Genomic DNA, 70,086 nt, shown 5'->3' on the forward strand with positions numbered 1-70,086 from the left:
GCAGTTTTTCTGTTCTCGCATGAGCTCTGAATTTCTGAGCCTCAGCTTTCTACAGTGCTTTTTAAAAGCACAGCAACGGTAGCAATCCTGATGCTTTCTACAGATATCCTTCGAATGCAGTTTTACCAAGTTCCTTCTCTTTTCCCTCTTTCTTACACGTTGCACATGTATTTTGAGCTGTGGCTGGTAATTAAATGGAAAACCGATAAATTAGTCTGAAATCGAAAATGCTTAGAGGGGTGGATCGAATGTCACATGAATTTGAATCTCCGTGCATTATTGAAAGCTTCGGTATCATGACCTGTAGTGCCATGTCCTTTCCAAAGCACTCCCCACCTTGGAACAGTGCAATGAGCAGTCAGAAGCAGCAGTTTCCAAATGGATGAGGTGGGGCTCTCCCAGAGTGGGCAGAAGGGCACTGCTGGAGATGGGGGATGCATTGCAGCAGTGACAGTTGTACTGCTTCCTGCAGCTCTTTATCTTGAGGACAAGTTTCTGATTGCCACGATCTGGAGGGGATCAGAAGCAACCTTCAAGGCTCGAATAGTCCTTGGCTCCCAGCAGGAATATTTAGAGGGTTTAGTTCCTCATAGCAACAAAGCACTTCATGACATTTAACTGATTACACCCTTGCAGGTCGACAAGAAGCATTGTCTCCATTTTGCAAATTGGAGAACAAAAAAGCTTGAGAGATGGGCCCTGTGGGCTCAGGTTTCTGCTGATAGTTGAACTTTCTTCCTGGCTCTGAGGCTTAGTGTGCTTCAACAAGGGAATTGTCAGGGAGATAGGTAGCAGGAGTGCTCAGGGCTCCAGAAGGGGCCCTTAGAGGTGTATTCCTCTCTTGGATTTTCTCAGGCAAATCAGTTGCAAGAGCACCTGTGTCCCCGGGCTGGATGTCAGTGTGGTGTGTGCTGCTTGGGCTCTGAGGAGCAGTTCCTGACAAGCAGGGGCTGCAGAGCAGCACAGCACTGCGCCCAAGGACACCCAGGCATTCGTGGTGTGTCAGCCCACTCCTGTGCCCTTGGCTGCAACTGCCTGTGGGGCTGGGCAGCGAGAGGCAGGTGGAAATGGGGTGATTTGCATCTCTTGGTTACGTGCCAGGATCCGGAATATTTTTCCAGCAGTTTTTGAGAGGTGCAGGTCTCCGAGTGGTGACACTGACAAAAGCTTGGGTGTGCTGCTATAAGGTGCCCGTTTGTAAATGAGCTGACCTGGATATTCTGTTTCCTAATCCTGAGTGATACTGTCAGCTCAGAGAGCTGAGCCTGGCTAATGACTGAAATCCACTGTGCTTTTCTTAGCGAGGATGTGTGGTGATCTGAGATAGTTGTTAAGTGCTACATCCTGAGAATCAGAACTGCACGTGCCCCATGGGTCCTGCATGTTTTAGACAGATAAACAGGGTTTGAGTTGACCGGGGAGTTACTATGAAAAGAACAATGTCAGGTATATAGTAACCCGCAGTTAACTAGGAGGGAAATTACATTAATGGTGTTTTCCTTCTGATAAAGATAATGAAGAGCTTGCAAGGACTTGGTTTGCAGCTCCTACACATGGTATGTGTAGGCACTGTCTCCCTGGCACAGGGAATGCCAAACAGCTGTGTGACAAGAGCAGTGCAGCCAGCAGGGCACCTCACTGCGTGACATTTGTACTGTCTGAGACCTCGTTGATACTCCGAGATGAAAGAAAATAGGGAGCAAGGGGAATAGGAAATTAAATGGGAACAGGGACTGCAGAAAGGGATTCAAGGTGTCCTGGGATCTACCACCATACAGAGCCCATTTCAAGGGAGGAGGGCATGTCACTGGGGGAGAGAGTCCAGGGGGAAATAAACACTATGATCTCTCTTGTGGATTTAGGGTTTACTGTCAATCCTGCGCAAACTAAAAAGCACTCCGGACCAGGAGGTGAGAATCCTCCTCTTGGGACTGGATAATGCAGGCAAGACTACACTCCTGAAACAGCTGGCATCAGAGGACATCAGCCACATCACACCTACACAGGTGAGGAAGGCCTTTACTTGTCAGGGCAGTTCTTGCGATCCCACCTGCCACCTTATACAAAGCACTAATGATTCAACAGAGTCTTTCAGTAAAAGGGGGAGCAGCTGGAGCCTAGTGCACCATTAAGTTTGTGTCTTTTCTGCCTAAGAGGAGGCTTCCTGAAGGAACCAGAGAGCGTCAGGCCAGATCTGTCAGGTAGTGCAAAAGTGGATGAGTGCTGTGGAGTTCTGCAAAAGGTTTTTGGGTCATGCTAGGGTTGCATGGATGAGACTTTGTTCCTGTTGTCCTTGCCAAACAGGGGACATGTACAGTGGATGCTGCAGAACTGGGCAAGCCCTTGTCTCTTTGCATCTTTCACCCAGCCAGCTCCAAGGGTCCTGCATATACCAGTGCTCCCTCTCTAATGCCACTCATCCCCTTTTGTTGATCCTGAGGGTTGGGGAGAGGGATGTCTCCCATCAGAAGCACTGCAGCATCGCTCCAGAGGAGGTTGCTAGAGAGCTATGGGAGATGCTTCCCCCCCACCCTGTAGCTGCCTCCCAAAGCTCCTAGCCCTGACACCCCAATTCCAAGCTCCAGTCCCCTGGGTGGTGTGGCAGCACGTTGCCAGCCCACGCCACATCCTGTTTTTCTACTTGAATGCACTTTCAGTTGGTGCTCTAATTGATGAAATGGACCCTTCAGACGTGCAGCTGTTGCTCTTTTAAGCCTGGCATTAGCTGTGTCGTGTCGAATTGAGCTGAGACCTCTGGCTTCATGTTAGCTGTGACTGTCTACTCAGCTTTCACAAGCTCAACCCTGCTTCTCACAGTGCCCTTGTTTTCTCCTTATCTGCAGCTCTCCCACCTCTTCCTGCACCTACACTGCTACGCCCTCCCAGGGCACTAACTGCATCATATGTCTCCATAGCCATGACAGTGTTAACCCTTGACCCAGGAACACTGGCAAACTGATGGTTTGGCGGCTGTGTTTGCTTTTGCCAGTGTCTCTCCAACAGCCGATCCATCTCTGTGGCTGCCCAGCCCATCCTGCTGCACGTTGCAGGCATGGGATATATAAGGTGTTAGTGTCTGCCTGTGAACATGCTCCAGCCGTTCAGGCTTATGCTCTATGTGGCTTTGTTTCTGCTCTTTCCAGGGCTTCAACATCAAAAGTGTACAGTCTCAAGGCTTCAAGCTGAACGTATGGGACATAGGCGGACAGAGGAAGATCAGGCCATACTGGAGGAATTATTTTGAAAACACTGATATCCTTGTGAGTATTGGCTGCAGTTGAATGCTGTGTTCATGCAATGGCTTTCCAAGGTCTCAGCCAGAAATTCAGAAACAAGTAATGTAATGTCCCAGTCCTCAGCAACACCATTGCCATTGTAACAGGAGTTATTCTGAGCGAAATGGCAAGATTGGTTGGGTGCAGTAAGAAAAATACAGTAATGTTTGGAGAAATCCTTCAGTTGTATGTTTTTACTTTCACAGGATGGTGCTGTTTATAGCCAGTTCCTTTCCTCTCATCTCAGTCTCCTCCAAATGAAAGAACATTAATAACTTGTACTTTACCCATCTATAGCTCCTTTCACTGGAGACTCTGAAGGCCTGTCATGGGCATTAGTGACTTAAGCCTCGTGTGTAGAGGTAGGTCAGTATGGTGTCCTTGTTTTATAGGTAGGGAAACTGAGGCACAACAATTAAATTCTGTGTCTGCGTCAGATAGGAAAGCTGACTGAGGGACACAGAGAGACCCTTTGTCTTTTCTTTTGCTCCTTTAATCATAAGACTGTCTTTTAATGATTTTGACAACTTAGCTGTAATTACCTTACAACTAGCTACAGATGACTACTATTATATTTACAGTGCAGAACCTTTGTGTTTCCATGCCAGACCACATTGCCCTGGGACCCTCCAAGTGCTGTCTTGACCAGTTTCAAGGATTGCCTCTAGCCTACAGCCGTATATGCCAGGATGAAGGCAGGTTCAGGGCTCCAGGCCTCTCCCCACCCCAAGCAATGTTGCCTGTGGGAACAAAGAAGAGGCAAGGACTGCAGGGCTCCCATGGGAAAGCAGAAAACTTTCTTGGAAAGATGCCCTTTCTCCCTCCTGTTGCGCACACACATACTTACTATGTGTCAGGAGCTTCAGTGCACTTCCATGGAAGTGTCAGTGCAACTAGGAATAGGACTTTCTACACCAAGGCTCACGTCCAGGTGCTGAAAGTCCTGGCTGTGCCTGGAGGTTTAGAAAACATTGTCCAAATGAAGCTGTTATTTAACTGTGACTAATAAACCCTTGGTAATCTCCTTTGCTGATCACCCTTTTTGAGCCTTAATTTGGAATCTGATGTTCAAGGGCAGCCACCACTGCATAAACCCAGTTGGTTGTTTTTGCAGAGCGTAACGGAGAAATCTTTCTAGGGAAGAGGTCTGTGTTTGAGAAATGAGCATTGTGCTCCTCTGTGGCCATTGAGGAGAGAGACATGGCGTGGCTGTGTGGTGATTGTGCCCACTGAGCTCAAGCTCTGCTGCTGTGTGTGGCAGGGAGGCAGTAGGTGTGCAGATCAAAGTCAGCCCTGCAAAGCAGCAGCTCTGGGATCTCTGCCTGCTGTGGCAGGTGCTCAGGCTGCAGAGACTGCGCAACCGAAAAATAGTATCTGGAAAACTCTGCTGGCAAAGGCAGTGAGCTACACTGGCCTGTGGGCTTCCACCCTTCCCAGTGTGTGCTGCATGGGAGGTGCAAAAAATAAAGGTGAATTTGAAGATATCTTCAATCACATTTGAAGATGAAAGTGGCTGTTTTCCCTGCCCCCCTCCCACCCCAGTTAAAGCAATGTACGGAAAAAACCCTTCTTTTCCTATGAGTAAGAAGATAGGTAGATAAAAGCAGAATCAGTTTGGGGGAAACAGTGGTGTGAATTCAGAGAAATAGCTGGTGCACAAATGGACCTGAGCACCCCTGCCTGCACTCCATGCCGACACCCAGTCCCAAACTGGGAGATGTCAGCATGTTGGGGCAGTGCTTTGCTATGTCCATACACACCAAAACTGGGATCAAGTATATGCTGATGGCTCTCTCTGTCTTCTGCCAGTCCTCACCCCTGTTTTAGCCAGTAATTTTACCCTCTGACAAACCTGGTGCAGGCTGTTCATCTTTAAATTGAGCCAACGTATCCCTCATGTTATTTCTTCATCCAGTCCTATCACGTGCAATTTCTGCCCAACCCACTTACTCCAGGTTGTGTTTTGGCATGTTTCTCAAAGGAGGTATCCAGCTTTACAGGGATTTCTTTCTCAAAGCTCCATTCTCCAACATGGTATTCAAACTGGCAAACTATGCTACCAAGCACCACAGCCAAAAATAGGCTCTTGAGTGGCCCTGGCCATAGAAGGAAGTTGGAGATGAGGTACACTACAGTTCCCAGGACCCCCTGCTTCTCTCTTCTCCTAAACTGTATTGCACAAAACAGAAAGAACCCTCTAAAGAGTATTAAAAAGCAGGAAGTGATTACAAATTCAAATCCATGCAGGTGCCTTTGAATGAGAGCTTGGTCTTGCATCACACACCTGTGATATTTGGAAGCTTAACCCAGGCAAATAAGGTGTGGATATCTGGCTGATTGCATATTCAGACAGGCACCTGCAGCTATTTGGCACAGTGCTCGCTGGTTTGGAAGTAGGCACTCGGCACATACTTTACTTTCTCTGTGCTTTTGTTGCTTTTGCCCTGAGCGCAGTTGTATCCAGTTCTCATCTTGCAAAATAGCTCCATAGCAAGGAACAGAGCGGTGCAGGAGAAACCCTGGCTGGTTGGGACTTGGAGCTCTTCCTTCCCAGTTAGAGAAGCACCGTAATCTGGGAGGTGCTGCCTTTCAGTTGAGAAGTAGCACTTGACCATTGCATTCACGTGTCACTGAACTTCCCCAGAGATGTCCTGAGGGAGGGCAAATGACACTCCAGTCTCACCCTAGAACACAACTGCAGCCCTGTAGCTTTTGTAGGTTTGTGTTTCCTATCCCAAATGGGATGCACAGGGGTATAATGCCTGGCAGGGACGGAGAGGACGGGTGTAGCTGATACAGTATTGGTGCACGTGCTTGGGATCACATTGCAGGGAGGGGCTGTGTGTCACGGTGTGCCCACGGGCCCGTTCCCCATCACATGGCACTGCATGTGTGCGCTGCTGACGCATCCCCACGCAGCTGCGTCCAGCCCGCCGCGTGTCCCCCAGCCTCTGTCACTGCACATCAGCCCCAGGTGATCTGCAGAGGGGTCTGTGAGGTTTGCTGGGTTACCTCCTCAGGCCTGGCATACAGATTCTCCTGCTGCGTGTTTGGTCCTATTTCAAACAACTCGAGCACTGCTCATTAAGGGAGTGCCTGTAGTTTAATAGATATTGCTGCTAGAGATCTTCCCTCCCCCTACTATTTGGTCGAAATTATCCTGGAAGCGTGGAGTCTTATGCTGAGACTGCCTGCAAGGATGCCATTTATCTTGATGGCGGGGTGCTGTGCTCATCTATTCCCTGAAAACGAGGCTGACACTTGCTCCCTGTAAGCCACCAAAGAGCATGCAGATGACATGCTAGCAGCTTCAATCACTGCTGATGGAGAATGGCAGGGACTGGAAGCAAAATGCTCAGTGTTTGTCACCAGTCCTGTCCCTGTCTGCCGTCCCAGCATCCTTCTCCTTCGAAAACTTCCTGCACCAAGCAATTAAAAAGGGATACGAGGCTATTCTTGCCTGAGTGTTATACTGAGGTTTCCCATTTTTTTTTGGATGGTAGCTGAAAATGGAGTCTTACAGGATGGATCCAGCCCTCCTCCCCATCAACCAGCTCCAGGAGGCTGCAGTAGGATTGCCCGATGGAGAGGAACTCCATGTCCCCAATACATTCATGTGTCCCCTGAGTGCTATTGTGTGCATTGGTGGCTTATTGAGGAGGTGATGCTGGAGGGCAGCATGGCACAGTTACACCAGTGTGGTGCTTGTACACTTTGCTGGGGTGAAAGAACATGTCTAGCTCCCCAGATTTTGCCCTCCTGCATTCAGCTTCAGCTTGTAAGCCTGTCATTTGAAACAATACCAGAAGTCTCCTATTCTCTTTAGATAACAGAGGCTATGAAGATGGTGAGTGCATCCCCAGTACTGCCCCCATCTCCTTTCTGATCCTACCCACGTGGCTGTCCGCTCCCCCAACTTTCAAAGAGGTGGTTCCTCTCCTTTCAGAACATCATGAAGTTTTGTCAACATTTGCTATAAATAAGAGCAAGGATCTTTGTGCCCAAAAGCATAATTATTAGGTTCAGCTCACTTAAGCACATGCTACTGTGGAAGAGTGTCTTCTGGGAAGAGTAAGTTTTCCTGTCATTTCTTTTACAGATCTATGTCATTGACAGTGCAGATAGGAAGAGGTTTGAAGAAACGGGTCAGGTAAGTTACTTATGCCCAGCTTCCTTTGAAGTAACTCAGTGCTCCTGAGTGGCCCTTGCTCACAAAAGTTGGAAAGAGGATTTTGTTGTTTATGAAGGAAATTTGCATTTCAAGGGACTTGCCTTTCAACATCAATGCAGATTATTTTGGTAGATGTGAAACAAGGAAAATAGGTAGCCTAATTCCGTTTAAATAGAACGGTTTTCATTAAAGTTATACAATAATAGCAAATGGAGCCTAATACTGAAAGCAAGAACTTCTCTAAGTCCTTTAAACATTGCCAAACCAAGACCCTGAGGAATCCTATTTTCTTATTTACAAAATTGAAATGGAAATCATATTGACTTGATTGTCTTTTGGATGTAATTGAAAAAAAATTAAGAACTTTCTAACTAGGACTGGCCAGAAAATAAGATTTCCGTTTTGCAAAGTTTTGATGTTTTGTAACGTTTTATGTTTTAGGATGGAACAACATTAGGACTTTTGAACTTTCTTTTGTAAAATTCAGAAAGTGACAGTGTCCCAAAATAGCTAGCAACAAATTTACCCCCCAGAAAGGGGAGATTTAGATTAAAGCCCTCTGTTCTGTCTGATTTGAAGAAGGTACTTGATCTTTTGCCTCTTGTGTATCATGGACACACCCCAACAACAGAACTGTTGGTTGTTCTAGGAGTGGGGGCAATCTTCCCCTGCTAGAGCTATTGCATTTTATATAAGTAATTAAATATTTATTGGGCAAAAGAGAGGGAGAGGAAGCAGAAGCTTTTAGAGCGCTTGCCCGAGTCAGGCGGAGTCAGCCAGGACCCCTCCTCGTATTTCCACAAACACTTTTGGTTTCAATAAATCAGCTGTGTCAGATGAAAGACCTATTTTGTTGAAAAATTCCCAGCCAGCTCTGTTTATAACTCCATTCTCTCATCCTGGTTTCCAAACCAAACATTGCTTTTGGGGGGATGGAATCGTATTTCCACTGCAGTTTAGCATCTCCCTGACTGCACTCATTTAATCCAAAAGTTTCTACCCAGTGGATAAGGGATGTTAGGACAGTATCTGTGAGCATGAGACCTTTCCAGCTAAATAAGGAGCCCATAAAAATCTCATGCACTCATCTGTCTGCAACGCCAGCAGTCCCCACAGGTTCAAGTTCTGCTGAGTTTGTCATACGTTCCCATAGGGAAGTGACTTGAGGCTGGGTGCTTGTTTTCACGTGAGACCATTGCACAACCCTAGGCATGAAGTGTTTTAGCCATCATTGATCCACTGCAGATTCAGATTTGGGCTATTCAGAAAATCACTTTGACTCACCCAGTTTTGAATGAGCAAACCCATTCTTCAAGATGCCACCCAAAATGTGTGCCATGCATATGGAGCCAAAATCCAGCTAGTAAAGCTGATTTAGTTTGTTTTCACCTAGCCAATGCCTTCAAAAGCATAAGCACTTTCTTATGGGAGGGAGATTTCCATTTTGGGGCGGGGGAGGAAAGTCCTCTCTTGTTCAAACTGCCGTGTATAAAACTTGGAACAAACCCCTGAAACTCCTTATTAGCAAAGATATCAGGACTGGTGTCAACGGTTCCTCAGGTACAAATGCCAATCAAGCAATAACTTAAGACAGATTCCTCATACTGCCAATTTACATGGGTTTTGCTGTTTCATCAGTTTTGGTCTCCTGGGATCAGGAACTGGTAAAACACAGAGTTGTAGCCTTTAAGGCAACTGCTAATTTCAGACCAAAATGAAGATTTTTCTAACCTGTAATTGGAAGAAATAGCTTTTGAACCTTGGGCAGAGATGATTGTATACATTTTTGGTCTCTTATAATAAGACCTAGGTTTCACTGGAACACACTCTTCTAGCATTTGCCCTAAATATATTTCTAATTAGAGACAACCACTGGTGGTTGAAAGTTTTCTGCCCTTCCCTCTCTCCATCTTCCCCCCACCTCACTCCCTTGTAAATGACACAGGAGCTGGCTGAGCTTTTGGATGAAGAAAAGCTTAGTGGAGTCCCCGTGCTCATATTCGCTAACAAGCAGGATTTGCTGACGGCTGCCCCTGCTTCGGAGATTGCCGAGGGACTGAATCTACACACAATCCGGGACAGAGTCTGGCAGATCCAGTCTTGTTCAGCTCTTTCAGGAGAAGGAGTACAGGTGAGGCTCTGGAGAAGGCTTGCTGTGCCAGCAGGCCATCTGTAAAAGATTGTTGATCTGCAGGGTGGGGCTGGACCAGCTGCCTCACCAAGGAGGGTCAGCACAGCCAAACCCTTGCAGCGCAGAACGTGGGGCGCGTGTGTCTCATTGCCTGTGCAAAGGGAAGGGAGAGCTATGGGCCCTTGGGATGTCTCCATCCCTGGGAAAGGGGAGAGTGATTGCCCACCCAGGAGCCCTTGGCTGGGCCAGATGAAGACATTGATTTATTTTAAAGAGACTGCTGTCAGGTTAATCATTCTCACAAAACAAATCGTCTTTTACTATTAACCCCTTTGACTGTTACAAGTGTGCACTCTAGAAATCTGATTTACCTTCACTACTGATGTCATTTGGCATTTTGCTCAACCCAGGCGCCAGAGAGAAAAACTGATCAATTTTTCTGATCCAGAGAAATGCAAAAGTTGCACATGGGGCAAGGACACTTCTAATGACAACATGTGGGGCAGCAAAAACCCACCAAAGGGCCTGAGCTGTGTCTCTGTGCTGAACTGTAATAGCTGTGTCTTGAGCTCCTGTGCTGTAGCCAGTTCCTGTGGTATAGTAGCTCTTTGTAATGTAAATGGGACCTAGGTTTGTTTATTTCACTCCTAGGCTTTCCTGAATTAATGAAGTATTTGCGGTGCTCTAAATCTGAGTACTCCCTTCACTGATATTTAAAGAAACAGAATGGTGAAGATGTTTATCTTCATTGCAGTTTCTGTAAAACCTTATTTGCAGATGCTACAGAGATGTTCAGGATAGTCAGATCTCAAGCTGGGTATATCTCAAGAGTGGCAGAAGCAGCCATACTGAGTGGGCAGTAAAATGGCAGATGAAATTCAGTGTTGACAAGTGCAAAATAATACACATGTGGAACAACAATCCCAACTATACAATATGACAGTGGGCTCAAAATTAGCTGCCATTACTCAGAAGCAGATCGTTTTGAACAGCAGCTAGTCAGAGGCCAGAGAGAAAAATCCAAACACTAGACAATTACAAGAAAGCAAACAAGAAACATCTTTTCTAGCAGGTTAAAGTCATGGTGGACCCATACCTTGAACATGACATTAATTTCTGCCTCTGCCTCATTTAAAAAGATTTTAGTAGTAGTAGAATCATAGAGTCCAACAAAAAATTAGGGTCTTCAGGAGATCGTTATACCAACTTCATGTTTAAAGCAGGGATAACAGTGAGTCTAGAGGAGATTGCTGAGAGCCTTGTCCAGTCAACTTTTAAATATCTCCAAGCATGGAGATTCCACATCCTCTCTAGGTAACCTCTTCTAGCACTTAACTACCCTAATCTGAAAAAATATTGTCCGTATATCTTCTCAGAATTAGGAGAGATTTGAGAATCCTCTATCGAGAATGATCAGTAGCACAGAATGCCATCTGTATACAAGGATAATAAATAAATTAGGACTTGCAGCTTGGAAGAGAGAGGACAGACAATGGGAACATCTTCAGGATTTATATAATAAGGTATAAAAATGTCAGACCGTATGCTATTTTTCACATTGCTAGAGGGAGGGTGTTCCTAATGAAATAATCACACAGCAGCTTAAAAGAAGTAAAAATAAGTGCTTCTTTGCAAGTTGCATAATTAAATTGTAGATCTCACTGGCAAAGGATGTTGTGGAGACCAAATGTACCAGTCTTAAGAAAAATACTAAGTGAATTTCTGAAGAAGGAATCTGCGAGCAATCACTTACCACTAAGATCTGGAGGCAGCTTTTGACTGAGGAACAGCTTGGGCCATGGACTGGGAGGGACGAACAGAGCAAGAGAGATCCTATTCCTACATGATCTTTCTCCCTGGCATCCAGAAGGAAAGCTGGATGAACCACTGGTCTGACCCAGTACAGCAGTTCTTCTAATTTCAAATTCTCAAGCTGATGTTTAGACCGAAATGTTGTAGATGGTATCCTCCAAAGGGCCTTTATTTACTTAGCTAAGATACAAATTCAGCTATGTTCCAGCCAGTCTAGTGAAGGGCTTCAACTGTAATCTTTATTCTGAAGTGGTGGTGGTAGAGGGAAACGCATTCCACACTGGCAGTGTATATTCCAGTCCAAAGAAATGTGATCAGGAAAGTTGACAGGGTTTCAGGCAAGCATAGGTCACCTTCTTCCCTCCTCCAGGCCCTCCTCTGGTTTATGGACGTCCGGCTGTAAAGCAGCAGTAAAGTGGCAGGTGAAATTCAGAGATGTGGGTTGGATGTGGAAGAACTAAACAATAGGAAGTGGCACTTTCTGTTTGTGGGCTTTGAAATATGCCTCCTACTTGAGCTGATCTGTGTGCTCTGGAGTGGACTGCACACTTCTTCATTGACAGCACCTTCTTCCTGTGCCTCCTCCCTGAAGTACAGCGCATCCCTATACATTCAACAGTGTAGAATACACAGCCCAATACCCTCTGCCAGGGAAATGAAATGTGCTTCTGCGCTCACTTCCAAAAAACAGAAGACCAGAGCTAAATAAAAGTATTTGCAGGCCAATATATTGTGTTCATCATACTTATCTAGACAGTTTAGGTGCAGGCCAGATAATGTCCCTCTTGGTTGTAGGCAATCTCGTTTCCCTAAATACTGCAGCTTATTCCATAAATGATTATTGCAGAAAGGTCAGGGACATCACAAACTCTCTGTAGCGCGTAGAAAAACAGCCCCTACATTTCTCTTCAGGCATAACTGCAGGCTTGTCAAATCCAAGCACTCCCTTTCCTTGCAAATTGAACAAAATGGTTTGGGAGACGGCTTTTAAACTAAACCTGGATCAGCCTAGAAAGAAATGGTATCTTCAGTCCTGGCCCCTTAAGGAGGGGCCAACATGCTGAAAATTTAGGAGAATCAAAGAACTTGTTTAAAGAGTGACATCAAGAATGATGTTGTTGAGGATCCTACTGTGCAGTATCTCTACCAGTGGCTCAGAACATGAACTCTCTATGTGTAATTAAACCTCAGGTCATTGCTTTAAGAACTTCTTTGAGAAATGACAATGAGTGACAGCAAAATAAGTGAAGATGTGGAAGCATCAGGTATTCAGAATGAAAGCCAAGGAGCGGGTACGCTAACCATCGCTGCTGATGGAATATATTAGCTAGAGTAGAGTTGGAGGCATCACTGAAGAGTGGTGGCATATCTTGTGCTGAGCACATGCAGGAACAGAGTTCATAGGGGAAGATGTTTGTGATAGCTTGAAGGAAGAGCAGTGAGCAAAGATAAATAATGCCAATACATGAAGGAGAAATAGTTTGAAGGTCATTTAATTAGTTTAGCTGCTTGCACCATGGTGTATAGAACTGGGTAGTTAAGACTGGGGATTTCAAGGTTAATGAGATTAGATTATGGTTAATAGAATGATATAAATTTAGAGAATTTAACTAGTATTTGAAATGGGTTATTTAATAAAACTGTTAATTAAGGGGGGGATCCATATAGTCATCTTCTCTTTTAAAATTAACCACTGGGGACTCTGGAAAAGGGGCCCAGCAGTGTCCTGAGCAGGCTCAGAAGAGAGGTGACTGGGTTAACTGGAAACCCCATGAGGTGTCTCAGGATGCCAGCTGGCAGCCCCTGTTATGCCAGCTGAAGACTTCATTACCTTCTGACTGTAACCGTGGGCAGCGCTTGTGTTAATCAGACTTCATGGTACCATTGAGGGAGGAGTGGCATCACTCACACTCAGAGGCTTTTTCAAGCAAACTGTCTGCTTGGGTCTGATCTTATCCTTCAGCTCTAGTTCAGAAAGCAGGAAAGCTTTTTCTTCCTGCCTCAGCCGTCTGGGCTGTGCCTCTGGAGCAGAGTCCTGAACAGCCTACACTGAGCCCCCTGCACAGGATTCAGCAAGTGAAGGAGGTGATTGCTGATGTCAGCAGAGGAACACAAGGGAACCGTTGCCTCATAAGGGCTCTCTGGTGCCACGTAGACTCTCTTGGGGTTGTATTGTGACCAGATCTCCAGTTGTAGCCCTTGGTGTGCAAAAGCTATATGCATCTCACCCTGGCTGGCTGTGGTGGGGTGAAAGCAGGCAGGACTCCTCTGCTTTGCAGCCTGCCCTCTTGCTGGAGGTGTTATTTAGGGGCCAGGGTGTGATATGCCTCAAGGCTTTGGACCAATCTGTGCTCTGCAGCCTGTTTCTTGTCTGAAGCAAGAGCCTCCGATCAAGGCAGCAGGAGTTCAGCCTGCCCTGAGGAACTGTCCTCCAGAACGATGCTGCAGTGCATTGTGTCCAGAGTCTCCCAAACATAATGGCTCTCTGGAGACCATTAAAAGCCACTGAAACTGAGAGTAGCCACTAAACTTCTCTAATTTATGCCAGAGCCCGTCTGGCCCAAAGGACTGTGGGAAGGGCTGAGCCTCCGTCTCCTCCCTGGCTGTTTCAACCCAGTTGAGAGTGAAGCCCAAGACCCAAGTTATGTCTCTGCTGCGATTCAGCACTTTCATAAGGACTGAACCAGAAAAGGACCCTCTTGGCAATACGGTGTCTTCAAAGCTTAAGTTTTGTCTTAAAGATGTCTTAGCCAGGGCAGGCTGAATGGAATCTTCCACATCTTAACAAGGTTCTAGAGCTACTTGTAAATGTGATTTAAAACCAGTTTTGATGACTGCAGGTCTCCTGAGGCAGGCAGAGCATGTTAAGGAAAAGCAACCCTGTTTCCAGATTACGGGGCAGTGTCTTCTGATTTTTAAGCAGGGTAAGGAAGGAGTCTACAGTGCTGCATCAGGGATATGAGGTCTCAGAGGACAGAAAAAATAAGCTTTCACCCAGGCAAAAAACAATGGATAATGTACTGGCGGGATCCTGTAAAAGCCAGCCTGTATGATGACTCGAGGTGCAAGGAAATGACAGATAATGAAGGCACAGTCCTGCCTGTGCAGAGGGAGAAGAAAGTGACGGTTAAAATAACGCATACCAAAAATGCTAGAGATGGAGAATTTTGCACTTGCCTGACCCAATTTGTTATGGCAGACAGAGGATTACATGAAAGGATTAAGCTTTGCTGTCCTTAAGGTCACATTAGGGGTCACAAGTTTGTGGCCTTGCCTGATCCCTGGCTTGCAGGGGAGCAGAAATCGGGAGGCTTTTTATGAGGTGGAAAGGACTTGTTCGCTATGTTTGAAGTCAGATTACTTCACTCCCATAGCCACAAAGCTGATAATGCAGAGAATAAGCAAGCAGTGGGCTAATCTTAAGCAGGACTTTTTATTTCTCACAGGGAAGGCTCTACCAGTACTTTCCCAAAGGGCGTTGGAGTACAACTCCCTTGGCACAATAGCAGATGGGACTGCAGCAAGGCGGGGTTGTGCTGAGCAGCATTTCTCTGCAAGGAGCATTATGCTCTTCCCTGGGGTTCTCTCTCTTTGCTTTGGTAAAGTTTACTAGCTGCTTGTTAAGGAGCTAAGAGAGGCAAAGCTGAAAGATCTGAAATCTTTTCCTGGCTAAGTTTTCCCAGGGTTGACTTGAGGCTGGAATACTAATATTGTATCCGCCTCGATCCTCAGAGTACCTGCCAATGACTCTGTGTCTCAACAAAGCAGTGCAAGGACATCTATCAAGATCTAAATGTTACTGTAGGGATTGTACTTTCTTCACAGAGCCATCTTTTAAGCATGCAGATATAGGGACAGAGTGTGTAGGGACAAAGGATGACAACAGTTGACTCCTTGTGGACTAGACTCTTTCAAGCACTGTTTCCTCCTTCCCGTGTGCCTTTCCCATAGCAGCTCTTTGTGTTTGTGGCAGTTCCCTGGATTTCTCTATCTTACCCACATTTCATCCTGCTTCAGACCTTCGGTAGAAAAACTGCAAACATACCTTTTAGTTTCCTTTGCTTTTCATTGCATTTGCTATTCTCCAAAGCATTTGGGGACACTGCAGAACACCCCCCACCCCAAAAAAAAAGTTGCACCAGAAGCTGTGGATGTAGCTGAGGAAGGCGTCTCACACATACCTCTTTGATACAGCTGAGCATGTTAATTTTCCCTTTATCACAGGCAAGCAGAGAGATATTTATGATTAAATGTGATCTTTTCTGTCAATTAACTCACGCCAGAACAGAGTTTTTAAAATCTATTCCTGCTTTAAAAGTTTGGTGACCTACTTACGTATTTCAAGCCTGTTTGGAGTTCACCTTTCCTCTTGCATTTTGCTATGTCATTCTTTTGCCCTCGTTAAATGCTTCATGCAGCCAGGCTCCCAGCCATGGTAAATCCCATCATAAACTCTGCTTTATGACCCTCGCTGCGCTGGTGCTGAAACGGTCTGTCTTTCCCCTTCCCAAGCTCCCCAATGGCAGCAGGCAGAGTTTTAATCACTGTGAATTCAGGTTGTGGTCAGATTAGGTAGAAGATAGGATGCGTGTTTGTTGTTTTGCAGTGATGTATTGTTTCTGGGATTACTGTGCTGAATAGCAGAGGGTGTCAGCTGATATTTATTACTTTAAGCTGTCTCAGCTGTTCTGGTTCAGCAAATAAACCTACATTCAAAATGAATGAGGAGCTCTGCCTGCCTTGTATGCCATGATGTGTGCAAATGTGATTATTGCTTCCGAGGCAGGGGAAGCTGAAATCATTGTGGGAGCATTTTTATTTATTTATTTAGTTTTACTCTTTGCAGGCAATCATGCAGATTTCTAAAGCACACAATCAAGTCAAAGGCTTGACACCTCTCCTCCTAGCCCCATTGTTAAGCCCTGGCATTCCTCATGCTGGGAATCACTCCCTCCCTCTCTCTAAAGTGATAAGCTTTAAACCACACTATTGATTGCTTAAGGCATTACATGTTTTACACCTAGGTTATCAGTGTTATTGAAAGGGGAAGACACAAAGCTACTGGGCCTTAAAATGAATCTAACGCTCATCTTTTCCCATTTGCTCTGAGGATTTCAGACAATTTGTTTTACACTGATCTCTGCTGTGGAGATAAATAAATGAAACTGGAGACCTCAACCCTCCCCAAGGTTAGAGTTAGAAGTGTTATTAGTGTAGGGCCTCATGTGCACCCCAGCACAAGCTGGGCTCACTTATTCTTTATTTAACACAGCAACAAGGGCTGATTTCAAAAGTTGCTGCTCCCCTTCAGATAAGAAGTGTCACATAGCACAGTTATCAAGGTGAATTGGTATTTTCAAGTGAGAACCTCTCTGCTTCTGATTAAGCCCTGAGGACTCCCTCTCTTCTCTCTTAACTCTTTAGCTCCCCTCCAATGTGGTCACCACCTTTGTGGCTGAGGGACAACACAGAGGCATAGCACTGGGTCTCGGCTCACCTGAAGGGCCTGCCTTGCTGTGCCTTTGACCACCTGTCCTTGGGGAAGTTGAGGTCCTTGGCAGCCTTTTGGCAGTTTGGGGACAAGGGAGCAGGAAGCCAGCAACACTGCTACCATGGGGCTAGCAGCAATGTTAGCCTGAAGGCTCTGATCTTTCTTAGGGTCTAATTATTGTTTTAATGATCCAGAAATGACCACTGAACATAATACAGTGAGATCCTCTGCTCTGAACTCTTAAGGTGACATTTGTCCAATTTCCAAATGCAAATATGTGCTGCTCCCTCTCATCCCCAAACCCCTACCTGCCACCTTTTTGACCTCAGCCTCCCTGTCAGCAGAGATACCTCCTAGGCAGGATAGAGGTAACAGATTTGATGGGATGCAAATATGAGGAAACCGTGCATCTTGCGCTCCATTGTGCGTGTCTCCTAACAGATAAATGACAGCAGCAGATGAAGTGTTGCTGTGGCTTTCAATAGCATGTCCCGTTCTGGGATCACAGCAATAAACTCAAAAATTGGGTATTCATGGCACAAGTGTTGCAATCCTGCTTGCAGTGGCCAGAAGAGTCACCCACGCATTTTTACAGACATACCTTAAAGAGTGTATCAGCCTCTTGAAACATCATCACATTGCTTCTCACTGAATCCCTGTGGGACCCCTGAGGGCCCATATTTTGTGGGGGCCCTGAGGAACAAGGAGTAGGGTCAAGATCTGGGTATTGCAGTGACTTTCATGGATCTGGATTTCAAGGCCTGCAGATGAGCAGAGAATCAGAGCCGTATTCTTAACTGGGAGCTGACTGTATAACAAACAGTCCCCTAACATCCACAATCTCAAGATTACTTGCCCAAGATTACACAAATCATCTGTAGCCGAACCTGTAACTGAGCCTTCATCTGCCACTGACATACCTTGACTGCAAAGTGATCCTTCCTCGAAGGACCTACACATAGCGATGTGATGAGACGATGATGCTTTTTATGATCAGGTGAAAGATTTAATGACCTCTGTGTGACAACATCTACTGAGCAAGGAAGCACTTATTTTTTTAACCCACGGTGGTTTTAGGCACAGAGGGACAGGCAGGGGTTCTGTGAGGAGTCAGAACGTGGTGCTTGCAGAGTGGTGGTTGGGTGGGATTGGGGGATTCCTTTTCCCTTCGCTTGACTAACATTACCTTTCTCTGTCTGAAGGACGGCATGAATTGGGTGTGCAAAAATGTCAGTGCTAAGAAGAAGTAAAGCGATCTGAGCTGCATGGAAATGGAGGAGCGGTGGGAGCAGAATTCTAGCCTGAAAACACTAATTTGCTGCTTTCTGACCAAATGTTTTTCCATCTGTGCACAGCTACAGCTGTTAAAAGAAAAAAAAAAGAGAGAGAAAAAAAGGGAACAACATCGGTTTAAGCCTACTGCTGGATTTGGAACTTGACCTGCTCTTTAGTATCATTTTTTTATCCTAATAAAGGAATTACATATTTCCTCCCTATGCATAAATAGTATTAAATGTCTGATTAGCAAGCGAGTCTGTAAGCAGAAGCAAGACTGTGATTCAGTGTGGAGCAGAGGGAGTGGTGAGTTACTGTAGTTGCTTAGATGCATAGGACCTGCCCTGTACGCGTGGCTGCTGAGGACACGCTCGGGTGTCAGTCACAGCTTCCCCTCAGTGACAGATAAAATGCGGTTGTGTTACCAATTGTGGGTAGTTTCTTAAAATAAAGCTGCTAAGGAGTCATTTGTGTAACGAGGGTAGAAGACTTCCACACATTCCTATAGCCATAAAAGAGGAGTTTGATCATAACGAGGCACTGTTGCATTGCGACACCGCTGTAGAAGGGAGAGAAGGGTTATATGTGTATAATTGAAGCTCTTTACAGTTGGAATAATGCAGGATGAGCATGCCTAGGGCTTTTCTCGCAGCTGAAGGAGAATTTAGCCCAGCGTTTCACCTTGAGCCAGTGAAAACGTGGTTCCTCTGTTCAATAAGTTCCATATGTGAGATTAGTCTTGATGTTGAACAATCCCTGTTGATTTTCCCTTGATGTTAAGGCAACTCTGCAGGAAAATGCAATTAAGTCCATGATTACTTTCTAGAATGAGATATCAGGTCCCAGGTTTCCTTTTTGAAATGTGCAAAATGTATTCTCCTACCCTACCACCTCAGCAAGCCTCGCCTAGCCCTGCCAGGGACTGGGGGACTGCCCCACAGCGGGCTGGCTGCCCAGTGCCTGAGGTCCTCCCAGCCCCATCCTGGCTGTGGATTGCCCTGGTGGAGGGTGAGGATGCTGATGAATGGTAGATGAGAAGCACTCTTTAAAACGAGATTTCATTCTTCCCTGAACTGGCTTTCCTGTAAAAGGATGCAGTTGCTGAAATAGGAAAGAGAATGTGTTTTCCACGCCCTCACCCCCAGTTCAAATCTAGCCCCAGCTGACAGTGAGCAGGAACGATTAGCACGCCAAAGCAGCCATGTCCTGCATGAAGCAAGCTTGGTGACTCCTGGGCCAGTTTCTAACGCACAGATGGTAAAATAATCCCACTGCCCTGCTTGCCAGCTTTGTTTGCTGCCTGCCTGCGAAAGGGCAGAGAATAACTAGGGACTGCATTACCCCTTCCACCTCCTGGAGACGGACTGTCGGGCAGGATGGGGAAAGCTGCATGTACTAAAGCATGTGGCTTTACCACGCGTCAGCGAGTTGACTCATGGACCGAGGCAGACGGCTGACACCCCTGGAGCTCCCAGCTCTTTTTTCCTCCCTTCCCCTGGATGTCTCCACCTCACGGCACAAACATCTGCAGTGTACGTGAAGCAGCCCCTGGCCGCCTACATGTTACAGCTTGGCAGATTAAAATCATCTGGGGCTCATTCCAGGTCCCCCCATACATCAGGACGTACAGTAGCGGTTCAGGGTTGATCCGCGTGTAGTTCAGCTGTCTGCTGTGGCTGGGGGCAGAGGGACAGCTGGGACAGCAACTGCTTTAGCAATCCAACTTTAATCTGCCTGCGTCCGTGAGTCAGCACCCTCCGTGTGCATCTGTCTCCAGCACAGAGGCAGGACATGCCTGCTGGAGTAGCACAGCCTTGCTTTAAAAACCAGACGACTGGGGAGGGGGCGGGGAAGAGCGGGCTCGAGTGAGCTGTTAAGCAATCGCTAATGACACAAAGTGACACAGCTCCGGCTTTGCATGGATTGAGTAAGGAGTCATAAGATGAGATGTTCGTTTAAACACAGCTTGCTCGGTGACTCCCCAGCTGCAATGGCTTATCAGGAATGCTGCAGATTCGGGCATGGCATGTTCCTGGGTCAGCCCAAGGAGGAGAAATTCATCCCGGCATCACCTTTTCCTTGCAATTAATGCATTTGCCTGATGCAAGTGCTGTAAAGAATTGCAGCCCTCTCCTGTAGGCACGCCTGGTGCTGGCTGAGTGGCAGAGCTTTGCGACGGATACTCCTGAGCTTTTGAGCTTTGGATTTGTCCACATTGCATGCCAGATGCAGAGGGAAATGCTTGGGTACCTGTCCCCTGGTCCAGGCAGGACAGAGCAAGGTCCCCTTGGGGGCTCAAGCATTGATCCTTCTCCCTTGCAAGGGACTTGAGTTGGTGCTCTCCTGCTCCCTACTTTTTTATCAGTGGCAAATTTACTCTGTGACACCCCACCTGTGCCACAGTTGGCTTCCTGGAGCTGAAAAGCATCCAGGAGGGTAATTTGTTTTTTAAGTCTCACATTGGTTAAACTTGAGAATGTGTGTAAAATAAATATGTAGTAATTTTCCTATTGCTTTAGTTGGGAAGGGTAAATTGCCTTATTGAACTCAGGATCCAGAAACATTTGCTGGCTCATTCATTATGTTTGCATGTAGCTACACGTATTGGTTGCGTGCATCTGTACTGCCAAGAGTGTCACCTGTAATCCAGCAGTTAATTTGGTTTTCCTGAGCAAGGTAGTGAGAGGAAGACCATGATAGAGTGATCTGTTCTGGGAGGAAGGAGATGGAGGGTTAAAATGACCATATCTTAAGTATATCACCCTGCAGTGATGGCTGTAAATGCTCATTGTATTGTAAACATTTCTCTGTGCAACCTGGTGAAAATGTAAAAGGATTTGAGGTTCTGTTCACTTGCTGCTCCTTATCTGAATGTATTTACATTTGCTATACCCTCTGCAGGGCTCACTGCCCTGGGCGGCACCTGGCTAAACACCACCTGCACAACTGCCTGGGGCCAGCCAGAAACACCTGCCCCTGATCAGTGCAGCCCCTGCCCCTCTCCCAGCCCTTCAGCCCCGCTCTGGTTTACAGCAATGGCACACGCAAGGCTCTGTCCTTCCAACGCTGTCGGCTTTGCCCTCCTTAAGGTGAGGCTGGGGGAAGCAAAGCTCTCATTGGTATGGGTGGAGCTCTGCCACACTTCGCATCAATTCATAGATTTTTAAAGCCAGAAGGGATCGTTATGTTCCTCTCTCCTGACCTCCCGCATAACACAGCCCATTAAACGCCATCCCTCCAGTGGTGACTTACGTTGAATTAGAGCCCCTCTGGTAGGAAGACACTCGGCCTTGATTTAAAGGCTTGGAGTGACAGACAGACCCACCCCAGGCCTCCAGAAGTTTGTCACAGGGGTTAATTCCTCTCCCATGGGGAGTTTGTTGTGCTTCACTTTCACATAATTAAATCTGGTTCTACCTTTGTGATAGATGGAAAGATGCCTCTCCTGCTCCTACCCCGTTGTGTTACCTGGAGGGGAGAGGTAGTGGAGAAGTGAGATTCTCCAAGGGCACATCAGAAAACATGCGTCCAAGCCCCTGCTCTGACCATGAGTGCTGGGTGTGGGCATTCGTATCCTCCCCTGGCTGTGGCTGCATCCCCCACTGCAGCTCTGATGGAGGATGTCACTCCCTGCCATCGGAGAATGCTTCCCAAAGCCTCTTGCAACCTCCTCCCACTTTTCCCACTACCAATAATGTTTCTTGTACATTAATGTTAATGACTTCTCCCTCTGTCAAAACTATAACTGGTCACCAGACTCTTTTTTATGAAGTGTACTGGGATGAGGCCAACCCACTCCAACTTGCCTCCCGCCCCACAGGTCTCACCCTTCTCCAAAAAGGTGGTGGCTGTTGCATTCCTTGGGCCGTCTGAGTCCACACAAGCTCTTTCTTTTATGTTCCCTTTTTGAATTTCACCAAAAAGGGGTATTTGCAATATCTGGTCATGTTGTTACTCAGTGTAAAATTTAGATGTCTTTGTCAAAAAAATAAAAAAGGAAATAAATTAAAATTTAGTAGAAAGACAACTGGTGTTTAGGGGTGATCCTTTGTTCTTTGCCAGGTTCATTTTCTGACAGCCATCAGCTGAGAATTGCCTCTTCCCAAGGAGCCCCCAGTCAGTCTGCAAAGCTGCTTTTCCACTGCTTCCCTGTCTTCCCATCAGAGATGGTTGCTGGTACTAGAAGTGATCAAAACTGTTGGAAGAAGCCTTTTTCCTTTAGATTTTCACTTGTCCAAAGCTATCAGAAAAAACCAGCAAGAAAGGCAAACTTTGAGAGGATCTTCTTGTTTCAAAAATCATGTTGTAGGTTAAAAAAAGCATGCCTTGAAACACATTCCCTGCTGACCTGGCAGGAAAAAGGAAGGGGAAAAAGGAAAGCAGCAAATGATTTGGGTTTGGTTCAGTGAAGTGGGGTTGGGAGGGCGTTTGGAGGGAGGGAAGCGAATCTGGGGTTGCTTTCCAGCTAATCTGACTCATTACTGTTCCTGCTACACCAGGACAGGCCAAAAAGCGAGAAACTGTTAGAACTCTTTAAAGCATCAGCTCCCTCCCTGCACGGCTGGGATGCCTGCAAGGCTGTCAGAGCAGCTGGAAAAAAAACATTATAGATGGTCACACTTAATTTCTTTTCTCTTTTTTTTTTTTCTAAGGCAGGCTTTATACTGAGCCTTGATATTTTTTCAGCAAAGTAGGAAATACTTTTTCATCTTGTTTGCCTAATGGATTGGATGTGAAAAATATTTCTCTGGCAAGTGAACACCCTGAGAGTTGTTTGACTTGTCACAACGTTATGTATCGGCCCCTGCGGCCCCCGGCCCCTGAAGCCGCCGCGCTTCCCCTCTCCTGTTGCTGTTTATGGTGGGACACACGGTAATTTATGGCGAGGCTGCGTGTGACCTTGCATGCGTCTGCTCGAGCGAACCGCAGCTCCTTTCCCCGCACAAGCCCCGCTTTGCATTCACATGATGAATTTAGTGCTCCCGGAAGGACAAGGAACCGAGTGAATTGGATGTGGGGAGGGGAAAAAAAAAAGAAAATAATAATCCACAGCCTGCAGGAGAAAAAAACACTGAGATTTTTGTTCCTCTTTGAGCGGTATTTCCCTGTTTACGGCCTCGCACCGCCCTGGATGGCTGCCTTTATCAGAGCAGAGAAACGGTCTGCGGCCACAGAGCTGGAGATTTCAGCCTCCACGTTCTCGCTGTGTTGGCATCCCCCAGCCCGGGGGGCTCTGCTGGGAACACATCCGTGAGGGGCAGCCAGACCGATGGCCACGGCCATGCTCCAGCTGACCCACCCAGGCACTGCACTGGAGCTTTTTTTCATTTTATTTTGTTTTGTTTAAGTGGAAACAAGCTCCCACCGCAGCCTCATGATTGGCTCCTGCCGAAATGGCAGCTTCGGGCTCAGTTGGCTGAATATGGGCTTGTTGGATTTTTTATTGCAATCTGTTCACTTATTTCCCTTCCCAGCACCGATTGGAAGCAAAACTCCTGTAAAGCTGTGGTCGGGCTGTGCCCGTGCTGGGGGATGCTGTCAAAGGCTTTCTGGGAATAGCACGGGGTGGGGGGTGCCCGCTCTGCATTTCCTATTTAGCTGGCTGACCAAGATGAGTATCTGTATCCTTTTAAATGGGAAAAGGAAAAAAAATCCTCAGAAGAGGAAGGGTTGGAAGGAGCCCCTCTGCTTGCAGTGTGCTGTGACTGCATGGCTCCGATCTGCAGCCCTATGAGTGGCACAGCCCCGAATAAATAACCCTACGAGGAAGGGGACCTGGTAGGTAGGTTAGGCCCCATGTCTGAGCTGCATTAGAAGATGGCAGGAACACCCTACAAGTAAATCACCTGGATGAGAGATATTTTTAAATAGAAGTTGTCCTTTCTGCTTGGCTTTGCAACCTTTATGCTACCAATGGGAGCCAAAGCCTGCAACATTTAATGCTTCTCTGGCTGTCAGGAGCTTGGGATGCTGGGGGGAGTGGGTCCCCCATGCTGAGAACATCACCATGGGCTGGGGACACTGCTGTCTCCAGCCTGTGACAGCTGGGTCCCAACCGACCAGGCAAAGCCCAACGACTTTGGGTGGCTGAGCCAGCTGTCCTGCCCCGGCTCCATCACCCTCCCTGATGTCAGACAGGAGGATTTATATGTATTTTGGGTTCATTTTTATAGCTGGCACCTGTGAGGCCAGCGCCAGGCAGGGATAACCAAAGGGGCCACACTGCAGGGGGCTGGGTAGGTGGTGTGGGCACAGAGAGCTGGTCTGCGGAATGGGGAAACAGGCATGGCAACCTCTCTGCACCCAGGGACTGTGCTTAGGTCTGGGACTGGGCAGGGAGCTAGGGCCCGACTCACGGATGCTTTTGGAGCCAGGGCAGGAGCCACAGCTCTCGCAGCCCTAGGGGGGTTGGGGGGACGCTGAATTGGGTGCATTCAGCGTGGCACAGCTGGTGTGGGCTGCGGGGCGGGGGGGCTGCAGTTGCTCCTGACACTTTTGCCTCTGAATGTGATGATAAACTCCCTTTCCCGATTAGCGCTGATCCCTCTGCCTCCAAAACAGTTGGCCCTAATGAACATACGGCCCAACAGCTGTAAGCGGTTATACATATGCATGGATATATATATTTATCCCCCCCCAGCCCATCCATATATACTGGAGATCACAGCTGTTGCTATTCTTCCTTGCAATGCAGATCAGACGCTCTCTCTCTTTGGAGTCTTACTTGACCTATTTTGCAGGCGCAAGATTTTTTGTGATGATGATTTCCCCAGTTGGTGCTTTTGATTCTGCCTGAAACATCTTGATTGAAGGCAAACAATGGCAGCTCCGGCAGCCGGCAGCGCCCCGCACCCACGCGCCACCCTGGCCCCGCCAGCCGCCACGCGCCGGGGGGGCAGGGATGGGGTCCGGCCAACAGCGGCTGCCGGCTGGTCCATCCCAACTCGCCTCCTCTGATGCCGCTTCCCTGTGCCCACAGGACGTGACTCTGCCACATGGCCCATCACCTAGGCCATCCAACCTGGACCTTGAGACTAGTGCTGCTGTCCCCATTCTCTGCTCAGCTGTCCCCTGCTCAGCCCAAGACCGGATGGGGAGATGATGCCAGAACTGGCAGAGATGTCAAAACCCCAGTGGCTGCTGTATCCCGCAGTGCAGTCATGCTCTGAGCATCCTATGGGATGCCTTTTCCGCAGGGAGCCCCAGCCTCCACTCACTGCTCAACATCACGTTTCGGGGTTGTGAGGAAGCCTCCAGTGTCCCCACAGCCTCCCCGGCCACACAGGGTGCCCCAAAGAAGGGCCCCAGAGCCACTGCATCCTGGCAAGGAAAAGCAGCCATCCGGGCACACACAAAGCCATTTCTTGTTTGGCATTTTCGTTTGAAGTGTGTCCTTCATCTGGGTTTCTACAGCAACTGGGAAGTTCCTATCCTGGCCCAGCTGGAGGCAGTGAAGCAGCTGGAGGAGCGGAGCAGGATGGCAGGAGGCGAGGATGGGGGGCGGGAGGGGAAGAAGCCAAAAAAAAGTTTTTTGAGAAGTAGGGCTGCACTTTCTGCTTCCATCCTGGGCCCAGGGCTGCTGCAGCCAGGACAGGACTCCAACCCCATCCCCGTCCTGTCCCCAGAGGCAACACAGGCAGCTGGGGCCAAATCAGGGGGTGTAAAACACCAGCCTTTAGGGTCCCTGCATATTAGGGGTATACTGAGGTGTCCCACCCTGACCAGCCCTGGCATGGCTGCATCCCCTCTGCCAGCCTGGGTTAAAATGAGTGAATTACCTTAGAACTCTTAAAAGAAAACAACAAAACCCAATGAGCCACCAGTGATTCATCTTAGGCAGTGAGTCTCTTCATTTATTCATTACGAGATAATACCCAAATCTGGCTAATTAATATTCCTGCATATTTTCCAAGGGTTGATGAGGTATCTTAAACATCTCGCCGAGATGGGGTTTCATATTTAGAAGGTTGATGTGCAAACTTGGATTGACACTGTCTAAATATACCCTCATGTTTAAGCATGGGGCTTTCACTCCCAGGGTGCCGGGAGCGTTCCCTGGGCTCACACCCTGACTGGAAGCAGGACCTGAGGCTCAGCAGGTGGGAGGGAGAGTGTCCCAAAAAGGCTCCCGTGATGTTGTGTGGTCCCTCTTTCCACAAAGATGTGAGATTTCTGTTTGCTTCGGCAATGGGAACAAAGTGCAGCAGGCACTGACCCACTGGTGGTCATGGGGTCAGCAGTGTTTTGGGGTGAAGGGTTGGTGCAAGCACCCACACAGCTGGACGTGCTGATGGGTACCAGAGCAGGGCCTGCAGCTCCCTGCCAAAACCCTTTTCCAAGGTTAAAAATAGGACTTGGTTGCAAACTGAAAGCCTGGTTTGCATTCACCCTCATTATGTTGATTGCTTATTTACATGTATGCAAATGGAGGAAGAGGCAGCAGCTCCTTCACCTGGGGACCCCTTGGCAAGGCAGAGCCTGAACCCCAGTGCGTAAATCCCTGCCGTCCCCTCCCCAGGATTGCCCTGAAAATGAACCATCAGCCCCTCCTGACATGCTGATCCAGGGATGAGCCGCAGCCCCGTGCCCTGAGTGTGGTGGCTGGTGGCACGGTGGTTACAGCAGCCATTGCCTCTCCCCTCACCCTGCTCCACCAGATGTGCGTGTCCGGCTCCAGCTGTTCCTCATCAGCCTCCCCCGTGCAGCACCGCCGGCCTCGGGATCCTTTTTCCACCAGGCCCCACGTCCTTCATCAGACACCAATTTGGTCTGCCCCAGCTGCTCATTTTTCTTTCCGCCGTGTGACATGTTTTCACCTGGCTCCTAATCCGTCTCTTTCCATTCACAACTCGAGCTGTTTATGGATGTGCCTCTGCTCCCCCTGCTCTCCACCCCCCTTCCGGACAGAGCCATCCATCAGTAAAACCTTGCTGTGCACCCGAGCATCAGCACTTCCCCTCCCAGGACACCATTATCCCAACAGGGCCATGGACACACGTTCCTCCTGCACCCCCACAGAGCCATTGCCTTCCTTCTCACCACCAGCAACACATGGGGTTGGATGGCGCGGTGCTGCAGGAAGCCGGGACACCCAGGACACCAGAGGCCTCTTCCTGGCTGGGAGGGGCCAGAGGGCCTGTGGCCCCAAGGTTTTGCAAGTGGCACCCACTGTTTTGGGGCTGCTCTCTCCAGCGAAGGGTGAGAGTGGCCCATCCCTGGGAGTGTCCCAAGCCTTTGGGGGTCATCCTGTGGGGTGGGGGCTGCGCCTGTGTCCCCCTGTCTATAGGCAACAGGTGCTTTAATGCCTGCCCTGGCCGGCAGCTGCTGCTCTCACAGCAGGAGGCAGCTGTGCCAAGGAGGAAGTGGATGAGGAGGAGGAGGACAGCTGGGGAGTCAAACCTGGAGGCACCAAAGCATAGGGGCCAGGGCTGGGGAGCACCCTGGGGTGGGAAGTAGCCCTGGCTGTGCACTGGGGACCTCCCTCCATGGGAGAGACATCACTCATCCCACCTGTGTCCCCATGACCCCCGGGGCTCTTCCTCACCACGTGGCAGTGGGCACTGGGAACACAGAGGGGAAGCATCATGAGGTCCTTGCACAGAGGCTGGGAACATCCTGCTCCCTCCTGCTGCCCCAGAGTGCTTTGCTTGTGACTGAGAAGCAAACCCCCAAATATCCCAATGGATTGGGGGGTTCCTGAAGAGCCTAAGCAGGAGAGGGTTGGGAAGAACCTGGCAGGACAGTGGGGCTGAGCTGCCACCCTCTGCACCCAGTGTATGAGGCAGCATTAACCCAGAGAGTGGCTAGAAACACACAGGGGCAAGAGGTGCTGGCTCTACACCCCAGCACTACCTGGGAAGGGGGCCCCATTGGCCAAGGATTTGCTGCCATCTCTGTTGGGATGGAACGGGGGGAGCTAGGTGTGAGGGTCCCCTCCCTTGGACCCACTGTTCACCTCTTTCAGCTTACTGAGACTCCCTCCCCTTCCTGTTTCCCACCAAAGCAGCACGGGGGAAATCCAAACCGGAACTAAGCCCAGGGGCGTTTTGCAACCAGGAACAAAATAAGGCAAGCCAAGCCTGAAGAGAGTGATGGAAAAACCCTCCTGCCTCTAGGACGCTGCTCTGCTTTATGAAGTCAGCCTCATTTTTCCCAGACCATGAGCTCGCCCCTGCACAGCCACAGCCAGGCCAGCCCACGGCTCCACTGCACATCCTGGAAAAAGAGTTCCTCCTCACCCTTCCCAGCCTTGGCTGAGAATAGAAGGTCCCCAAACCAGCCCAGGGTGCTGCCAGCAGCCATAAGGCCCCACGGGGCAGTGGGGCTTTAGGTGTGGACAAAGCCTCAAGGGCTGGGTGCCGGGGCAGCAGCATGGCTGGAATGGTGGATACTAGCAGAGTCAGGAAAGCTGCTGTCCCCAACCCCATTCCCATCCCACAATGGGGATTGTTCTGGAGGCTGTGGGCAGGATGTGGCCCGGCCAGCTCCATGCCTGACTCACATCCTCGCCGTCTGGGAGGGAGCTGGTGGAGAGCCACGGCTCCAGCACACTTCCCCACGGTCATGGGTGCTGGTGGCAACCCCCTCCGTGGCTGGGACCTGCTGCCCCTCATCCCTGAGCTGCTCCCTCCCAAACAGCCCCTCTGGAAAACCTCCCACCATCATCCAGGCCCCTGTGGGACCAGGGAGTGGTTCCTTCCAAAAGCAGGTGGGAGCCTCCTGTCGGAGCTGGCGTTCCTGGGGGAAGAGCTGCAGCAGAGCGAGGCATTTGCACTAAGTGATCACATTTATTTGAATATTTTATGTGTGTGTGTGTGTCTGTGTGTGTATCTAAAATTGGTTACAGAATAAATACCTGTGCCTTATAGCAGGAAGTCCACTTTTTTTTTTTATACAAAGTGCTTGTTACAGGAAGTTGCATCAGCGATACACAGGACGGGGGTGCCTTTCAGCAACGCTTCCCCTCCTGAAAACTAGAACAGATTTTTTTTTTATTTATTTATTCGTGTTTTTTTTTTTAAAGTTTCTTTTCCCTTTTTTTTTTGTGCATTAAATTTCCTGCCATTGTGTATTTACAAATCTCTGAAAGAAGGAAAAAAAAATGCCAATATGCATGATAAGTGGCCTCATAACACAAAAAAACCCAGCCTTTAAAAAAAAAAGGTAACAAACCCAAAATCTACAAGTATCGTTTCATACTGAATCAATGATAGACCTTTTTTTCTTTCTTTTCTTTTTAAAAAGGGAAAGAAAGGGGTGGGGAAAAGGGAAAAACTGAATCAAACCAGAGAAAATGAACTTGAAGAAACGAAAAGAGAGAAGGTGCCATTGTCCCTTCTGAAGTTTTCCAAAGGCAGAGAGGAGTGAGGAAGAGAGCGACGCACAGACCCAGACGTCCGACTGAAATCCCCATCAATTTCTTCTCAGTAATTTCTCCCTCGTGTTTTCCCAGCGAGGGGCAGGAAGGACTTTCCAAAATTAAATTAAAAAAAGAATTAAAATGAAAAAACCTTATTATTTAATTTTAAAAGGATTGAAAAAAAAATAAAAGAGAGATATGATAAAACAACCCTCCCCAAAATCCTGGAGGGGTGTGAGGCAGGGAAAAAATTGGGTTTGATTTAAAAGGGGTAAAAAAAAAAAAAAGCCAAACCAAACCAGACTTTTCTGTCTGAACACGTCATCAAGCAGGACTCTCCAGAGAGTGTGACGGTTAACTGGTGACGTAGTGTTTCGCCGATGGCTGGCCGTAGACCCTATAGAAATCCTGCCGCCCATGCTGCTGGGATGCGTCAATCCATTCCCTCACGGCAAGTCCCGGGAGCGACTGGGGGACGGCGGGGGCGGGCGGCAGTGGGTGGGAGTACTCCTGCGACGAGACTGTCCAGGGGAAGTGCCCCGACCGCGGGTAGGGCTGGTGCCCGCTGTGGTTGGACACAGAGGAACAGTAACAGTTATCCACGGAGCAGACGAGGATTTTGCGCCCGCCGTACTGGGAGAGCACGGACTGCTGAGATGACGTGGTGTTGGGGTAGTGAGATGGGTTGAAGACGGAGCCCGAGTGCACCGGCTGCGGGCCACTAGGAAGTCCAACTATGTGCTGCGTGGAGCTACAAGGCACCATGGCTTGTGCGGACTGCCCCTCGCCAGCTGAAGCGCCCTGGCTCATGTACTGGCTCGCCACAGTCCCGGACGATGGCTCGAGGAAGCTGCCCTCGGGGAAGGCGGTGGAGTGCTTGCGCTTCTCCGCGCCGGAGTTGCTGACGGTGCAGGGGTACATGGGGATACTCTGCAGGAAGGGGACAGGGGTGCTCAGAGGACCTGCGGAGGGGAACGGGAGAGGGAAACTGTATCAAGCACAGCATGGAACAGCTACAGGGCACTCTGGACATTTATCCAAACCTGCAGCGAAGCCCCAAGACCTGCGCTCCAGCCCCATATGAGCAGAGGGTCCCCCAGCCCACCACACCAGTGGCAAACCGGGCACGCAATCACACATGGGAGTTTGCAGGTTCAGTGCTGGACCCTTGCCAGCAGGCTCGGGGTGGCCTCAGGCACTGCTCTGCAAACAGCTCATCACCACAGTCCCTAACAGGACCAGGGTGGGACAATCTGGGGGACAAACCCAAATCTCCCAAGGAGAGGACTGGGAAGCCTCTGCAGGACATGATCTGCTCTCAGGTATGGGCTGGGAGCTGTGGGGCCATGCTGGGCCCTGGCTGTCCCTGCCCACATCCTGACTTCCACTTTTCCTGCTGATGGCCAGCCCCTCAAGAAGCCCCATATTTCAGGGTTTCATGTAACTCTAAAACACAGCCATTTCACAAGCCAAGGGAAATGCCCTGGGGAGAGTGAGGAGCTTGCTTCATGACTCCTTATTCCCCTGCTGACTGCAGAGGGGCTCCCCCCAGGGGTCCCTGCACCCTGACAGCTCTCCCCACTCTTTTGTACTGGGATCTGCAGGACACCCAGCTATGGATACAGGAGATAGTGAGGTCCCATGCCTACACACCCCACAGCCCTCAGGTTTCACCCACCTTCCAGCAACTTCCTCAGCTGCTTCTCCTTCTTGGCGATCTCGTTCAGGAAGAGCTTGGAGTTGAGGTGGCCGATTTTGGGTGGGGGCAGGCTGCCACCTGTACAGTTCTGGGTCCTATTGGGGACAATGGACAGAGAGGAGAGGCATGAGGGACAAGGCAGACTCAGAAGAGGGTCAGAAGCTCCTTCCCCTACACCCTCCCAGGGCCAGACTCCCTCCCTAGGGTGGAGGGCAGAAGGGAGCTGTCTCTGGCGGGCAGGACCTTCCCTGTCCAGCTTTGCTGTGAACATCCCAAGCCAGGGCACATCTGCAGCCCATGTCCCCCCTGCATGGCCATCTCAGATCGCCTATGCTCTGCTGGTGCTGGCTTTGAACCCCCTGTCCTGTCTCTGGCCCCGTGGAGCTGGACTGAACCCTGCACCCCAATCTGGCTGGGGTCCTGGGTCCTAGCTCTGCTCTTCCACAAGCACACTGCTACATTTCTCCTGGTCCAAGGGAAGGACCTGATTTAATGGCTGCACGAGGGGATGTTTTCATCCTCCCAGACAGAGAGGGAAGCTGAGGCATGGCACATATCTCTCCCAGGCCCTGAAGCATCCCTGCCCTGGTCCTCCTCTGGACATTGTGGTGTTGTGCCCCTGTGAACATGAACGTGCCCTTCCCCTCACGAACACGCTTACCTGTCCATTAAGATTTTCACAGACTTGGTGTTCTAGGAGTAGAAGGAGAAGCTCTGGTCAGTAAGGCCAGTCCCTGCCACAGCAGCCATATCCCCTTTCAGTGTCAGCTTCTGTGGCCCCCCAGGAAGGGACAGGCTGCCCAGGGGTGCTGAGCCCCCTCCCCCCCAGTACGGGCTGCTCCAGCCCCATCTCCAGGCTGCAGCACCTCCTCATTTGAGGCTGGCACTGAGCCTACCCCACCGCTCCTTGCCTTCTCCCACTGCTGAGCCCTCTGGAGGCATCAGCCAGCCCTGCCAGTGTCCCTAGCCTGCTCCCTGCCATGCCCCACACCTCCCCGATGCTCCCCACACAACCAGACCTCCCCACAGCCCCCGTCCCACCCCCACCACGGGCAGCTTGTCTTACCTTCATGAAGTTGATGTCCTCAGTTTTGTCGAACATGACCTGAACAGAGCTGAGGAGCTTCTTGGCCTCCTGCATGCGCTCGTTGAGGTGCAGGACCTGGGCTGCATTCTCGTTGCAGAACTTGGCCTGGGCCTTGTCCAGGATCTCCATGGTCTTCCGCAAGTCCTCGTCCAAGATCTGGTGCATCTTCTCGTACTGCAAGCGAACCTCGTCCTTCAGCTGGCTCACCTTCTCCTGGGGAGAGGAGCAGGGTCAGGCCCTCTGAGCCCTCCAATCTCTCCCATGATGTCCCAGGAAACCTGGGTCCTTTCTCCAGCAGGGAAAGGTGCAACTTGAAAGCTGCATCCCAGCTCTGCTCTCCTGCATCACCCACACAGATCCAACCCTGCCATCAGCTGCCACATGGGACTCCTATGTGCCAGATCCAATAGGGACACTGCGGAGGTTTGGTTAGCCCAGGAGATCCCTGGATCTACTTTCTGGGGTCTATCTGTGAATCACCTCCAGAGAGCTAATGTCAAGCAACAACCTGCTGCACCACCAATCCAGGTGTGCTCCCCTGAAAAAACCCACCTATCCCCATCTTCATCCCCAGCCCCACCCCAGGCTGGAGACTTCATGCTCCAGAGACCTTCCCTTCATGTTCTGGGAGGCTGAGGGGCTTTAAGGACCATGACCCAGTCTTGTTTTCCCTGTATCCCAGCAAAACTCTTGCTTGCATCTCTTCCATCTTGTGGGTATTTCAGTGGTTTATTCAGGGATCTCCCACTCCAGACCCTCCCTTTCCACTCGGGATGAAGCAGGCAGGCTGGGGAACTCTGTACTGAGCTGAGGGCAGGGTGGGCCATCTGATACTCAAGGACAGCCTTGTTCCTCACCTCCCAACTCACCCCAGGATCCAGGAGGCTGTAGGGCAGCTCCAAACACACTTTGTCCCCAAAAAGGATGACTACCAAGACTGGAATTGAGGCAGCAGGTCTCTCCAGCTATTCCTCCCCTGCATGTCTGCCTTCCTCCCTGCCCACCTGGCCCCTATGTCCCAGAAGCTTGTCCCCATGGTGCCATGGGGTGACAGTCCCCAGGACTGGCCGCAGCAGGGTGAAGAACTAGTTACCTCGACCAGCCGCTTGTCCGATTCCAGCTTGTAGAGCTGCTCTTCAATGTCCTGCTCCCGCTCCTCCAGGCGGTCCTGCTGTTTCATCAGCATCTTCTGCAGAGGTGGGAGAGAGCAGCATAGTCAGAGCCCAGTGGCCACACACAGCTGGTGAGCATTGGTGCTGCCCACACCAGCTCTGCCCATGCAGTTTGGGAGGGACAGTGCTTTTTCCCAGCAGGATGTCACTGCTGAAAGCCCATGCATAGCTGATGGAGCTGGAAACCACGCAGAGGGTTGTGTGTGCCGGGCAGCATTATCTGCTGGGGACCTTGGTCTGGGTTCCCTGGATGGGGGCAGCCCCTCAGGTAACTTTCTGCAGCCCAGTCAGTGGGGTTGGGTCAGAGCCAAGCCCTGGGGACCCTGGTGGGGACATGGAGAGGCTCATCTCCCACTAAGGCAGCACCATTTCAAGGCCCATCACCCATCGCCAGCAGGCTCCTGTTAGACATCACCACGTCCCCCACGCCCCTGTACACCATGCCAAATCCTTTCTCCCTTCCCCGCCTCCGTGACAAGCCCCAGAGCCAGCGTCAGCGTAATCGAGAGGGACAGAGTGAGGAGGAGCGGGGCCTCCCCCCGCCACACTGCCAGCCCCCGGCCCCACTCCTCAGGGCTGGGCCTGGGCCATCAGCCCAATAACTGGGACAAGACCTTATCCCCAGCTACCAGTGTGAGTGCCTCGCTCCTGCGCATTTCTCTAGCCAGGATAAAACCCACCACCCATGAGAGAAGGGCTCCATCCCCGTGAGCAGGAGCAGGAATTCCCAAAACACCCTCAAAATCAACTCCAAATATTCCTCCTTCATGGTTATTGGGGGGAAAAGCCAGGACACCAACGGGTCGAGGATAAGGGCTTTGCCCGGCACGGAGATGCGGCGTTAGAGACTCAATGATGGGGGTGAGATGGGAAGAAACCGGCAGTGAGAATGAATTTCGAGGGGATTATTGCTATTATAAACTGCCACTCGGGAATTTATAATCAAGTAATTAATTCCTGGACGAGGCAGGAGGGGGAGGGTGGCAGAGGCGCTGCCGGGTTTAATTGCATTGCAGGGAAAGGCTGTCACCTCCGACTCAATTCAGGAGCAGGAATGCGAAGCCTCCTCCCTCCTGTTGTTTTTCTTAAGGTCTCGGGCACCTCCAGCCTCACTGTCACTGGGCTCCTACCACTAATAATAACGAGGAGCTAAAAAAACCTGGCTTCCCACTCGCAGGCGCACTCTGTGTGCATGCCCGGGGCCCACACGTGTGCACCCACCCAGGCACACGCAGGCAGACACACGGACAGCACTTCCAGTTGAAACAGGGGCTGAGGGGCAGCCACAGTGATTCAGACACCCCCAGCTATGGGGGGACATTTGCTGGCATGTGTGTACAGAAACACAGGGACCTGCAGCATTCAAGGGCATTGTTGCTGCTGCTGCTGGTTTTAAGACCCAGTGAAGAGGTGGGAGCATCCACATGGAGAAAGATTTGATGCATATATTAAAAATCTCCTTTTTTATTGTAAAAGGATTGTTATTTGTGCTGCTGTAGCATCAGGAGTCTGCGGTCCACTCCTAAGTTAAACACGATGGGAAATGAGCTTTGGAGAGTGAGTGAAACACCACTTGCTTGGAGAGAGAAGGGTGCAAGCAGGAAGCACATCCCAGGTCCTGTGCCAGTGGCCGGCCCTGGGTGTGGGGCTGCTGGGGAATTTTCTGGGGGCTCAGACAGGGTTTTGGGTCCAGCACCAGGCAAAGCCACAGGGTTTTGGGTCCAGCACCAGGCAGAGCCATGGAGTGGGTGGGCAGTAGCCCGATATAGCCAAGCTGAGAAGTGGTGGGTGGCAAGCCCACTCCAGGAAAGAGCCGCCTTCCCACATCCCTGCTTGCAGGAGGCCAACTGAGCATGGGAGCTGAGGCAGGTCGTGCTGAGCTGCTCGTTCTCCATGCTGGAGAGCCAAAGGACATAGTGAGCTTTGAATCTTCCCTGTGCCTCCCTCCCTGCTGCAGAGATTCACCATCTCCATCACAAGCAGCCAGACGCATCCCGCACCAGCCCACCAGGAGGACAGCTGAGTCCAGCAGGGTCCCCAGGAGCAGCCCGATCCTCTGCCTGACTTCCCTGTCTGACAGCTAGGACAGGGATGTGGAAAAACATAGGACATGATCCAAGGCTTATAGCTTGCTGGGCACAGAGGCCAAATCCCTGTCCCACTCCGACGTATGCATCAGGTATCTGACATGGAGGCAGCAGTCTGAGGCAGCCCCTGCCTTTCCCCTCAGTGCTGCTGGGATGCTTTCACGGGGGAAAGCAGGCTTTCCCATCACTTCCAGATGCCAGGCAGTCAGAGGTCATCCTGCCAACCCCACTGGTGTGAGGGACCCCTGAGAGAGGGACCAAACAGCCCCGGACATGCACGTACCATCACCCTGCAGCTGCCATGGCAGAGCTGCCAACCTTTGTGTTTTGTAACAAACCTTAGACTGCTCTGCTCCTGGAATCATACAGTTATGTGAATTCACAAATATACACACAAACATATATATAAATAAGTTTTTACATATATAACTTAATAGCCCCTCACAGCTGGAAAAATTGACCAAAAACTCAAACTAAAGCCACAGAAATCAGAGAGAATAGAGGACATGCAGTGTTTTCTTTAAATCTCACATTTGAGCCACTCTCTTGATTTTAGGGTGATTTAAAAACTGTGCATGCCTGAGACTGCACTGGGATGGGAGGGCTTTTCACCCATGGCAACAAAACCTTAACAAGACATATGGGTATGAACTACCCCTTCCAGCAGCGAGGGGCACAATCTCATTGTCTATGCAGCGCAGGCCAAATTCCTTAGGTATTTTGAAAAGGAAAATATATCCCTTCCCCTTCCATCCCCTCCCAAATCTGGTATTTCTGAAGTCATGAACTCCTCCTTCTCCTCCTCCTCCTCCTTCAGGATCAGAATTTCTCGGGGTAATTTCTCATATTTCATGCATGACCTTGATGCCGGGAGAACGCAGTTCCCTCCATACAGGCGCCCTTCCCTGGCTCTGAGCAACTCTGATCCCAGTTTGTCTTTTCTGAGACAAGTTGCCAGTTTCCGAAACAGACACTAAAAATGCTCTGTATTTCAACACCAGCTGAAAGTGAGCCCATCTCATTAATTAATGAGTTAACCAGTGGCTGGGGTAAGTGGCTGGTCCACCATGACCCCACTGGCCCCAGTGAGATGAGGCTAGTTGATGGACACTAGCTTATTCTGAGACGGATGTAATCTGTCCTCTCTCTATGGAAAAAAATAAAGTGGAGGTACAAACGTGCTGAGCCCATACAAGAAGTCATGACACACACTGTGGGCATTAACTCCGTGTGGGAGCAGAACCACCGGAGGTGGAAGGATAAACAAGAGAAGGCTGTCCTTGGCTTGCCCATCGGGAGCCCCACCACCAGCAGAGCAGGGATTCCTGGGGAGCCATCATGGCAAGTCGGATGGGTTTGGGATACCAAGGTCATGCACTGGAAGGGAAATGCTACTTGGAGGGGCATCTCTGCACGAAGCAAAGCAAGTGCTGCAACATCTCATTGCAGGGAGAATGCACACAGCTGGTCCCCGTGGGATTGTGTTGGGAGGAGGCTTGCTGACCACTGCTATCTGCCCACGGCTTGCTGGGAGGAAACCACCACCAGGGAAACACCACCCTCGCTCTGTGCACCTTATTGCACCTCTCAGTCAGTCCCCCTGAATCTGCACTGGCCCCAACTCTCAGTGGCTGCTCCAGCATGGGACACATCCACCCCCCAGGCAGGGGATGGGGGGATGTCTGCTGGGGGACAGGCAGTGAAGAACTACTGCAACATTAAATGCCTGCAGCCACAAGATAGGAAGATGGTAATACAGAGTTTAATAGCTCTGATGATACAGGGTATCTAGGCTCCTTATCTGAGAGCCACTGCACCATTTCAGCACAGCATCATGAGATGTGTTACATACAGGGTCCAGCCCAGCCAGTTGGGCAATCCCCTACCGCAAAGGGGGGTTCTGGGGAGTGGGAAGGAGCTCACACCCATCCAAGACCTCCCAGGCAGGGAGAAATCTGTGGGCAAGATGTCTCCCTGGCTTGTCTTACACTGGTCTCACCAGTGTCCTCTCCCAAAGGGCAGAGCTAAGCCTGTGGTCACTGCTGAGTCCATGACAACAGCAGATTGTGCCCCTGCCCTGCCTGAGGCCCAGCACTCCCCTCATCCCCACTTCACAGCCTCCAGTAGCCCACGGCCCTGGGGCAGCAAACTCCCACGACACGCCCCAAGGTTTCACCTTCTCTGAGGCTGGTCAAGGCCCTTGTGAGGGCCTTGTGAGCTCTCCTAAGGAGAGCTGGCAGGGGAGAGCCTGTGGCATCACTTCCCTGGGGTGCTCGAGTGCTCACCAGCCCATGCCCAACTCCCAGCAGGATCAGGAAGGAGCCTGGCAGCTTCACCTGACATAAAGCAGTGCCCCATGACCTGCTGAGCTGCTGTGGTTTTAGACAAGAGCTGAAGCAGTGAAAAGCCTGACTGTGTTCATAGGGTAAATAAAGCCCACACAGCTTCTCTGATGTCTAATAAGTGCTGTGCATCCTTCAGGGCCATTCACCTTGCAAGAGCAACCAAGTCCCCACACACTGATCTGCAGGATGCTTGCAGGATGCTAATTCCCAATCAACTGTGCTGAAGCTGTCTGTGGGTTTGGAGGGTACTACAGCAGGGCAGGTGGACAAACCACAAGAGTGCACAGCCCTTGTGCCTGTAGGAAACTGGGGGGAGGAGAGAGCCAGACTGCCCCACAGAGCGCCTTTAACCACAGCTGGACGGCTGGCCCAGGACAGGCGCGCTCACTTCCCTGCCTCTCTCCTTCCTCCTCCTCTGCGCCCAGGCCTTCCCCTCGCCGCCAAATCCCAGCCACGGAGTGAATAAGGACATTGTTTGCAGTCACCGGAAAGCCAGAATGGAGGGAGCAGCTTGAAGCACAAGGGGGAGAAAGGGTGAGGAGGAGGAGGAAGGTGGAACCGGAGCAAGGAAGCCGCAAAGGGCAGATGCCTGTTGCGGGAATGGCTCCAGACACCTGCAGCTCAGCCCAGGGACCGGGATCAAGGGCTCCCATTGAGACACACGTCCCGGCACGTTGCTGGAGACGGGCCTGAAGTCACAGTGACTGAATTTTAATGCACCGAAAGCCCTGGACCAAGGAGGCGAACGCAACCTTTCGCCTCCCCGCGCCTCCCACACACAGACTTCCCTCTCCCCAGCCCCACTCTGCTGTCAGCTGGACAGTTTTCTGAGAAAAACCCATGCAGTGAGTTATTTTCATCCCTCCTGAAAGCGTCCCCCCACCTGCTAACACACCAGCACCTTGACACTGTGAACATCTGGGGCACAGCACTCTAGTGTACCCCAAAAACAGGATCTCAGACCACGAGGTCACACACCACTACAGCCCAAGGGGACCAGTCCCAGCAGCCCAAACCCCCTGGAGCATCCCTCCCACCCTGTCACAGTCTCCTGCTGACCAGACCCAGGCAAAACCAGCTCTTTCAAACTCCTCACAGCCCCCACGGCACTCACAGGAGACTTGATCCCCTTACAGGGACAGGAAGGAAATGCTTTCACATTGAGGTTTCATCTTGCACACATTTACAGTAAGCACCAGGCAGGAGGGGAGGTCCCCAGCCAGAGCAGGAGGCCTTGCCTTCCCTGGACAACCTGGAGCACACACACATTGCTCCAGGCTTTGGCTTTTCTCATGGTGCTCCCTGTGCAGAGATCAGGTTGGTTTATCCTCGGCAGGTGAAGGAAGAAGGGAGGGGAACAGCCTCCAAGATATTAATAGCTGCCCTTGCTAGGAAGTGATGGGAGCAGCAGCCATGCAGTGCCCAGGCATCAGAGACCCCCTTGCTAGCATCGAGGGACCCCCTGAGCACCGGGAGAGCTGGGGGTGGAGAAGCGCTAGAGGCCAAATATTCAGTGCCAGCTTGGAGGAACAGGACGCACGGTGCCTCTTGCAAGAGCAGCTCTCCATCCTGTTCTCATGCTGGGGTGGATGCAGATGCCTCCAGCCTGTCCTCATCACCCTGTGAGATGCTGTCTGGTCACCAAGCCTCCCCTAGGACACTGGGGAGGAGAAACCATGAGGCTAAGACCCATGTCCCATCTTCACTGGCTACCCCATAGGCAGTCCCATGTTCCACCTCCAAGTGCTCACTCCAGCACAGGGCATCCCTGTAGCAGCTGGATGCTCCTGTGGAGCCATGACTCATGGCTGCTCGGCAGGATTCAGGTTGGCCCTGGTTCCTAGGGCAGCCTGGGATGGTGGGCATGGCAGACCACGCTTCTCTGCATGTCCCTGTAGCAGAGCAGATCCTGGACTGCCACGGGGCTGTGCCAGTGCCTGCAGCCTGGGACAACTTTTCCCCTTGTTTACACCCAGCAGAAAGGAAGAACTCATTAGTAAGGGGAAAATAAAAAGAATTGTGTTGCATGGGGTCAGCAGCAGGATTTCTGGAGGCCAGGAAATGGGGACCTATTCTCAGTCAGAAAGTGACCTTCAGAAGGACCTTGAGGATGTTAATTCACCTTCCTGGGCCTCTGTGTGTCCCCCTACTCCTCGTTGCCACAAGGGTTACTTGAGGCTGTGCTTCTCACACAAACAGGGGGACAAGGCTGGGGCTCTCCCCACAGTTTTTGGACCCCAATTTCAAGCCATGGACTGGCTGCCACTGCTGTCAGTGTCCTCTGAGTAGGGACAAGGATCTGCTTCAAGGAAAAAAGGGGGATAAGGGAGATTAAGGAGCAGAGAGACAAGGCAGTGGCTGGAGACGCATCACCTCCCTACCAGCAGTCCTGCAAGTCCTGGAGGCGGGAGCCTTCCTGATATGGGGTGCCCAGTATGGATGATGCATCCCCCAAAACAGAGGCTCCCTGAACCCACTTTTGCAGCATGTTGGTGGGCAGGAGTGAGGCCATGCTGATCATGGGCCAGCGACTGACAAGCTGCCCACACGCAAAAGGCAGTGAAAGAGGGGCAAACCACCTCTGCCAGACCTGGGGCTCAAGACCTGCTCACAGTGTGTGCAGGACAGGAAGAAAAGAGCTGGAAATGCACTGGGAAGATAAATACCAGGACAAGAAGCTGGTTTGCATGCTAAGCATGCAGCCAGGCCAGTCACAACTGATGCTGCTGGCTCCATAGGACAAAGATGAGCCTTGGTGACAGAATCATAGAATCATTAAGGTTGGAAAAGACTTCCAAGGTCATCAAGTCCAACCTTTGACCAAACACTACCATGTCAATTAAACCATAGCACTCTAAGTGCCATATCCAGCTGTTTATTGAACACTTCCAGGGATGGTGACTCCACCACCTTCCTGGGGAGCCCATTCCAATGCTTGACAACTCTTTCAGTGAAGGAATTCTTCCTGATGTCCAACCTGAACCTCCCCTGGTGCACCTTAAGGCTATATCCTCTTGTTCTGTCACCACCTTGCTACAACCTCCTTTCAGGTATTTGTAGAGGGTGATAAGGTCTCCCCTAAGCCTCCTTTCCTCCAGGCTAAACAGTCCCAACTCCCTCAGCCGCTCCTCATAAGACTTACTCTCCAGACCCTTCACCAGCTCCACTGCCCTTCTCTGGACTCCCTTCAACACCTCAATGTCCTTCCTGATTTGAAGGGCCCAGAACTGGACACAGCACTTGAGGTGTGGCCTCACCAGTGCTGGGTACAGAGGGATGATCACTTTTCTAGTCCTGCTGGCCACATTATTGCTGATACAAGCTCAGATGCCATTGGCCTCCTTGCCCACCTGGGCACACACTGGCTCATGTTCAGCCAGTGTCAACCAGCACCCCAGGTCCTTTTCTGCTGGGCCACTTTCCAGCCACTTTCCCCCAGCCTGTGGCACTGCAGGGGGTTGCTGTAACGCAAGTGCAGGACCTGGCACTTCACTTTATTGAACCTCATACAATTGGCCTCGGCCCATCAATCCCACCTGTCCCCACCCCTCTGCAGAGCCTTCCTACCTTCCAGCAGATCAACACTCTCACCCAAGATAGTGTTGTCTGTGAACTTACTGAGGATGCACTCAATCCCCCCATACAGATCATCAGTAAAGATATTAAACAGGACTCACCCCAAAACTGAGCCCTGGGGAACCCCGCTAGTGACCGGGCCTTTGGCCAACCTCCTGCCCCGCATCTTCCAGGAGAGACGGCATCCAACCAGGGAAAATACTCCCACGCTGTCCCAATAGCAGAGGGACAGCAGATGCTTTTGGGTGGTGCAGGAGCATGATGGAGAGACCAGCTCTGAGAGCTAGTGGGGCTGTGGCTGCAGGCGCGACCAGGCCCTCGGGGCAGCAAGGAACTCAAGAAATCTCTTTTCTTTCTGCTGGGAAGGGAGGGAGAGGAGATCCCCACCCAGGCCTGGGTGTGGACACTGGCCAGCAGCCCACCCCAGCCAGCTTTTGGCAGGGAGAACAGTCCAGGCCACCTTCGCCTGGGAGCAAGGAAAGCCAGGAAGAGGCACAGAGTTCAGCTCCATGTTTATGAAGGACAAGGTCCACATTTTCTTTGCCATCAGGGGTGTGAGGGAGGAGCACTTTTCCTCATCCCTTTCAGTTTTAGGGGGAAAATGTCCTGTTTTGGGGCTGCTAATAAATCAGTGCCAAAATTCACCCTGCTGCTGAGCCATCACTGGCACGAGGCTCCAGCTGCAGGCCCTGGCACAAGCCTGCCCTGCCCAGCACCAAACGCCCTTTGAGAAACCGGCTCTGGAGCACCCGCATCAGGGTATTGCTGGGAAAGCACAGGGGTTTGTGACATCCGGGAAGTTTCAGACATCCAAGCCCAGAGTACCTTGAGCAACCGTTTCAAGTCACTTGGGACCTCAGACTGACACCAACACCTGGAGCACATCTGGTCCAGATGACCAGTGTCGCCTTATGCTTCCTCCCCACCATGCCAGAAAATAAAATCTGGTCCCTGAAGCTACACTGACTGGGATTCACCAGATTTCACAATTTTTCAGAGCCTAAAAGATTGTGTAAAAACCTTTCCACCTGTGCTTGTGGTTTCTCAAATGCTTCAATCAATTTATATGGATGTTATGGGGGCCCTAACCTTCTCTTCTCCCTCTACTGTCTGTTTTCATATAGCTGCCCCTTCCTAACCATGGATCCAAATGAAAAATTACTCGAGTAAAAAAAAAAGCAGTCTCTTTTTTGTGGGATCATCTCCCCCAAGTGACTCTCAGAAGCACTCTGCCAGCTCCAGTGGTGGCAGTCTGGGCAGCAAAGGGAGGTTGTTCAGTGCTGAAACTCAGTCAAATCACAAAATCCTGCTCCTCACACAAGCCCTATTGCTCTGACATATCATCAGTGAGTTGCTCCTCCTATAACCCCCATGAAAAAATCAACAGGCTTTGGCAGCACCCCGAATCCAGCCTCAATCTGCTGCTGTCCCAGTCTTGTCTAGCTCTGTTACATTCCAAGATCTTCCTGACATGCTGAAATCTCAGGGTCCCAGCCAGTTGTCCCCAGATTGTGGCAGGGGGAATGGCTTGCCTTCCAAAGCAGCCATCCTGCAAAGACCCACTCCCATCACTTGGCAGCAAACTTACCCCCATCTGCAGCCCCTGCAAAATTGAGAAACCCTCACTCTCCCTTCCAAATAAACATCTTGGATTCAAGATCCAGCTGGCCTGTGTGATCTCAGAGCCTTCTCCCTGCAGGGGTGAAACACAGCCAGCCTCTTCCACCCTTCCTCCCATTGCAGGCTGAGCAGCCGCTCCCTTGCCCAAAGACCTCTGCTCCATACCCACGACAGCTGAGTCCTGCCATGGGGAGCCCTGAACTCTGAACAACAGCCCCTTAGGCTTCCTACTCCCCTGATTTCTAGTTTCTGCTGTGGAGGGAGCCTGGCCTGAGGATATGAAAGTACAAACAGGTTTTTTGGGGGAACTCAGATACCACCAAGGAGCAGAGCAGCAGCAGTGATACCCACGTGCACCCACATCCCAGCCATGAGACCATGGGCATGTGCCCCATCAGCATCTCATTTGGGGACGTAGAGATGAGGGGTCCAGCTGCACAGGCAGCTGCCAGACTCAGGAAGCACTAGAAAGAAAACCTTCCTTTGATTTAAAGGCCATGATTTTATTTTTTTTCCTCCCAACTGATCTAGTTAAACTTCCAACCGCTCAAGGCTATTTTAATTTGTACTGGTAAGTTAAATCAACACAAACAAGGGCAGAACAGGTTTATATGCACCTCTATTACTGGCCTGCACCAACTAGAGTGCAGCTACATTTCTCCAGGCACCTTTTTTTTCTCTCTAATAAAGATAAGGGGGGACGTTTTTTGTGCACCTTCAACTGACAAATGGAGCCTGAAAGTGAGTTGGGAGTCAAAGCCTTGAGGAAAGTCAAGGTGACTTATGCGCCAATAGGCTGGATTCAAAGAGCTTTGCAAAAATGCAGATCAACTAACAAGATTTATAAAACCCGTTAGGGGCTTAGAGGTCGCTTAATTCTCAGAGGTGCCAAGGAAAGTGCCTGACTCACAGAAGGATGGATGGGGTTTACAGAGGTGGCTATCTCAACCTTTCAGTTGCTTCAAGAAAAGGGGACTCAATTTCTCTTGGAAACGAGGTTTTGACATGCCAAAGTGTTTACTCTGAGCCTTGGCTCCTCCATCACCTACTTTAAAGAAAAAGAAACAAAGTCCTGTTGCTGCAGACAACTGTTACAAACATCTACTGAAAGCAACAGCAGAATCTGCTGCTTCAGCTCACCAGCGCCAGACACCACCCAGAGGAGTATGAGACTCAACCGCATTCGGCACACAAGTTAGAAAAAATAGAAGGGGGGAAAAGACTTTGCACTTCTACAGCTCCCCTGTGCCTGGTGTTTGCAGGCTGGAAGCAGCCTGTCAGCACCTGTGGGCAACCAAGGCAACGTACAGCCAGTCTATTCACCTCACTGACCACGACCACGACCTGCTGGATGCCGAGGACCCTCTGCTGCCTCCCTGCTGCGTTTTCTCCCTCCCCCATTTTTTTTGTGAGGTGGCTGTTGAGAACCTGAAAGCCCGGATTATAATCTTTATGAATCCCATAGTTAGATCGTGCTGAACAGCAGCCCAGCAATACCAGATGTTCAAACAAAGCTGCCAACCGACAGCTGTCTGCAGCTTGCAGCGTGTTTTTACTTTAAAATGCAAAATGATACCAATCTATATTAAAAGAGAGACGTTCTGAGTCTTGCGATAGCAGCTGAAGCCGTGGATATTGCTCTTTCACGCAGGGTGTGGCGGCAGAAGGAAATATCTCAAAAACTACTGCTTAAGCTACCCTCCCAGCCCCCCCAAATCCTGGCCCCTTTCCTAATGGGAAGGAGACTCACGTTACTGCCTGAGTGCCGTGAATGTACCAGTGCGTGTCCAAACAAGCCAGCAAAAAGAAAAATGCAGCATGAACAAACACCATCTAATGAAGGATGCCAGAACGAATCTGGGCGCTGCCCGCACCTGGCTCTCAACAGCGTGCAGAGGACAAAATGACACATGGGGGGACAGAGGGAACTGGGGTGGAGGGTGCAGCCCCTCCTGCACCAGTGACCAAAGTGAGAAAGCAAGGTCCCTTCTGGCAGCAAAGCATCACCAGTAGAAGCTAGGGATGGAGTGGCATCTTCCACTGCTTCAGCCCATCTACCCAGCGTCCCACCTTGGGTTGTCCCACATCCCTCTAAGCTTATGTAGCACTGACCCCAGTGGGGAAACTCTTCCTCTGAGATTTGACGTGTAGCAGGTTTTGAACTTGAGGTTTTGAACTTGCACTGCTTTGTACCTTTATCTGTTAGGCTGGCTGGGACCAGGCACAAAGCCGTACACCCTGCAACCTTTTCCTCATGTCAGCTGCTGGGGAAGACAAGAACCGGAGCTCAGCCTTGCTCTCCATTATTCTTCCCTCTGGAAATGCAAGCCACCCACAACCACTGCATTTTGGGGATGGCAAGTCCCAAACACGCTAGGCATGGCAGAGTACTCCTGGATTGCAGGAATTGTTTGAAGAGGGCTCTGACTTACTCAAACGTGACGTCCCAAATTCCCCACCAGCCACGATCACAGGAAATCTTTGGGACCGGTCCCAAGGCTGCCTCATTGTGCTCTGAGCAGCAACAGCATGAATGAATCATGCTCCTCAAAGTGTTGCCCAGCTCCCAGCAACATACTCGGGACCAAAATATTTACATTGCAAATGAGTAAGAACAGGACCAGATCCCCTCCCCAGCACGGTGACATAAAAAGGCCAACCTGGTCTTGCATCAAGCAAGTGGGTGGCAGGAGGATAGAAAAGCAGGAGGCAGAGATGAGCCCTGTGCCTCGCAGCCTGGCTTTGCCCAGCGATGTTGAACCAGAACCCTTCTCCTTGACAGCAAAATTCCCGCAGCGGTGAGCACTGAGACTCCAATCCCCGTCCTACCACGCTCATGCTGGAGCTCAGCAGCAGGGTGACACGTGAGGGAGCATGCTGGGACCTGTAGTTTCCAGCCAGCCAGCTGCAAAATGCCATCCTCCAGTAAGCACATCTCAAATTAAAGCGATGCGAGGCCCCCAAGCTCCTGGCAAGGCGCCAGCCACGGCTTCTTGTTGGCAGGCGCTTGGCCAATTCCCATGTGTTGTATTAGCCCTTTCCAAGGAGCAGCCAAAAGCCCACACCCCGCAAACTCCCTTGCAGCCGAGCTGCAACCTGCCCTTGCTGAAGAGACCTGTCTGCATGGACAGAGCCCTGGTGCAGCCCTGCTCCTGCCTTGGTGATGGGCCCCTCCACTTCTGCTGCATGGCACTGAAACACTGACCCTGGAGCAAGACCCTGCAGCCAGCACTGGCCAAGCTTCAGCTATATCAGGTCCAACGTTGTATCCCTCGAGGGGTCCAACAAAGATGCCACAAAAGCAATCAGAGTCATAGGCAGCAAGAAGCAACACACTGGAGTGGTGCTTTCAGACAGAGCACCACAAGCAAGGCAAAACCACCAAATCACCACACCGACAAGGCTGGGGACAACCCCCTCTCTATAGCACCCTGGACGGGCATGCAGCCTCTCCTGAAGTGCTGCTGCCCCATGCTGCAGCACAGCCAGACTGTATGTCAACCCCTGGGGAATGTGGCACCCTTCTCCTTGCCTGCTCACCCTCCCTGCTCCGGAGGAAATCGTGCGCCCGGCTGATGTCAGGAGGCATCACTTCACACAAAGGCCAGGCTTCCTGGCAGGGAAGGGGTGGGGGAGTGGGGAGGAAGGGGAAGAGGAGCCCGGGGCAAAGGCAAGCAGCATTTCCAGCTCCTTGTGTGTGCACGAGAGGCAGCATCGGGAGACAGCAAGGCCCCTTCTACTTTAATCACCCTTGCACTCAGGAAAGAGAGGCAACACCCTATTTCTCAGTGCCCTTCACAGGAGCTACAGCATGGCCCTGCCCTGAAAAGCTGTGATGGAGCACCCTGTGCACCCCTTTAAGGATGCAGAGAAAAAAGGGACTCAAGTCTACCTTAATTTGCTTCTGCAAATAAACCATTTACATCTTCTTCACCTCAGCCAGGCTGCTGCTGAATAAGGGAAGCTCTCTGCTCAGCACCCAACTAGGAGAAAAGCCACTTCTATGACCAGATCTAACACCAGCACCCCCAAAATGGGCATGAGTGCACACCCCACCTATCTTCAGCTCATGGGTGGCTAAACACTTGTACCCACAAATTGATAAATACAGGTAAAATAACATATTGAGAACAAAGTCAAGAGTGAGCTGCAGTCCTCATCTCCTAAACTCCTCTCCCCAATGCACTCCCCAAAGCCAAGTATCTTTGCAACACACAGCATTTCATGACCTCCTGCTTCAGCCTCTCCTCTCCTTCCTCCTCCACCTTCCAGGGTCCCAGCTCATCCCCAGGCAGCAAAAGCAGCTGGTGGCCAGCACCAGGCTGCACTGCTTTTGTCTCCACCTCAGCCACGCTCCCAAGGACAGGAGCACTCTGGATCAGCTGCATGGGGACCAGTGAAGAGGGCTTGGCTGTAGGGGACCTGCAGGATCTGGTCAATGTTGACTGAAGACGGTAATCACTGATATTGCAGGGGGCAGCCGGGAAAGGTAGGTTTGGGATATGGGCACCGCCAGGGAATAACTGTAAAGGAGCAAACCCTACCACTCTCCTTCAACATGCTGACTTCTGCTCCTAGGAGGAAACCTGTCATTGGTTTTTAATCTTGCCCGATTACGGGACAGCCTTTGACATTATTGATCTCAGGCCCCTGAAGTATCATTTATCTTCCAGGTTTGACTTGGCGATCGGAGCTCAACAGCTCAGACTCCAGTCAGCTCCATCCTCCCAGGGAGCCAGGGGAACTGCTCTGCTCAACTCCAGTCCTGCTGATGCAGGTGAGCCATATTCGAGGCTCAGTTTCCACCCTGGAATGAGGTGGCTTTCACCAGATGCCCTCTCCCTACCTGGCATTTCATCTTCTGACTCAAAAATCCAGCTCCTCAGGTCTCTGGCAGATCAGCAGTGCTTTCTCGAGCTTGGCAGTCCATGGTGTCTCCAGCGTGCACTGCTTCCCCCTTTCAGTTTCATTATCCTCTTTCAAAGAGGATGCAGGGAAAGCACAAATGTTATGGGATGTGCTGAGAACTGCACAGAGAATGGGGGAGCAGTGCCAGCATGCAGGGTACAACCAGAGAAGCCATTTCTAGCTGTGACTGCACTGCCATTTTCTAGAGCAGAAGGACCAACAACAGCAGCTCCTCATTCCCTGGAGAGATCGCACCCAGAGGAACCCAGCAGCCAGTGCAGTTCTGTGGTGGCTTCCCCTTACCTGCTGGCCAGCAAAACTGCCTTGGGGCCAGCTCATGATTTCTGCTTGACCTTCAAAATGTTAATGCCTGCTTCCTCCACTAGGCACAAGAGATGGGCCCACAGGTTCCCTCTCCCATGGTTACCTCCATCTTCCACCCAAGCTGACAGACACTCCCAGCCTCTATTGTTTGGGAAGAACAAGGTTCTCCTCAAATGTCTTTGTCAACAGTTACTGGGTGCAGTGTGTGCGTGAAGGCTGCCTTTTCAGATGCCTTCTCTCTCTCTCTCTCTCTCTCTCTCTCTCTCTCCCCTGCAAAGTCAGGCCTTGTGTTTTGGGAAGGAGGAACATTTCCTGAGGAAGGCTCCAGCAGGCAGTTTTTAACGCACAGAGGAAGGTTTAGCTTTTGCTCGTTGCCTTGTTATTGTTTATCAGATTGCTGAAAAGCACTTTGTTAAATGGGGATTAGTACCATGTGTGTTCATAGATCATAGCAGAAGCCAGCCTGGGAGGAAGCACCTGTAAGGGTACAGCTAGCAGGGTCCATGTTCTGCAAGGTACCACCATCAGCAAAGAGAGCTCCAGTCTCCAGGATTGCCGTCCCACACTTCCACAGACTTCCTGATTCCCTAGCAGGTCCCCCCAGCTCTGCTTACCTCTTCTTTAGGGTAATACCCTGACTTTCTGACTCAGATTTTAGATTGTTGCAGAGATTAAAATGACCTTTTTCTCCCCCGTTGTAAGTAGAATGCTTAACTGAAAAACAGTCCTTGGTTTTACCTGCTGGGCTCACACCCTCTGGAGATGCATTTGGCAAGGAGTGGTCTTCACATGAGGTGCTATTTCCAGTTCCCTGCCTGGATGTCCTGTTGTGCAGGATGCCAGCAAACAGAGGCAGGAAAATGACTCCAAAATGTGCTCCCATTCCCTTGTAGGGGCCAGGTCCTGTGCCCACCCCCTACAACCAAACCACCTCTGACTGAAACAAGGCTCGCAGGCCTCAGCCACTCAGCCACAACAGTGCAGCTGGGGCAGGAGAGCTGCAGTAATTCCCTCCCGGATCTGGCCACCCCCATTACTAAGGGGCTAGCACAATACCAGAGGGAAGGGGGAGCGCAGCACCCCCCCCCGCACTGTCCCCAAAGGGTCTGCAAGGGGGACAGAGACCTCGCAGCGCATTTATTCCGCTCCATCCATTTGAGAGGCACGCTTCAAGGGGCTTTTTGCCGTCAGAGGCGGGTGCACCAGGACAGGAAAAGAACAAAGGGAGGCACCGGCACCCCCAGCCCTTTGTCTGAGCGCAGAGGAGTTCACCTGCAGGGAAAACCTGCTCCCACCGCAGAGGCAGCAGCTCCACACAGATTCGGATGGGGAGAGGGATGCAGCCCCACCACCCCCGCTGCTAGAAGGAGGATAATGAGCACAAGGATGCAATCACATTACCCTCTCTCTCCCCTTGCCACACGCACAAGCCCGTTACAGCTCACACCAACCCCCCCGACTTTCCAACAACCGCAACCAGCAATAAAAACCATTGCCACAAAAATAGCAACCCACCCCCCAAATGTGATCGATCTGTGTCTGCGTGTGGCCGAGCACCAAACCCTGGAGCTTGGCTCCACTGACCAGGATTGACTGGGAGGGAAGGGGGTGGGAGACTAGTTTCCAGGGGATGGGGTTTTAAAGCCACACAATAACTGGCTCAAATGAGGGTTTAGATTAAGCTGTCGTATGGCAAGGGAAAACACTGCCTCCATTAGGACATGGGGGATTTTCTTTCCCTTTCTCCAAAGCTACAGCTCTAGGATGAAGCTTCCAGGTCACCAAGGCAGAGAGAGGAGAACTGGGTGATGCTGAGCAAATGGGGGATCCTGAACAGGGAGAGATGTGTGGAGGGAGGAAAGGGCAGATCAGCCCTCCCCAAACCCTGGATCATACAGTCGGCTGGTCTGACAATGTTTACTCATATTTCAGAGAGACACAGCCATCCGGAACGTCACTCCCTGCCAACTGCCTCATCTGGAGCCATCCGCAGCTCGGCTCTTCCCAGCCTGCTCCAGAGACAGCCCTCCCCCAAAGCATCCACACAGCAAGGAACTGAAAAAAGGACAGGTAGGGGGAAGAGAAGAAACAGATAAACTAAATAGATTTGTGTTTAATTTTTTTTTTTAGCAGTTCTGGTACATTATCCCAGCAAACGGATGACTTCGAGTGCACATTACATTGACAGCGCTGCTGCAGAGTGGCAGGGCGCTGCTCTGAGCTGGGAACTTCTGCTCATGTTACCATCACAAGAGAATCACAAGACAGAAGAGGGACAATCATGATGCCCTGGTGCAAATGGGCTGAAGCTGTCCTTATCAGAAAGGATTTGGGACTGGGAGCCTCTTCCCTGAGTTCATCTGGGGGACATATGTAAAAACTTTTGCGTGCATCTACAGTCTCATGCCTGTAAATAACTGTCCCTCCCTCTGTATTTGGAACCAGGCATCTTTTCCTCCCATTCCCAAGCACGCTGGCTGTAGCTCTCCTGGGAAAAGAAGGAGTGGATGCCTCTATCAGTCCTTCTCCTGTGGAGGAAAGAGAAGGACATCCCTGATCCTGGGGTGCTGAACACCTCCCCACTGGTCCCCCAGCACCCGCTCCACCTTCTCTACCAGCAAACAGAGGTTCATTGCAGAAAATTGGCTACTACTGCAAACCAGCTCAGCAGCTCCAACTCCTCTGTGCCATTCCCCTTATTCCAACCAAATCAGCACCCCCACAGCCTACAGGCTATTGATAAATGCAGAAAGTTGACAAAGTCACCAGAACCTAGCCCAGATCCACAGCATTTTATTTTTTTAAAAGCAAAAAAGCCAGGCCAGACCAGATTCTGCCCCAGAGCCCGCGTGGCAAAGCAGAATCCAGCTCCAAGTGTTTATTTATAAATCCGTATATACATGTACATTTGAATTCTGACAGAATTAATTCTGGCATCCAACTAATTCAAAGCATTCCTCCCCCATCACACTACTGTTGCAGGCCAGCCCTGCACAGAAGCTGATTATAAAATGCTGCACTAGCCAGGCATTTCTGCAAAGGCTTGTGCTATTGAGCATTCAGTCTTTCCTTGCTTGGCTATTTCATTGTTTCGGTGTCGATCCCTCCTCTCTTGCCCTGTGTTTCCTGGTTACTTTTGTCCCTGCTCTGGAAGCACTGCTGCTCTCAGCCCCATTTCAGTGTCAGATTGAAAAAAAATACCAAAACAATTACATGAAATTAAATAAAAGAAAAGAAGAAATTATCACCATGCACCAAGATTTCCAGTAAACAGATAGGTAACGAGCAAAAAATAGGCCAATATGCTGCAAGGCAAGCTGCAGACAGATCTGGGGATAGAAAACCCGTTGCCTGCCTCCCAAGTACAGCTAAGAAATCCCTGTGTGGTCACACGCTGTCCTCTGGAGCAGAGAGGAGAGAGGTCAGGGCAGCCAGCACTGTAAGAGCCTCTTTATTCTTGGGCAGTTGCATGAATCTGATCGCTTGTGCCCTTTGTGAGACATGGAAATCTGCCTTCTCCTTCCACCCCCTTCACCAGCCCCTCTTCTGCTCCCCCACTCAGATGGGGACAGAGGCAACTCTTCAGCTCCAGAGGAAACGACCAGAGCAGCAGAGAGGCCATGGATGCTGCTCGGGCAGGACCGGGCCAGGCTGAGCATGCAGGAGACCTTGAGGACAGTGGTTTTTTGGAGCAAGAGGAGGGGACAAGAAGAGAAGGATGGTCTTGGGACTGACACATCCCTTGAAGGGCTCACCCAGGCTCCCACATGCAAGGCACAAAGGTGAGAGGTGGAAAAAAGTCCAGGGTGTCACACTGCAGGTCATGTCTCTCCTACTTTTCCCTCTCCACCATGCTCATGAGGTTGAAAGATCATGAGAGCGGCACGCTGCATACCTCCATGCCAGCAGCTGCATGATGCTCACATAAATATCACAGGTTGGATTTAGATTAAACAAGGGTCTATTATGCCCCATCACCAGCAAAAGCTGGGCTTGCACCTCCTGGTTCAGAGACCAGACCACAACAGCCCAATTTCAGGGGCTCATTCAAAGTCACCACCTGGGGATGTCTTCCAGGTGGAAAAAGCTCTAGGCCAGGGCTGCCTGGCAAGGGTGGGCAAGCCTGTGCCCAGACATACCCACCTGCAAAGTACAGACAACCTCTATATACCACAGGGTGGTAAGCCTGGGCTATATTTTCTTCCTATTCCTTCCAAAGCAACTCAAGGTCCTCAGATGAACCTCTCTTTTCCTATCCTCCTTCCACCTCCCATTTCAAGAGTACCCATCCACACTGCATTATCCCCCATGGGGAGGAAGAGAGCACTCTCCACTGCAGCCCCTGTCCTACTCCTTTACCACAGCTGTCCCCTCCACGCAAGCCTCCTCCCTCCCACCCAAACCCACCAGGCTGCCTTCTGGCATCCTCCATCTCTGCTGTCACTTCTTGGATTTACTCTGCACAGCAGACTTGCAGCTGCAGGTCTGGAGCAACCGCTGGCAACCTGATGGGCTAAGGGCAAGGAAAATGCTCAAGCTTAGCAGGAAAGCAGCGGAGAAAAGCCCTTAATCCAAACCCCAGGGAGGCAGGAGACTGCTCCAGTTCAGCCAAAGATCTGGGACCGCCAAGATACCCACTGCTGCTTGGCCAGCAAACCCAGAGGGGTTTGCAGCAGGGTGGCTCAGCCCCCCCCCCACCAAGACCTCTCTAGGGCAGCACAGGCTGGTATGGGTTCAAAATATCAGTTGAAATATGCTGCCCCTGACAACACGGCACAGCAAAGCCTGACAGATCAATGATGGTGAGTGGCACAGAACTAGGAAGCCAGACTAGGTGGGTGCTGGGATTTGTGCCACTGCCCAAGGCCCAAGGAGTCAATGCTGATCATGGCAGCTTGACCAACTGACAGCATCCCAGGGCACAATGATCAGTCACATTTAGGAGCACAGTGCCAGACTCCTGAGGCCCCTGAGCAGGAATCAGGGAATGGGCAAAGTCAGGGGAGGGAGAGACCTGGGTTAGGCTGACCTAACCCCTGGGTTGGGCTGGCGGTTCAGCTCTAGGGTGCTGGTGGAAGTTCAGATGGAGGATGCAGGGAGAAGCTGCCCAACTCCAGCTTTATAGGACCGACTGCAAAAATTGTCTGGGGACCAGGTATGCTCAAAGAGTGCCACAGCGAACACCCGCCAGGCACCAGCCCACACCATCTACAGTCACAAGAGCTAAATTAACACTCAAGCACTCGGGCACTTGCACTCACAATGCCTCCAGTGAGCTGCGTGCCACGCTTCTCATAAACAAGTCATCTGGAAAATAAGTAAGCCTGTAAAAATCCAGTCCATCACAAGTTACCAAACCTGTTTCAGAGTAAAACAACCTACAGCAGCTCATGCCAGAAGCCTGGCAGTGGAGCTGATCCCAGCCTCCCCACCAGTGGGGCTCCCTAGGTCTCAGCAAAACATCCTGGGCAGAGACGGCAGCGTGGGGATGCAATGGGACTCACTGGTGGCCAACGCTGGCAAAGAACCTGAGTTTCTGGTACTGACTTGGGATTCATCTCTTCCTGTGCTCCTACCAAGTGCTCACCTCCTCTCTTTCTCATAATTTAGAAAGCATGTGAGCTGGTCTTATGTGGGGTGCTGCCAAGAAAGTAAGCCCAAATCCACAGAGTTGCAGGTGGACTCAGCAGCCCAATCCCTGTCCCCCTGGATTTGCTGAATGGGCACTGGGGAGGAAGCGCCTGTAAGGGTGCAGCTAGCAGGGTCCAACATGGCCACTGCTGGGTGCTGCTCCTACACACCTGCAGGAGGATCTCCAATGTTTTCCTTCAGGTTTCAGCACCACAGCACATTTTCTCCCTCTTAATGTTCAAACCACAAAAGATCCTCAGAATGTGAAGGGATTTCTCCCAATTTCCAAAAAACGTACTGCAAGCTAAGTCATGGGGAAATCTATCTCCTTCCCCTGAAACAAAACAGAAGCAGGAGAAAAGGCCCTCTACCCAAGCCGCTTTCCACTGGTGGCACCTCCAGCGAAGGACAGGCAGTTGGGACAACCCCAAACAAGCTCTGATGTACCTGGCCTCAATCAACCCTGCGCCACACAAAGACAGGCAAACATGGTAATACCCTGCAAGTGAGTCCCTTTCTCTGCCTGCTGACCCATGCTCCAATCCTGGCAATGTATTTTCCCTTTCTGGATGGGGGGGGAAACAAAAAAACAACACATCAACCTCAAGCTGGAGCAACTTTCTTTTTCAACCCTAAAAGGAGGTTCCCCCATGCAGGCAGAAGGCACGTGGCTGGTGCAGCAAAGGCAAAGATGGAAGAAAAAATGTTTCGTTTTGAGACCTTGACACAGACAAAATGACAAGAAGTAAAAAAAAAGAAAAAAAAAGAGCACGTTGTCGGCTTTTCCCCCCCTCTCCTCTTTAAGCACTACAAAAACAGGAAACAAAGGAGAAAACATCTCACGGGGGGAAGGGGAGGTAAGCACTTTATACGCCCACGAAAGAAAGATTAACCACATATTTTATTTACTGTTTGTATTACGGTTGCACCGTGGAGTTCAACTAATTCTGAGCCAGGGCTCTGCGGGTTTGTGCAGCGCCTAACGCTGAGCAGGGTCCTTCCCCCAAACCCACCAAGCGCGTGCCTCTGCTTCAGGCAAACCCTGCACAGACACCCTCTTTCCTCCCGCAGACACCTCCTGCCTCCAGCCTCTTTCCCCCACCATGAGCACTCCTGCCCTAACTGCCAGCTCACAGCTGACAAAGCGCTGGTATTGTCCCCAAGGAGTTCTGAGCCCCTTTTCCCCTTCAAACCAGCCTGTAACTGGGGGTAAGGTGCCCTTTGAGACATCTGGCAGCACAGCCAGAGGAATAAATGCTAAAATGGGAAGTTATAGGGAGAACGTTTGCAGGCTCCGGTCCCTCCTCCAGGCTATGGGGGCCACCACCACCACACCAGGTCGATGTTGCAACCCCCACGCTGGCAAGTCCCCTGCACCAAGGACAGGGCTCCGAGCCTCCCAACTTTGACTCATTTCTCAATTAACGGCTTTCCGAACGCAAGCCACACATGGAACAAACCTCTCACAATGGGGCCTCCCCCGGACCTCCCAAGCCCGGTGTTACTCATCTGCCCCCTAGCCCCAGCCCTTCTTTCCCGGGATGCTCCAAGTGTGGCTCACTGCCGCCGCAGGGTGAGCAAGCAGCCAGGAATCCCGGGCCTGGCTCCCGCAGGCGGGAAACTGTCACCAGCTAAGCTCACGCACCCTAATTCGGGAGCCGACCAGGCCACCTTCCTTGCTGGCTGGCAAGGGGTGGCTTTCACCCAGAGACCTGGCCAAGGCTATGGAGCAAGGGCTGGCAACCTGCTGGGAGATTTTCCCAGGGGATCAACCCTGCTCTAGCTGCTTCATGGAAGAACTGCTTCAACTACAGGGGGGATCCTTTGGACCCATGGTCCCCCAGCTTCGTGCTGTCCTTCATTGCCCCAGACTCCGAGCACCCAACCGAGCCATGCGCCCAGCGGGAAGAGACAAGTTTATCATCACAGAGAAAGGAAATTAAGATAACGTGGCGATGGAGGCACCGAGGGATTTGGCCAAGGTCACAAAATAATTCTGCGGCTCTACAATACAGCTGCCCGACACTTTTGGTGTCTGGCCACGTATCCTAAAATTTCAAGCCAGGGCCAAAATCCAGTCTAGCTGGTGGCAGCTTTCTGCCAGGTCATTAACAGTGTGCATCCGCAAGAAGCGGCGAATATCCAGCCATAACAACGGCAGCAGCAACAAAAAAAAAAAGCCACGCTGCAAGATCGGGAACAGATGAGATCGAAGTGTCCTGGAAAAGGACCTGGAAAAATAGTTTTGGTCCCTGGCTAAAGCTCCTGGGAGATGCACATGCGAGCCCCATCCCAGCACCGCGCAGCCCTCCCGAGGTGGCTCCCCACCCTGGCAGAGGGAAACCAAAATGACTCCCTATAAATAGAAGCAGAAAAGCGCTTCTCCAAAAGCCTGACTGGGTCTTTCCCCTTCCAGCGTGTGTGGCGGAGCTGCTGGCACCTCTGTGGAGGTCTCTGGTTTTCCCCCAAAAAACCTGGAGAGGAAAATAACCTTCCTGTGAGCTCAGGCTGGCTCCTCTGCACAGAGCTGCCTCCCCCCCCCGACTTCCAGGCCTGGCCATCCAATTGGAAAGTAATTATACTGCAATTTTTATTTATGACTTCTTTTTTTTTTTTTATTGCTAAATGGTGACTCATTTTGGCAACATTAAAATACACAGGAAATCATCCCCATTTTACAGTAATCACCATTCAATTCATTGTTAAATATTTATTCGGCAGACAAGCGCCGGGCCTCTTTCGAAGGGTCGGAGGGGGAGAGGAGGGGCAGCCCTGGACAGAGGGAAGGTGGTAGTGGGGTCACGGCAGGGCTGCCTGCAGGGTTGGTAAATGCCCGCCAGGAACTGGAGGGTGGGGAGCCAGGGGTGAAAGCTCCTGCCAGATGGCCTTGCCACAAGCAAAACACAGACTCGCTTTCCCTCAAATCCAGCACTACAGCCCATGTTGCTCAAGGGAGGAGGTGCAGCCCTGTGCCCCCTAATAAAAATCCCATTATTTGTCCAAACCCCAAGCCTGAATCTCTATCAGTAAGACATCATGGGTCTCTGACACGAAGCTCTTCCATTGCCGGGGGGAAGGGGATGGCAGCCACCGGGTCCCAGTGGGAGGCGGTGGGAAGAGCAGGCAGTTTGACATTCACAGGCCTTACAATGGATGGGGTCCGCTCCTGCGGCCGCTTTGTCCTCCCAGGAAGCCCAATTTCGAGGCGACTTGACCTCAGATGCAGGCAGCTCCTCTGCCTTCCTCCGAACGGCTGCACAGCCCAACAGGACCCTGGGAGGTGACCCCTCCAGACCCCCCTGGCCCAGGACCTCGACCCTTCACTGCATAGCCCAGACCCAAGAGGCTGTAGGTCCTACAGCTCAACAGCCACAAAGGCCTCCTGCCGCAGATCCCCTTCCCTGGGGAGCCCTCCTGGCACCCCCGGGCTCTGTCACTGCTTGGCTGGGGAGGCCACCTAACATGTCCGCCGTGGGGGGACCGGGTGGAGGAGGAGCAATGCCAGGGTGGGTTTTGTGTAGGTCCTACACAAGCACAGGGGAGCAGACTCAGCAGGGAAGAGGGTGGCCCGATGCCCCTGGGCTGGGCAAACCCGGGTGTCCAGGACGGTCCGACTCACCCGGATCTCATTGCGGCGGATCTCCACGTCGCACACCGAGTGTCCCTGGTGGGCCCCGCTGTAGTAGCAGCAGAACTGGCAGACGGCCACCTGCTCGGCCTCGCAGTGGTACAGCCGGTAGGCGTTGTGCTGGGGGCAGCTCCAGGCCCGCACGTCCTCCGCCTCCACCAGGAGATGCCCCCGGGCCGTGGAGGGTTGCTGCAGGTGGGTCTGGACATGGGACTGGCAGCACGGAGCCTCGCACCTCAAACAGATCTTCTGTGCAGGCAGCGGCGGGCCCCGGCGGCAGAAGACGCAGTGCAGGACTGAGGGGGGCTTCTCCAGGTTGAGGGAGTTGAACTTCTCCACAATGTTGGTGAGCTTCAGGTTCTTCTCCAGGTTGGGCTTTTGGTTGTAGGCCTGGTTGCACTCCGGGCACCGCACCAAGCCCGACTCCTTGGCCCACGCCTCCCCGATGCAGCCTCGGCAGAAGTTGTGCTTGCAGGGCAGCTGGACTGGCTCCACAAAGACGTGCAGACAAATGGGGCAGATGAGCTCCTCTTCGAAGCAGTTCTTCCAATTCTCGGCCATCTCTGCCGGCAGCTCTGGCGACACTTCCCCCGAGCCACTTCGGTCGCTCAGTGCGGTCTAGGGGCGGACGCCGGGGTCTGTCCTCCCTGCAAGGGGAAGGCTGAGGGTGAACGGACAGGCTCCCCCCTCCCCGCAGCACGCGCCATAAATAATAAACCGCAGCAGATTTTAAAATCGGGGATAAAATAAACCACAGAGCAGCACTCTAGGAATATCCGGCAAGAAAATGCGACGTCCCCGTCGCTTTGTTAAAAAAACAACACAAACGGTTAAAAAACCCCAACATGATCTTGTTGGACTTACAGCCCAAAGTCCTAACCACCCCTAAAAGCCATTTGCTCCTTTTTACCCCAGAAGGTGAATAGAAACTTACCAAAGGTTGAAAAAAATCCATACAAAATCCAGCAGCAGAGTCCAAGTTCCATATAAAGCTCCTAAATTTAGCGCTCCGGATCAGATTTTTCTTTTCTTAGGTTTGCAACTGACATTCAATATTTTAAGGGGACTTTTGTCCCCCACCAAACCTGGCCAACAGCTGAGGGCACCGACTCGCTCGGGCTTTTTTTTCTCCCCTGGATTTCTCCTCCCTCTTCCCCTGATGGGAGTTGGGAATCAGAGTCTTTTAAAGGAAACAGATCAAAGGGTTAAGATCCAAAATGGGAAAAGGAGGAAGATTAAAAAAATAATAATAATAATAGCGACGATGACGATGGCGGAAAAACGAATTCTCTCCGCGGCCCCCGAGATTTGCTTCTAAATCGGAGGAGCAGCAGGAAAAAAAAGGAAGGGGGGAAAAAAAAGATAAGACAGAAAAAAAAAAAAAAGAGGAGAAGAAAAAAAGCCCTCTCGCCTGCTTCGAGATTGCGAGGTCTTGAATGGGAGAGCTCGGTCATTCAGAGCAAACCCCAGCCAAGCACAGCCCGCCCAGCTCCTCCGACGCTACCGAAGAGGGATGGGAGAGGGGACGGGCTTTGCAACGGGGGGATCTGAGCCCCGCGGACCCCGAATCAACCTGCTCCCACTTCCCACCGGGGCTGGGGGGAAAAAAGGGCGCCCGGGAGGGTCCGACCTAGCCCGCTCTCATGGCCGGCCGGGGGGTCGCAAGCCCCCGACGGCAACAATGAGCTGGGACGCGGGGACGGTGCCCGAGCCGCCGGCGGAGGTGCCTTCCCCGGCGCGGCCCCGCCGGGAAGGGGCGAGGCGGCGGCGGGCAGCCGGGAGGAGCGGCCGGAGCGAGCGGTTCCGGGAGAGCCGAGTCAGCTCTCAGCCATCTTGAGCTGCCCGGCTGGAGAGCGGAGACCGGGGGCGCGTTAAAAATAAAATAAAAAGAAAATTAAAAAAAAAGGGTTTTAAAAAAAAATTATAAATAAAGTCACCGGAACAACCCCGCTCCCGGGAACCGCCTCCCCCGCCCGCCCGCCCGGCGAGGCTCTGCGGAGGGGCTGCGGGGCCAGGCGAGTCCGAGCCGAGCCGTCCTGTCCCGTCCCGGCGGGGCCGATCAGCACAGCCCCCCGCGCCCGCCCCCGCCGCCTCCAGCCATCTTGGGGTCGCCCTGGGCGCCGGAGCCCCACGCCCCGGCTTCCTCCCGCCGCCCCCGGGGAGGCGGCCGCGGCCGGGGGGGGGGGAACGAGGAGCGAGGCGGGCGGGGGCGCGGATCCCCGCAGCGGGGAGGGGAAGCGGGGGCGGCGCCTGGGAGGCTGCCGGGCTCAGCCCCGGCGCTGGGGGCCGGGGCGGCGGCGGCGGGGGGCGGGCGGGGCGGCCATGGGGGCGGCGGCCGCGGGGGATCGATCAACCGGGGGAAGGGGGGCACGGACGGGCGCGCCACGCCCCGGCGCGCCGAGGGGCCGCCCCGCTCGGGAGGCGGCCGGGGTGGGCGGGCGGAGCGGAGGCGCCGGTGTCGGTGTCGGTAGGTCCCGCCGGACGCCACCGCCACCACCTCGGAGCTGCCGGTGCCGCTGCGCTGCGGCGGGAACAGCCCCGCCTCGGCCGCAGGACCGCCCTGCGCGTCACCGGGCACCACCCCCGCCCCGCCCCGGGGCCGCGCCGCCGTAAAGGGGACACGGCCGGCGGTGGGGCCCGGCACGGTGCTGGGTGCTGCGCGCCCCTCCGCCACTGCCTCACGGGAGCCCGGGTTTGGGATGTCCCTTCTGGCCACCGGCATCCCTGCGCGACCAGGGTTGCTCGGGGTGCCAGTCCGTAACAAGGCCCGTTGCCCTGGAACCACAGCACATCTGGGTCACAGCTGGCGCTGGGTACCATTCCTCGTCGCAGCCTACAACTTCCTCGCGAGGGGAAGTGGAGGGCCAGGCACTGATCTCTTCTCTCTGGCGACCGGTGACAGGACCCGAGGGAATGGCCTGAAGCTGTGTCAGGGGAGGTTTTGGTTACATATCGGGAAAAGGTTTTTCACACAGAGGGTGGTTGAGCCCTGAGAAGTGATCACAGCACCAAGTCCGACAGGGTTCAAGAAGCATTTGGACAATGCTCTCAGGCACATGGTGAGACTCTTGGGGATGGTTCTGTGCAGGGCCGGGAGCTGGACTCGATGATCCTTGTGGCTCCCTTCCAACTCAGAATATTTTGTGGTTCTGTGATAAGTGCCCTCGAGAGCTTCCTGTGCCCTCTTGGCTGGCCCCTGTATGGGCTGTTACTTTGCACAGAGCCATTTCAGGTGTGTTTCCTCCCTGTGCAGAGCAACAGCCATTTGTCCCCCGGGGTCTTTGCCAAACCGGCAGCCCCAGCACCTCCCACCAGAGCTCAGGGCACAGAGGTGTCTCTGTCAACAGCTCTCCCACCAAATGTTTCCGCAGCTGTTTTGCAGGACACTGTATATCTAACCCCTGCCATATGTGCCAGGCCACTGGGAATAAAGTCCATTGCTGGTGTAAATCCATTTCCCACTGGCAAGAGAGCCACAAATGGCTTGAAACAGTATTTACACCCAAAAATGCTCAGGGTCCACAGTCAAGGTTTATGGTGGAGTGACAAGGGGGCAAAGGCTCAGTCAGTGGCTTCAGGATCTGGCCTCAACCTGACCCCAGGGTGACACTGGCTGATAGCAATTTGCCTGTGGGGGGGATTTATCAGGAATTCCCCCACTGTGGCCTCAAAGTATTGATCTAATTATATGTATCTACTATAGCACCCTATACCCCCAGTGCCTTGGACCACCCGGAGCAGCTTGCGAGAGGGATGAGCACCATTTCCAGTGTGTGGGTTATCCAGGTCTTTCCACACTGTCTTTTACAGGAATCCCCTGTGCACAGGCTCCTGCCAACAGGCACTCTGATAAGGAAACAGTGATGGGTACCACTCCGGCACTGGGGCTCGCACTGTATCACCCCTCGGCCACTCCCCTCCATGCCCACACACTCATCCCACAGCTCCTGGGGCTCAAGCACCAATTCCTGAAAAGGGAGCGGTTTGACATGTAATTCCTCTGCCAGGCCTCAAAGCCCACGGGCTGTACCTCTCCTCCGGGGTTTTACAGGCTGTCCAGCAGCCAGGACTGGCGGGAGCTGGGCAGGGCGGCATGAGATATGTCAGGACTGCAGCTGACTGGCTGAGCCCGTGTGGAGGCAAACCTCTCCTCAAAAAGTCAGCGTAAAACTATTCATGACTCTCACTTCTTTATAAACACAGGCAGTACCAGACAGCCCCTGGTGACAGCCACCATTCCAATCTCGGCCAGCGCATGGCTCTTCTGCAGAGGATGCTCAGGCCCCCTGTGCTCCCACTGTGGGTGAGCTGGGAAAGCCAGCTGGTATTTACCAGTATTTAAAAGAGGAAGGTGGAAGGGATGGGGCTGAGTCAAGCCGAAAGATGCACTCTACTCTCAGCTGGGAATCCCTCTGTCCTGGGATCGGCACTAGCCCTGCTGTTGTCACACCCACATCTGGATGATGCCATCTCCCCGCCCAGCCCGGAGAAGGGAAGCCCCAAAGCCAAGCTTGGCATTGCTGCCCTTCCACAACCAGCAGGAGCTGCCTGGAAGGGGGCTGTAGACAGGCCCCCCTCTGCCTACACAGATTTCAAACCCCTTCCCGACAGTGTTGGGTGACTGATGGACACCAGCAGGAGCAAGCTGCAGAAAGTCTGCCTGTGCTTTATGGTCTCTCCTCCACCAGGATCCAGCCTCATGTGGGTGTCCCAGCCCAAGGAGCCACAGAGGTGGTTTGTAGCTGAGTCCTGGTGTGCATCCCTCAACCCTCCCAAGCCTTGGTTTTTCCAGGCACTACCAGGCCATCATTCTCCTTCATCAGTGGTCTCACTTTGGCAGACCTTAGCCCTGCCCTGGAGAGACCAGTTTGGTATTTAGGGCTTTGGACCCTCCTGGACTGATGGGAGAGGGAGGATGTTCGCAGAGATTTACAGAGCAGTTTGCTGTTGAAGTGACTCCATCCCTACCTGCCACCACCCCATCCCAGGAACACTCCTGAAGGCTCTGGCACACAGCCCCATGCCTTGCCCAGAAGGCTGAAGCCCTCCAAAATTAATACAAAGTGCTGTGCTTCTCGGGTCATTTATAGCTCATTTAACCAGCCAGAGAACAGCCATCACTGCCCTTCTGTCCCCCTTCCATGTCAGCCTGGTGAGGTGGCTTAGTGTGATGGAGAAAGCTCCCTCCACCCTCCTCCATGTGATTAACTCACTGAAGGCTTTCACTGAAGACTGAGTTTAAGGATGTAAGGAATGTGCAGGGCGGCAGCAGCCTGTTTTGCAGCACTAAATCTGTCTGCTTGTGGCTATCCCCCATTCCTGGTTGGGGTGGAGGAGGAGGGAAACAGCCCCATGGAGGAGGCACAGCACAGAGGTTCCCATGGCTGGTCACCCCCTGTGCCAGCCCAGGGCACACCACCAACATGCACCACTTGTGCCCACCCATCCCATGGTGTCACACTTGTCCCTCCCTCACTGTCACCTGCCTGCTCTGGCCTGGTACCCACTGGGAGAAGATGTATGTGTGGCGCATCTGCAGGGGAAACCTCCTGTCCTCTGACATTAATAAAAAGGGACCAGAAGCTGGGTGTTCAGTCTGGTCCCCACAGCATACAAAGCAGGTTCCCAGCCCCCCGGGTGCTGGGATCCAATGGCACCCATCTCTGATACTAGCAGCTGGGAACAGGGCTGGAATGGTGTGCTGGATGCAGGGATCGTGATGCCCTTGTTGGCCCCATGGGAGAGCTTTACCCTTGTGCAATGGGTGCTCAACTGAGGCTCCTCTTGGGCTACAATGCTGGGCTTTGTCCCTTCCTCCCCAAGCCTAAAGCATGGACCAAAGTGGATATTGAAGGCTGGCCGAGGGGAACTGCATGGGGTAGCAATGGAGTGGAGCTCCCCTTTGGCAAATCCAGGGTGGAATAACCCAATCTGAGGTTGAATGGCCAAATCCAGGGGTACACAGCAGCCACGAGGCAGGGGGGGTGCTTCAGGGCTCTCTGCCTTGGATGGTGCTGATGGGTGCTGGTGAGTGCCGAGCGGGTCCGGCAGCTGCGGAGCTGGAGCACGGGGAGCCGGACGAGGCCGAGGGGCAGTGCGGTTCCTTGCCTGGTGGGGTTTCTTTCTATGCAAATGCCTGGGAGCAGCTGCCCCGCCGGCGTGACTCATTTCCTGCTCTTGTGTGACATTCTGGTCAGGCCAGTTTGGCAAAGGCTTTCTTCTCTCCCTCTCTGGCTTCTCCTCCTTCTCTCCCCCACTGCCGAGGGCTGGGATGTGCATTTGCTCAGTCCTTGGCAGGATGAGGCAGGATTTTCAGGAAACTGCGTCAAAGCCACAAAACCTCCATATATATTAAAAAAAACCCCAAACAACCAAACAAAAAAAAATCCAGCACAATTTTCTTTTTTTTTTTTCTTTTTTTTTTTGGTTGGTTGGTTGGTTGTTTTTTTTTTTTTTCTGATGGAGACTGGTGTCCAGACGGGCTCCTCCGCTCTTCCTCCCGCCGGGGCAGCTCCTTCCCCTGACACCCGGGGGATGGGACCTGGCAAAAAAGCTGTAAAAGTTTGCCTGGGGGCACAAAGGGAAAAAATGCAGCTTGGTCTCATTTTACCTTCTGCTGTCAGTTGGAGAGGTGCTGCCAGAGTCAGGCTGCCAGTGGGCAGCCTTTAACAGTGGACGGATGGTGAAAGCATCCAAGGGAGCCACCATCCCTGGGGTTTGCCCGGCATTTCTTATTCCTTGGCAGAGCTATGGGGCAGCCTCACCACTGTGGTCTAAAAAATATACTGGCCAGGGTTAAAAGGCATTCATCTTAGTGGGGTCAGGAAGGGACAGTAGCAAATTCTGGCAAATCCCAGCTTGATGGGTCTCCCACCACAGGTTGTCAGGGCAAGGCAAGGCGATGCTGGGAGTGAATCCCTCCAGCTGCTCCAACAGTCCATCCAGGCTGGTGCTGCCCTAAGCCCAGGCTGTGCACAGGTAGAAAAGTCACTCTTCGAGGCATTTCCAACCTGATGTGTGTTGTAGTGGTGAGGTTGAGATTTACAGCCTCCCAGGTGGCCATGCAAGCCCTCCTGCCACAGGGCTCTTGCTCTGCTGTGTCACTGTCCCCTAGGTGCAGGGACACACACATGCACCCCTCGCCATCCCCGCGGCCAGGGCAGAAAACAGCAGCCCTTTGCCCCAAGCCTGTGACTACCAGTGGCCCTGGTTCTGTCTCTGCACCAGCCCTTTCTCCTGTGCATCAAGATCTGGCACAGCATCCCGCACCATAGTGGGGCATCTCCCTGAGGGAAAAATGGAGCTCCTTAGTGCTGCCAGCCGAGCAACAAGCTTGGGGATGTGAAAATGCCATCCCCAAATCTGGTCATAGGAGGCAGGGTGGGAGCAGGATATGATCCCACCATTCCCATCTGCAGTTCGGTTCAGCCACCCTCCCACAAGAAGGTTCCTGTGGTCCCTGCCCAGATCAAGGTGTAACCTTTGCAATCTCCACTCCAGAGCAATTTTTCAGCCTTCCTCTTCCTTTCCTGCATGCTCCCTGCAATTAAATTTGGCTGCAACCAAATGACTCAGTGCCACACACATGCTAACCGCCCCCCACCAGGCAGCTGCTGGGCTTTCCTTTGAAGGGCAGAACATTCAATGCTGCTGTGCCCCGTGTGACTCTCAAACCCAAAGCCCCAAAGCCCAGTGGCACCACTGAGTTCCAGTTTAGTTCAGCCAGGGGAAACTGAGGCAGGAGAGGGCAGGGGATCACTCCAGAGCTTCAGCCCATGCACTCATCACTGCTGAGGCTCAGCTTCCTCTCCAAAAGCTTAAAGGTCTATTTGTCCACAGTAAAGGGAAGAGCAGGAGGGTACCGGTGTAAATTAGGTCAGGAAGCACTGCTAATAAACTGTCACTCTTGGTTGTGTAATGGGAGCAATTATGGGTTTAGGTCTCTTTAAGACAGCAGGAAGGAAAACATGACCTGTCTGGGGGTAGGAGTGTGATGGCAAACAAAAAAGGAGGGTCCTGTTGACAGAAGGATGAAGCTACTTTTGTGTCAGAGGCATTTCTGTCCTATCCTGGTGTTGGCAGCCTGGGGCTTGGATTGACTCTCATGCAGGGGGATGCAAGGGGTGGGTTTCCAGTTCTCTCTGTACTCTGCTCCTTTCTCCAGGTACTCCAGTGCTCCAGGGTCTCCAAGCAGGTGGTTTTAACCCCTCTGAAGTCTCCTTGTCCCTAATCCACTCTGTGGAGCTGTGCCCAAGCTCCTCCCGCCTGTGCAGCCACCGATGGCCTTCCTCTCCCTGGGGAGCTGCCAGGCTTTCCTTTTTGCCCACCACCTTGTGCTGCCCACTGCACTGCTGGCAGTAAACACCTCTCTGCCTATCCCTCCCTGCTGCCGGTCTCTGGAGGGATGCTTGGGTGCTGGTGGAGGTCACCCAGAGCTCGCCAGAATAGATCTAGAGCTCCCCATGAACAAAACCCCAGGGCACTGCCAAACCTGGGGTGGGTGGGGACACCCATATCCCCTCCATGGGTGCTGGGAAAGCGGGAGGCTCCTGGAGTGAATCCAGCTCATGTACACCACTAAGGAGGGGCCGGGACACCTGGCAGCCAGGGTTAGCCTTTAACCACCCAAAACACAGCACAGAGGGAGAGGAAATTCTTGAGGCATCTATTAACATAAAAGGAGCCATACTTTATGTTTGGTCCCACTTATGGCTTATAAATGATTACTGCACCTTTTAATAAATGGTTAATCAAGTGTTAGAGTCCAAACAAGTGGATGGGTTGCTTATTACCACGGTTTATAACCTTTTATGAATGCCTTCTGTCGATGTACTTATAAACATCCATACCACGTACTTCTCGTGTCTTGACATGTTGGTCACATCTGTTTGAAGTTTATTAACTCTTGAGCTGCTCGCTAACGGCAGGCTGGGGGGATCCCGCTATTTTTCTGTATCGATCCATGCGGCTCAGGGAGCACATCTGTGTGGGAGGCACCAGCTGAGGGACAGTGTGGGCATCCCCCTTCATCTGAAAGGGGCTCGAGGCAAGCAGGATGCAGCCCCATCAGAAATAAGTTGACAGCAGGGTGTTGGTCTCATGGGTGCTTTTTTTTTTTTTTGCCACCAGGACAAACAGCCAAGGGAAGTTGGTGGTAGATTCCTCCTCTCTTGAAGTCATTGAGCCGAGACAGGATGTCATCCTGGACTACCCGCTTGAATCAAAAACACAAGTTATTGGGCTCAATGTGAGGGGAATTGGGGGAAATTCTCTGGTTTGCAAACACAGGAGGTTAAACACGATGATTTAATGGGCTCTTCTGGACAAGAAATCCATGGAAACATCCCTGGCCATTGCTGTTCCTGTGCAGCCGAAGCCCCCCTCCCGTTGTGTTGCAAATAATGAAATGAAACTTTCAACAAGCTGAATAATCAGAAAACAATTTTCCAATAAAATCATTCCACGAAATTTCCTTTTAAGGCAAGGACTGGGATTCCCACTGCTGAGCGTGTTCCTGACGCCTCACATTATTGTTCAGCTGGCTGTGCCGGGGCTGGGCAGGCTGCCACGCCACCCTGCGCCCCAGGGATGCTCCCTGTCACACAGCCCAGCCGCCCCTCCACTCCTGAGCCCCTGTTGCCTTTATTTTTCCTCCTCTGCTCCAAGCTTCAGATAATTTTCCCATTCAAAAAGCAAGCGGGAAGTATGAGGTGCCACAGCGTTGTGCTTGCTCCAGTGTTTTTAAGAGCCAGAGAAGGGATTTGTGCATTAAGCAGACAAGGATGATCCCAGCCCGGGTGGGAAGCTGGGTCTCCCAGGTCGCCTTGGCCTTGGAATTCCTGGAGATTTTTTAATGTCTAACCATGCTTTTTCCTTTGCTTCCTGCTGTCCAGCCCTTCCAGAGCAGGTACTCCATCTCCTGCAGCAGGAGCATCTCCAGTTGCCCCAAGTGTGGGGCAACCTTGCTTGCTGCCCTCCAGAAGGTTATGGTTTGTGTCCTGGAGTGTGGAAAGGTTGAGGAAATGTGAATGATGGGAAAAGACATTAAAAGTACTCTTCCCCTTGGAAAAACAAATCTGAACCTAAAGTACTATTTTTTGGAAAGCTACTGTGGCAATGGCTGCTGCCTGAAACGCGCCCATAGGCAGTGCATCCCTGTGGCAGGTGAGCAGTGGAGGACCAAGGGGACAGAGCCTGCACTGAGGCCACTCTGGCTGAGCCATGGAGGCCTGTCTAAACACTACTGCAGTTAATGTGAGTGATGAGGTGTCAGAAAAGGTAAAGCCATTTTTTTCTCTGATGCAAACTCAGCCTGACAGCAGGAACAGTTGCTCCGAAAGCTATTTGGAGAAGCTGGAACTTTTGGACACACCATGGACATCTAGGTAGGGAGCTGGGGCATGCAGGAGGCTTCCCTACAGTCTTTTCCCACTTCTGCCAGGTCCTGGTTTCCTGCATCAGAAGGTGAGGCTGTGACTAGCAATGGGACAAGGATGCTTGTTGGCTGCCTGGTGTCGCTGAAGCTCAGCTGTGGAGCTGGGGGTGCTTGTCCTGTGCCAGAGGGAGGCAGCAGGACCCAGCCCAGTCTGGCTGCTTTGGGCCCCTCTCAGGAGCCTGGGGTGTTAATGTGTCAGGTCCTGCACACTGGGTTGTGTTGGGAGCCTTTCCTCTGCACTGAGGTGCTGCCACAGGCAACTGTGCCAGCTGGGCGAGAGAGCAAGCAGGAAAGAAACAAGGCAAAAAGAGGGGAGAAAGAAAAAGGGACCTAGTGTGCTGATCCCCTGCAAACCTACGTTTCTGGGTGCTGCATGACACATATTTGTGGTCCTGGGGGCTAAAGCATGGAAAACTCCTCCTTCCCATGTCTGCACCCTCCTGCCATGGGCTGGGCAACATGCTGTGGGATGGGGACATGCCATGGGAAGGGACATGCTGTGGCAATGATGCTTTGGGAGGGGGCTTGGGAGTCAGAACCAATCCTGGGTGCCCAAGTCCAGCACAACCAGTGCCCATGTTGGTTCTGTCCTGGGTGGGCAGGGAGCACCACGGGAGTGGGAGCCCCTTGCCTTGGGGGATGCTCCTTTGTTCCACACATGGGTGCACCCTCTTCCCCACTGAGGTTCCCAGGCACCACCATTCACTTTTCAGATGGGAAATGAGCCCCAGCCCTCCCTTCGCACTCCAGAAAAAAAACACCAAGAGAGGAGAGAAATAAACAAACAAATCCCTTCCCTCTCCTGGCTTGGCATCTGCTCACAGCCCTTCCATTATTAATTAGAGAAGCTGCCGGCATTATTAGCAACAAACCGCTCCTAATGAAGTTCAGAGCCACAGATCCAGGAGGGGCTCCCAGACACTGCTTTTCAGAAACCTTAATTAAATTCACTGCCCGAAGGTGCTTTTGGCTGGGGTGGAGGCAGAGCAGTGAGGCTGCCGGAGCTGGGCATGGCCATGCCGGTGGTGGGGTTCGGGGAGAAGGGTGTCAGCGAGAGAGGGGCACCCCATGGTGCTGCAGCTCCAGGGACACCCCATCCCCTCTGGATTTGGGGCTGAACACAGAAATCAGCTGGGATGCAGTGTTGCAAAGAGGGTGCTGCCTGGCCACCACAGGATGGGAAAAGTGGATTGTTTAATTCATCGATTAAATCAACCGAGTGGGTGGTGATGAGGGTTCCCAGCACTATGTGAGCAGTGGGGTCCCTTGCTGGTCCCAGCTCTGCTGTCATTGCTGGGATGTGCTAAAGGGGTGACCCTGTGCTCGCATATGCTTTAAGAACTGGGAAGGCAGGAGGCACAGGGGGTCTTGGGTCAACGGAAGAGCTGTAGGTGGCCTCTCACCCCCCAAACCGCTGCCTGCGTAAATAACCTTGCTGGAGAACACAACTGACTGGCAAGGTGTCCTCAAGTGACACGATGAAACCCGGCCAAGCTGCGGTGATGTTCCCTTCAGCGCGTCCAGCATGGGCTGCTCTGCACTAGCAGATCTTGGAGATCCTACTGCTTTGCTTTGGGGCCGGGGCAATTTGTGTCTAGATATGGCTGTAGGAGGGGTTCTTAGGGAAAGAATCATTTTCACCCCAAACTTGAAGAGAAAACAAGTCCTCACAGAAACCCATTCCACCGATTGCTCCCCTTGTGATGCAGGGTGGGCTGAGATAACACCCACAAAGAGCAATGGCAAAACCTGCCCAAAGTTGGATTTTGGCTCCCTGCACATCTTTTCTTTCCCCTGCCACCCTTCCTCTGCACACAGCGATCTCCCTTCCCCCCCAGATATTCCACCCTTTCTCTCTGACCTTAAAGGCATTTATTACTGAGGAGTGTAAAAATATTACTGCAAAATCGTTCTGCGTTACTGGGAAATCATTGAAACATTAGCTCAGTAATATTTTTTCATAAGTGTTTGCTGTGTCTCTTCTCTGACATATTCAGTCTCTGCGCGCACATCCACACCCCCACAAATCCCGCTGAAGCCAGGAGGTGCTTGGCAGAGCA

At 51.8% G+C, this 70,086-nt stretch overlaps 2 protein-coding genes across 2 annotated transcripts in view; one reads left to right on the forward strand and one right to left on the reverse strand.

Annotated features, from left to right (window-relative positions):
- ARL3 (ADP ribosylation factor like GTPase 3) overlaps window positions 1-22,179 on the forward strand; it is a 30,485-nt gene extending 8,306 nt beyond the window's left edge. The window contains exons 2-6 of the mRNA XM_027672366.1: window positions 1,863-2,006; window positions 3,144-3,260; window positions 7,375-7,425; window positions 9,392-9,577; window positions 18,083-22,179. Coding sequence (XP_027528167.1) covers window positions 1,863-2,006; window positions 3,144-3,260; window positions 7,375-7,425; window positions 9,392-9,577; window positions 18,083-18,130 — 546 coding nt within the window. The 3' untranslated portion in view covers window positions 18,131-22,179. The remainder of the gene's footprint in view (window positions 1-1,862; window positions 2,007-3,143; window positions 3,261-7,374; window positions 7,426-9,391; window positions 9,578-18,082) is intronic.
- Window positions 22,180-28,922: 6,743 nt separating this feature from the next.
- Window positions 28,923-59,768, reverse strand: TRIM8 (tripartite motif containing 8). The gene is made up of 7 exons (XM_027672469.1): window positions 58,526-59,768; window positions 57,583-58,238; window positions 33,394-33,489; window positions 32,280-32,513; window positions 31,875-31,906; window positions 31,193-31,308; window positions 28,923-30,476 (listed from the first exon to the last, which is right to left on the reverse strand). Exons 2-7 carry the CDS (start codon window positions 58,150-58,152, stop codon window positions 29,869-29,871), a joined length of 1,656 nt encoding a protein of 551 aa, XP_027528270.1. The 5' UTR covers window positions 58,153-58,238; window positions 58,526-59,768; the 3' UTR covers window positions 28,923-29,868.
- Between the last annotated feature and the right edge of the window lie 10,318 nt (window positions 59,769-70,086).

This window comes from Neopelma chrysocephalum, unplaced genomic scaffold (assembly GCF_003984885.1).
Source record: "Neopelma chrysocephalum unplaced genomic scaffold, ASM398488v2 Primary Assembly neopelma1_97390, whole genome shotgun sequence".
NCBI classification, from domain to species: Eukaryota; Metazoa; Chordata; class Aves; order Passeriformes; family Pipridae; genus Neopelma; species Neopelma chrysocephalum.

Excerpts from the sequence above, each read along its gene's own strand:
- TRIM8 (XM_027672469.1), bottom strand. The coding sequence starts at position 58,152 with ATGGCCGAGAATTGGAAGAACTGCTTCGAAGAGGAGCTCATCTGCCCC. Across the intron at positions 33,490-57,582 it reads TCCGCCGCAATGAGATCCGG|AAGATGCTGATGAAACAGCA; the intron begins GTGAGTCGGACC and ends CCACCTCTGCAG. Across the intron at positions 30,477-31,192 it reads GCTGAGGAAGTTGCTGGAAG|GTCCTCTGAGCACCCCTGTC; the intron begins GTGGGTGAAACC and ends TCCCCTCCGCAG.